The following is a 52,290-nucleotide window of genomic DNA, read 5'->3' as shown; positions in this document are numbered from 1 at the left end:
AGTACCAGAGCACTGGAACGGGCTGCCTGGCGCAGGGTGGAGTCGCCATCTCTGGAGACTTTCAAGGCCTGCCTAGATGTGTTCCTGGGTGAGGTACTCTAGGTGATCTTTCTCTGGTGAGTTGGACTAGGTGATCTTTTGAGGTCCCTTCCAACCCCTAACATTCTGTGAATCTGTGAAAAAGATTTCTAAAAACATCAAAGCAATTCCTTGCTGATAACACCAGGCTGCAAAAAAGCTCTAATACTCCTTAACTTTCAGAATGATCTGTAAAATATAATAAAACTACCATAAGGTGTCACTATAACCCAAGCAACTTTCAAATAAGTTGCAGACATTGTAGAAATGTTCTCATCCAGCTACAAGGCTTTCCTTACACTGCTTTGTGAAAATAAAAAAGGATATATTTTTTAATAGTCTGGAGTATTCCTGTATGCAACAAAAATCATTGCATTTAATAAACCAGCTTTAATTTTTTCCTTTCTTTTTCTTTTCTTTCTTTTTTTTTTTTCATGGAAGGTGTATTGTCACCTTTCCTCAGCATGTAGACCTATTCACTTTTGGGAGAGCAGTGAAGAGTGACTGCAAAGTTAGCCACAAAATGGCAGACTTAGAAAACTGCATTTTACACAGTGGTTATTTGCTCTCTATATGGAGCTTTTTTTTTTTTTTTTTTACTCTAAAGAGGGCTTCTACTGAAGGTCATCTTACTTAACATATTTACTTGCATGACATTGAAAAAAAAAAATGTTCTCTAGCACTAAATACAACTGTAGTGGTTAGTGCAATAGTATGGAACCTCTGTCCTTTTGAGGGGAAATAGATGTACTTTGTATAATATCTTTCCCCACATAAATGCTTTAAAAACCCCTCCTGCTTACTGTGTAAGGTATAATAAATGACCATTTAATTAGCATTTTCCAGTAAGGAAAACTATATAGAAAGAATTCTAATTTCCATTTTTATTTCTTGTCCAACTGTGATCAAAGTTCTTTCCTATCAGCTACCTGATCAGGAAGCAGAAACTAGCAATTAAAGATTTACCATTTGAAATTAATGCTGGTTTTGCCACAAAGATCAGGAAAAGAAACATATTGTTTAAAATGTGATTTGAGTTGACTCAACACAAAGCATTTTGACATGGCAGGAAAAGACTCAGTTCTCATATGTGATGAAATAGAAATCAGAATCCTGAAGTCTTTGAATCCATCTTCACATATGGAGAAAAAGTGCAGCTGGTGTAAAGCCATAGATTTCAAAAGCTGAAGGACCATTTTGATCATTTAATCCAAACCCTTGTATAACATGAGATCCTAGGTCACCCCTTTTATCATTGACATCAGGTGCTATAGATGTTGAAGGCTGAATTCCTTCTTTTATGCAGTGTTACAGTGACTTACAGATGCCAATAGAAAGAAAGGGGGTCTCCCATACACAAGGCATTATACAAATACAAAGGGAGACATGGTTTCATATCTGATGTCATCTGAGTAGACCTTTGCACATGTAAAGGCTGAAAAAAACTCCTCTGAGAAGGTAATGTAGAAACTCACCTAGTAACCTTGTCTCACCCCTGGAATCCTGAACTCATACCCTGATGCTGGTAATACCGTGTTTCCAGGGAGCACGTAGTTGACACAGACTTCAGCAAGCAAATATACAGTGGTAAGATTTGTGATTTGAAACCTATTAATGCTTATGGTAGCTTTTAAACTTGGCTTGACACTCAGTTTCACGATGAATTAAATAATCTTCACTCAACCTTTACATGGCCACTTCTGTGACATGTCTAAACTAGTGTTCCTTTTATTGTGCCTGGATACTTCTTTTTTTCTTTTATTCACTGTATCTACATTTGTGATTTCTGTTGGAAAAGTAACAAAAAATGAGACTCATATGAAAACCATGGTTGATGTTTTTTCTTTGGAAATAATGGGTTTCAGGAGAAAGCTAAGGCTGCTGCAATCCCCTCTGCTGAAGAAGATGACCAGCAAGAACCATGTGAGCATTTTTGTTCCCCAAGTGCTATGTCTCTGTGTCAGGAGAAATGCAGTATTGCAGCTCTTTTCTCCTACTGGATGATTTTTATTTGCCTTATGTAATGCACTGACTCCTGAGGTGAAGTGACAAATTCAGCTTCAAGTGACTGAAACTGCAGAAAGGAAAAAGTTGGAATAAACCCATTTAGGGAATAATTCTCATGCTTTCTAAGATATAATCTGGTGATTTCCTGTGACCGCAAATGTAATTTTAGCTTTGTGCCTTACTGGTACAAAACACATGATCATCCTGTGTCTTCATCTGTGTCCTCTTAACTTTGAGCCAATTTCAGTCCTTTTTACAGGAGTAAAAATTTCTAGGATCCTGAGCTGCTACATTTAAAAAAAAAAATGAGTAGGGTAGTGTACACTTGACAAGATACCAACAAATCTACCAGACAACTACTTGCATGACATTGAACTTTTACAAAGGAAAATAACTTTTACAACTTTTTCTGTGGGAAAAAGCATTGTCAAACTCACACTGCTGTAGGCATCAAAATCTGCCAGTCATATGGCCTATGTGCAGATGAAACCAGTATTCATGGCTTCTACTTCATTGCTTAGGGACAGAGTTTAGAACATTTTTACACATAGTTTAAACATAGTTTATCAGTAACCTGGCAGTGCTAGGTTAATGGTTGGTCTTGATGATCTTAAAGGTCTCTTCCAACCAAAATGGTTCTGTGATTACTCTGCTCCATTGGGAAGAAAAAGTAGGTATTTAAAACTTCCAAAGAGTCTTAATTTTGAAATATTGAAGTATTCAATTTAGTTTTAAGAAATCTGAAGTTAGGGAGATAGGCACTCAGGATTTTCCAGGCTTTGAGCTGTTGGTAAGAGCTAAACCACAAAGTTACCTGGGAAGCCCAGAGCCACAGATAGGTAACTCACTTTACCAAAGGAAAGTTCTTCCAAAGGAAAAACAAAGGCAAACCGTGATCCAACAAGTAGCTCACAAGCATCAGGGATATGATCACATGGCCTCGAAGTGAAAAGAAACTGATTAGGAACTAAGGAGGTTATTCAAGTCTGATCTCGACTGCCCAGACTATGACAATGCTTTGCACTTTTGCATGTTTCCACTGGAGGACCCCAGAACCTTTAGTTATTATTAAGGCTGACCACAGAGCATGAAATGAAACATCTCTATGTTAATTTAGCAGAGACACCAAAAGGTTAAATTTGCTTTCCTGCGATGTTAGTGTCAAGGTATGAGTGACTGTGATGATTAAATTTTTGTAAAGAGTTCAAAATTTTGTGTTTTACAAACACTGGGAGAAGTGGCTGCTTGCAAGTCTGTATCAGGAATTGTCATTAACAGAAGCACTCAGTCTGAATGACACCTACATGTGAAATGTGTATGCTATCCAGTCTGCACTGAAACCAGTAGCAAAATTCTCCCTTTAAATGTGGCAAAGACTTTACCCCAACCATTATTTTGAGGAATCAACAGCAGGAGTAGCATAAAGATGATTTTTTTTCCAGGCTTTTCAACACAAGAAATAACTGTGTACATTTATTTGCACCTATAGAAACTATTCTTCCAAGTGAGAGTTATGTTTATTGCTAGTTCTGACATTTTTGTGCTTATTTTTCCTTAGGGGATGCCACAAGCCAGAATCTATCCCCATGTCTGCAAGGCACAGCTATCGTTAGAATGGTAGCTCTCCTGTGTGTGCACCTGACCAGTTTCCAAGTTTTCTTACAACTCGTTTTATTCTTGAGCAGCCAAGATAATGACAGTATACGAACCCACAGCAGTGGCTGTCTGCATGCTGGTTTTATGTCCATATTTGCTCTACAATAAAATTTTAATACAGCCTCACTTGAGGTCTTTGGGGACATAAGTCTGAAGTTTCAGTGGTAGCTACAAGCTGTATGAGCCAGGCATAGTTTTAATTTTGCAAAACATTTCCTTTTTCTCTGCTGAAGCATTCCCATATGTATGAAGGACAGACTTAAGACTTCCCAGCTAAATGCAATTAGAGAATGTGTGAGTAAGCAGACAAAGCATTAAATTTTGAGCATAGCTCCTTTCTTGTGTCTGCTCTTTTCTCTCTAACTGAAGCAGGTCCAGAACTTCAGAAAGGCAAACTAAAAACATCTGTTCCACAGCTGCTGGCAGAGCTGAGTTTTGAACACCACTTTCCAACCTGAGCCCCAGTGTTCCAAGATGAATTCCTTGCACTGGAATTTGCACCATTTCCAGATTGGAGCTCTTGCTCAGCTGTGGAGATGGCCACACTTAGGCTTGAGCAATGTGGGGAAGAGTAAGGGCAGCTGTTCTCAGGGCAGCAAGACATGCTGCAGGGAGGGTTTACCAGGCAGTCCTTCAGTTGGGAGTGAAAGCAGTTGTGATACAACCCAACTAGAGAGGAAAAACACCCAGAGAAGCCCTGCTACAGGTATACAGGTGGGTAGTGCTGGGAGTTGGCTGGCTCCACAGCTCTAGCTGAGCTTACTGTTCACCATGGGAATACTGTCTGCTAGGACAAATGCAGGAGTTAGCTGTGCTGAGCCTGGAGTTTTCCAGCGCTATTCTACAGCACATGAATTATTCAAAGGGCAGAAAGAAACAGTAACCAGTTCTGTAACAAAAGAGACTCCAGCCAAGCAAAACTTCCTGAGCTCCCACATACTGCTTTCTCCCCTTTCTCTCCTCACGTTTATACTAGGAATAAAGGATTTCAGTGCAGTCTGCTTACCTGCCTCCTCAAAGCATGAGGAAGTGACTTTTCCAATATTCTCTTCCTCATAGTAGTGCTGGGATAGCCTATACATTTTGTATTTGTATTATGGAGGCATCTAAAGCCCAGAGACTGGTGGCCCATGCAAGGAATCAGGAGAGAAATGGAGAGGTGGAAAGTCCTTGCCCAGCCCTTGGTCCGGATTTGCAATCCACTCAGTCCTACTCAGTCAGTTCAAACACCCAAATGAGAAGTCCATAAATGAAAACAACTCAGATCCGGGTTGTTTCTCTGGAGGAATTTTTTTTTTTTTTTTCTGTTTTTTTTCCTTCTCTCCGTCTCTGTAGAGTCTGGCTAGACCACACTCTGAACAGAAGATAAGGGGAAAAGAATGGTCCCTGTGCCTGGAAGGATAATGACAAGCATAGGGCAGGAGGGGGGGACCAGAGCCACAGCAGCTTGCTCAGGGGCACTAGGCAACCAGTGGCAGAGCAGGAGCCAGGGTTTGTAGGTGGGTAGCTGCCTGTCCACCTGACTTTCATGCAGCAACTGGCAGCCAGGGGCTTCCAGGGGAAACCAATTCTTCTCCTGCTGGTGGCCTGACAAGGCACTGACAGGCTCTTAATTTAACTTGCCTTGGGAGAGTAAGTGGAATGTGGCAAATGCAAAGCTCTCCATTTTTCTAGGAACCCGGAAGGTTTCTGCTTATTTTTTCTATTTGTCATTCATAACCCAAACCAAATAACTGAGACACTGCCAAAAGCAGAATTTTTTTGTTTGACTCCAACCAACGTGCAAGCTTGACGAGCATGCTGACAGGCTGCATTTTCCCAAGTGTTTTCATAAAAAGTGCTATGCTAGGAAAAGCGTGTTGTCGTCATGAAGTCATGTTCAATTGGACAGGTTCACCTCTTTCAGCCACTCTGTGTTTCAAAAATGCAATGCATTTAATTTGTAGCCAGTCTTTCATTGCTTATATAAACAGCATTACACTGATGCATCTCTGTGTCTGTCTGCCCAGGGGCCCAGGAACAAAGGTAACAAACGATCAGACTGGGAAAGGTGGCTCTGGGTTCAAACCGGCAGGTGCATTAAGGTAGAGGGGCTCATCTGGACAAAAGGTGCATAGTGAAGGGGAATAGTAGCTTGCCATAATTTTTCTCCCTGCAAAAAGGACTTGTAAATGTTTAATAAACTTCTTGCCTTTGACATCTCTGAGGTCTCATTAATGAACTGGAGTGGCTTGAGGACAGGCATTGTGTCCGTTACTATAGCACCACCTTGCACCGCATCTCAGTGTGAAAGAAGCAGGCAAGGGAGGGAGGGAGGATGAGCCCCAGCGAGCCAGCCTGAGGTTCCCCTGTGGAGCAGGCAGCAGCATCGTGCCCAGGGAGCCGGGCCCCTGGCAGCACCTCCAGCTCACCAGCTGTCCCCATACAGGTGTCTGACCCTGCACGAATGCACGGCAGAGCTGCTGGGAGTGTGCCAACTGGTCCCTGAGAGCTTCCAAGGGGGTTTTGCTCCAGAGATCTTCCCGACTGACTTTCTGGCTTTGGAAGTTCTGTTTTGATTTTGACTTCTTTCTTTCTATTTTTCTTTCTTCCATGATCCTTTCTTGAGCAACTGGTTGTTATTGCGGAGGTCACTGAGGGGACCGGCAGCAGATCCTGAGTCTGGCATCGGGAAATATGACAGCAGAAGTGAATGCTTCTTAACATCAGGGATTTACTGAAGGTGAAAGACAAAATGCCTTTCAAAGGGTTCAGTTCACTGAAGGAAAGATTTTTTAATCCAGGGAAGGAAGAGGTGAAGAACATCGTTAGTGACTCGCTGGGGAATCTGAGAAGGTAAAATCCAACAGAAAATTCCCAGACAGGTCCATTGGTTTAATTGATTAAAGAGAAATGGAGTACAGAAAAATGTATAAACATATACCAGAATTTAGAGTCGCAAAATTAGTATCTGAGTTCAAATAGTGAGAGACACCTTGCTGCAAGACAGATCTAAGAGGATCACTGTTACAACGGCATATGACTATGGATGATAGAATATTTATATTAAACAAAAAAAAAAGATGAAAATAAGTTATTCTTCAAGTGTGCTAATATTAAAAAGAGCATGAAAAAGTGTTTTAATTAAAAAACTTTTAAATAATTAAATGTTGATAGTTCTGTGGTTTAGCTTGCGTGAGAAAAACTGATGATTTAATGGGAGTTAACACTCCCAAATGACACCAGTCTTGAAATTAGACTTAATGTTCCTAAATTACAGGGTTTTTCTCTAAAACCTTGTTCCAAATCAGTAAAAGAAAATAATGTATTAAGTAGAGATATGTATGTATGTGCTTACTGAAACTAACAAATTAGAAGGAAAAAAAGGAGAAGCAGCTGTTTGCTAGCAAAAAGAGAAAAATTATTAGAGATTTTTGTCTTAATATGACAGTTTATGAAACAACAAACTGAAAGACTTTTTTTTTTTTTTTAATAAATGAAAATATAATGTAAAAAATGACCAGTTTCATAAAAGGAAAGATTTTTCATTTAAATGGAAGATTATTTCTACTAGTAATGGCCACTGACAATATTTATTTGTGTAATCAAAATAGATGAGAGCCAGAGGTTTCAATGGCATTTCTGGCATGCTTGATGTTAAGTGTTTTAAATCTTTGTATGGATCAGGCCAGCATTTTAAATGAATGTATTCTTAGGGATTGAATTGTATTTGCTTGCATATCCGTCCCTTTACCTTGTTTTGGGGATGCTATTTTGAGTCAAGATATAGTTCCTGGTACATCTTAACATGCTTTTGATCACAAGAAAATGTATAATAATTTACATGTATTGTACTACAGTATGTATATACAAGAAAATAAGCATGTACACTTTTAAAGAAGTTACTAATATGCACTAATATGTTGTCAGTTACGCTAGTTCATGTGATTGGAGTATCTGTGTTCCACACAGTTTCAACTTAACTTTTCTTCATTTACAGTGTTACAGATTAATTCTGACATTTAGCTTTTTTATATTTATGATATTCTACAACAACTCCAGAGATTCTATTTTTCTTTTAAAACATCAAGTAATTTATTCAATCATAAATTCTCTTTGCTGTGGGCTCTGCTGGCCAATTTGTCCAAATGCATCTAGGGTTTGTATTTAGTAAGTATGTGATGTGGCAGTACTATGCTATGTGGAAAGGCATGCAAACTTTATTTAAATTGTCCGGATTCCTCTCCTCCTGTATTCATGTATCAAAGATGTCATGCTGGTTCCTATACACTCGATAGTACTGGCATCCAGCTTCAGCAACATTGCCACTGAATCAAACCAAACAAAATCTGAGTTTTGATGCAAGAAAGTTTGCTGAACTTAATTATTTTCTGTTTTAAATATACATAAACCAGTGCTGTTCTTATCCAGTGTAGTAAATAATCCAAACAATAAAAGATCTTTTACTATGTCTGCAATCAGATCTAAGTAGGAATTGCTGCAAGTTGAGCAGTCTTTAGGAAATATGAAGTCATATTTGAAAGTTCCTCTAAGGAATGAAACGTGTCTTTTGGACTTCATCCTCTATAGCTTAGCCTACAAATTAGAGCATGCACTTTTATTTTTACGTGACGTTACACGTGTATATGTATCAGCTGCAACTTTGCTCTTCATCCAATCCAATTTGCTTTAATATGGTGTAAATCAGCAAAGATTTTGATTTCTCTTCTAACATTTTATAGGTGGTTAATTATACTAATGCTCATTCCTGATGAGGTCTCCAAGGGTAGTTTCACTGCTGTGTATTGATGTGGGATCAAAACTAGCAAACTGGGTAGAAAAAATACTTTTCATCTTTGGGTGTAGCAACCTCAAATTATTTTGTGGGTTCTTCAAAACAAGAATCTACCCACTGGAGGTTATTTTAGGGTAGCTGGATCCCAGAAGGCAGGGCAGACTGAACTGGTGAGACCTGAGAGGCATCCTTTCTTTAGGCTGTTGCTAGTGGTTTCATTTGTGAGAAAATGTTTTAGAAAATGTTTTAGATGTTCTGTATAAAATATTTTTTTAATGCAAAATGGATTGTTCTTGATCAGTTACATACAGTGGGGCAGGAAAAAAAAATTAAACTAGAGGATTCAAGGCTTGGGTGAGTGGATATGAGACCTGGGGCTCTGCAAGTCTTCAAAGTTTCTCAGAAAAGAAAGCTTTTTCTACAGAGCTTCTTGGCAGGCATAAACACTTCGGGCCTTCTGTGAACTTAGTACAGTTAAAGAAAAATTAATGAACTAAATTAAAGTCTCAGGTTCTGCCTACTCTGAGGAATTCAGGAGTCTTGGACCATCTAATGGCAACTGTGGTCTTATCGTTGAAAAGAGAAGTCACTAAGTGGGTGTAGAACTCCATAATGTCGCTGGTAAGGTGAAAAGTCATATAGGCCGTGTCACAGAGCTGCTGCATGTAGTCTGGGCCTTAATAGGTGTAGCTTTGGCTGCTACAGATGTCCCTTCAAGAATCAGACAGCCTAAACTGCTAAAAACTGCACCTTAAAGCTGGGTGATATAGACTTGCACTGGTCAGGGCTCCTCCACCTGCATGGGATCAGAGGCTTTGTCCTCTCATTTTTTTTTTTTTTCCTTTGCACACAAATACAGAGTGTTCAGTGCACCACAGATCGTGCAACATTATGGACACAGGGTTGGGGGTGTCCAGACTTGGGTGATGTGTGAGTCGTGTGAAGCCCCTTGTACAATGGAGTTAGTGCAAGGGCACGATTCACATGTGCAGATGCAACACCCAAGGGCCACCCCTTCAGTGCATTGAGGCTGTACTGAGGAGAAAGTGTGCAGCTGGGAGTGCAGCACCTGTGAGAGGCGTTCCCATGGTGCATACATTTGAGACATACCATGATTTTCATGCAAACACCATGCAGAAAACAGCTGGAGAGGTGCCATGCATTGAGCAACTTAAGACGGTTTGCCTGCTTGTACTGGGATTTTGTACCAATGCATTAGTTGCAGGATTTGGTGTGGAAAATTATCACCTGGGCAAATCCCTAGAGAGTAAATGAGATTTTAGAAGATAGATTGTATCTGGTTTTGGGTAAATTATATTTTTCAATAGTCAGTGTGTAGGTTTCTGAAGTTATGCCAGGATCACCAGTAATTGTTGCATGTGATGAATGATACTGGTTTGTGTTGTGAGGTTTGAACACTGTGTTTGATTGTGCTGCAGCTGCCTGTGAAAAGCTGTAATATTTGGTAAAAGTCATTCTAGAATGTGTACTAACATGTGGCAAGTGTTAACATTTTCCTGCTATTGTAGAATCTCTGTGTTTTTAATGAAATGAAATTAAATAGTATGATTTTAGTCCACCCACTTTATCGTTTGAAGAAATAACTCTTATGCTAAAATCCTATAAATACAGATAGTGGAATGTATGTGTGTTCTAGGGATTTTATTTATCACTCTTAGGACTTTTTGAAATTTCTTTCATTCTTCCAAAATTCTGTATGTGCCAGAGGAATTTTCCAATAAAGAAATTTTGCAGTTACTATGACCTTTGGGCATAGAAATTAGACACAGGTATCTTCTTACTTGCCAAGTGTTATATGTTTGCTGAAAAAGGGAACAGACTGATGTAAGGACTGAACATTCCCATGCAGCAAAATGTTCTCCTGCATCAGTCAGATTAATTAGAGGAGAGCACTGGCTCTGAAACACTTTTCTTCTTAATCATTGATGTACAACAAATGAAAATATCCAGTGGCACTTCCAAAACACAGAGATCGATTGGAAGATATGGTTCTCACCTTTCATGGAGTTGTCATACTTTTATTATATACCTGATCAATAAAACAAAGCCAAAAAGGTAAGTCGAACACTGGCTCTGTGAATGTCTGCACTGCTATTGCTTCATCCTGGCTCCATTTTTTGGACTGCTATTGCAAAATAGTTTTCTCCAAGACAACTCTGCTATAGAGGGATTAACATTAAGCTTTGGGGTATGAAATATATTGTGTGGATTTGGGGACATGAATAAGTCCACAACTTGCTTTTATTAACAGTTAGTTGACTACAATAGCAAAACAATTCCTTTGTTTGCAGAGGCAATTTTGGTCAACAGTGTTAGTCCTGGCTCACCACTTTTGACAGTGAATTTGGAGCAGAAGGATGTTTTCTTGCCTATCTGAATTGACAGCCAGATCAAAATGTCCAGATCAGAACAGATGTTTTGGCCTTGCATGATGCATCTAATCCTTGCCAGCTGCCCAAAATAATGCACCAATTCAAGCCTGATGTCTCTCTTATAAATTGAAAGCCTTGTAATGATATAAAAATTTGAGAAATTGTGCTTTGAATTAATTCAGTATTTGAGATCATGTTAGATGAAGGCAATTAAACAACTTCTTTTGATTTGTTAATAATGCTCTTGACATGAAAACAGTTCTAAAAAATAATTATTCAATTGCCTTTTTGCTTCCTGAGGTCTGTATTTTTAACATTTTATCCAGTTTACACATACTTTTATTAGCTCACAGAGCATGAAATATATGATGTCTTCTTTTTAAAGTGCCTGACTGCATTACTCTCTGGACTTTTGTTTCACTAACTAATGCTGTTTCCCTGCCAGTGAATCGTAAGATCTCCATCACCTTCAGTAACACCACAGTAATACCATATGTCCTGTGTTAACTTGCTTTAATGCAAACTCTTCTCTCCAGCCTGACAATGAGCTAATGACCTAACTTTACCATTAGCACTGCTTCGAGCAAGGGATTAAATCAAATAATCCTGGGAGTTTCCTTCTGGCCCAAAAAACTCTGATTGTAGTGTTGTGTGGAAATGTGAGCTGATAGACTGTAACACGCTTTTTAAAATTTTTGCTAAGACTAAAAGATTTTATGATATAATGTAAAAAGGAATAATATAATAAATGATGTACCAGTTAGCCTGTCACTCTAAAGCCAGGGAATTATGAGATTTTAAAGTGAAAATTCATATTGGAAAGATATATTTAAGTCTGCAGGAAGCACCCCAGGAAACAATACTTACCTACCTGTATTTGTAAAACCTTTAGTTAAGAGTATTATCCATTACATTATGGGTAGTACATTAGATTTACAGTAACTGGATAAAGCTGTGATTAAACCAACATTGTTCTCTCAAAAGACCAAACCATCTACCGTGTAGATCAGCCGGGTGTAGTCCATCCATGTATGCTCCATCAACATTTCTTCATAGTCAATTTTCATATGGAAAACTCAAGGGCATTAGATTTCAAATACATTCAGTCAGATTTGTGAAAGAAGGAAATAAGTTACTCCTTATCAGAAAAGAGTGAATGAAATCATTGCATCATTTTATATGGCAAGATGGGCTTCCTCTAGATTAAGTAACTGCTCATATTTTCATAGTAGTGAAAGTAACTCCATGGCAGACACAAAAGGAGCTGGAACCTGAGCTCACTGCTTCAGAACAATGTCAAAACTTAAAGACTTTGTAGCGTAGTTGCTGATTCAGGCCTCCCTTTAGTAAAATCTTAAACTCGTGGGTAGTGTTTAATGGGCAAGTTGTGTATTCACAGATAACCATGTACTTAAGTGTTTCAGCATGTTATAAAACCCATACTCTGCATTTTAAACAAATGCATGGGAAGTTAATGTTAGGAAAGGAAGTATTTAGCTCTGGTTCAGAAGTGCACATTCAGTTCTTTCTCACCTCACTTTTTCTAACAGAGACATTCCTTGATCCTGCAGCATGGGTTGCTAATAGCTCAAATAAGATTGGGAGACTAAATTGATTTTTAATTGCACTATTATTTAAATGCAGTTCCAGATTACATGGAAGTGCCATTTTGTTTAACATGAATCTCTCAGGTGGGGTGCTTGTAGGAAAAGGAAAGGCTGGATACACAAAGCCAGAGGAGCTGCACTCCCATGTCAGTTTGTAGTTGACGGGCACCCTCTCACAGGCTGAAATGTCTGTGTACCATTTGCTCCTGTCCTGAGTAAATGGAAGAGCCTGCATCCCTGACACCTTCTATCCCAATTCCCCCCAACCACACTGCAGTTGCTACACCAAATTTCATCTCAGGCAAAGCCCTTTCAACATCTGCTGTTGAGGAATGGTGAATTAACAGCCCAGAAAGTCACTGTCCTCCTTCAGATCTCATTTAAAATTAAGTATTTTACACAAAAGACACCACATTCAGCAATAGAATCTGCAGGGGGTGACTTTGCAATAACCTAAGTCCTCAAGGTGAGAGGATGTTTCAGAGAAGACATGTGGCTTCAAACCTGTCCTGGGTCCGTGTAAAAAGGGGTTCAGGGCAGGACCCACACGGAACAGAACTATGTACTCGCCTCTCCCCCCCCCCCTCGAGAAAGAGAGAGACACTTTAAAAAAAAAAATGAAGTATATTGTTCAACAAGGAACAGAAAACGAAAAAAGGGAGGTAAGGAAAATATTATATACAAAGATTAGGGGAATAATACAAAAGAGAAAATATACAAAAGAGAAAATATACAAAACCCTCAGAAATGGTTCCAGGGTCCCACGGAGTTGAAAGGAGAACTTTCCTCTCCGAGCTCCAAGGCAGAAGTGAAAATAAGAAACCACTCCCTGCCTCTTATCAGAGTGTGTGTGGGAAGGGGAGGGAATACAATGGTTTCACCCCCACCCGGGGTCCTCCCAGTTGCTGGAAGGTCACGACCCCATTCCAAGCCTCAAACCACAACAAAACCCCTTCAGGCAGAGAAAGTCTGGACCTGGTTCTTTTACAACTTAAACAGGGGCTCTAATGCCAGAGCCTTTTCGCCTCCAGTATAGCCCTGATTTTTTGTCTCACAGGTGTGAAGAAATTCACAAGGAGTTTTGGGCTGATCAAAACCATGCTTTGTGCTGTATTTGCCCTTTTCTTGAAACCTACTCTGTTTAATGGCTCTAATTAAAAATTACAATTCATTTCTTCATAGATATGTTTTCCTAACAGCCAGCAGAGTTCATCACAACAGAGCTCAACTTAGCTCTCATAATTATGCTCATGAATAGCCTGTGAACGTTCTTCCAGCTAGCTTTCTGGCTAGGATTTACAAACTTCAGAGGCTGTTTATGAAAAAGTGTAGTCCATGCTGACCTTTCAAAGCCCACCTGGCACTAACTCATCATAACAGTAAGAGACAAACGCCTCGCACAAGATGTTTTAGCAGCTGACTGGAGCGTGTAACTGCCCAGCTACACTTTCATTTTCTCTTTCTTCATCCATTTAGGAAAATCGATGGTACCAATGTGGAGGAGGACCACATAGAGCTGACAGAAGAGGGGCGGCCTGTGCAGGCAAGCACCCACAAGCTGGCACCATGCGACTGCTACTGCTGCGGGCTGCCCAAGCGCTACATCATTGCCATCATGAGCGGTCTGGGCTTTTGCATCTCCTTCGGCATTAGGTGCAACTTGGGTGTTGCCATTGTGGAAATGGTGAACAATAGCACAGTTTATGTTAATGGAAAACCAGAGCTGCAGGTGAGGAAACATCTTCATTTTTACTGTTCTGAGCCAGATCCCACTGCAAAAATCATCAAAGTGCCATGTATCAAAGTACTGTGTACATCTAGATCAAAAACTGAGGGAGTGAGACACCCAAGTCTTGATTCACACAGATATGTAGGTGCTTAATTCCCATTTAGTAATTTTAAAACCATATTAAAAATCTGTGAGATCTGAGGTTTTTCAATGTCGTAGAGGATGTAAGTAGCAGAAATGAGAGCTGAGCTGACTTGTATGTCTATCGGGTTGCTGAACTTTCAGCTGTAGATAGATTTTGTTGCAGTGGCAGAAGCTTTTACTATTTACTGTCTCTCAGGGAAGCACACTCTGATGCTCCTACAGAAGGAATTATTAATTGCTCTAACTAGCGCTGCACTCACTCTGTTCTGGTCGGTAGATGACTTTTGAGACCTTAAAGTAGTCACTGGCAATAAAGCAACAGGTTTTTACAGGTTATTGACAATGTGGACTGCTGTCTAGAGGTATTCAGAGCTAGGTGCCAAGCTATTTTCACATTTGTGGCAGGTGGTGTGTGGGTCACAGTAGATGCCTACAAACCTTCAACAATACACCCACGGAATTGCAGGTTCAAGGCATACCTTAGTTTCCTCAGTCCTGCCTTGGTGTATGGCTGTGATATCATGAGTTCCTTTATAGACTTTATGAACTGGAAACTTTATGTTTGCTCTACTTGTTGACTTATTTTGGGATAATTTTTGGATGTTTTTGTCCTAACAGATTATTCTTAGGAATATTGACTCTTACCTGATGATTCCCCATGTGCTGAGGTCTAGGAGAAAAGCCATTACAGAAGGACAAAGTATCATCAGACCCTCCCAGGGAATGAAGGCGTCCCCCAGCCCATGGAGAGATACCCTTTGTCAGCACATTACCTAAAAGAAAATACACGTCACAGAGAGGCAGATACCTTCTGTCATGTCTAGAGATGAATGAAAAACTGTGCAATTATTCACCAGCCTTTCTCAAAGATATTTTAACTTCTGATAAAGTGCAGAAAGTGTCTATAGCAAATTTTCAAAGTTACAAAAGTATACTTGCCTGCAGGACCTGTGGTCATAGGAGCTAGTGATCTGCAAAGGTCAGAGACAACACTTATGATTCTGGGGCTGGGGATTAAATAAATCTTCCTTCTCTTACCAAATTATGCCATTCCCAGCTCTTCAGTGTTTTTCTCTCCCCTTCCTAGTTATCAAGCAAGGTGTTTCTTATCAGGCTCAATACACCTCAGAAAGATTTCCCAAAGTGAATAAAGAATTTCCTAGTGGGGAGCACCTGGGGATCCTGGTGGATCATATGATTCTGGAGTGAACTCATATAACACTGGTGGCAAAGAAAGCCAACAGGATGTTGGGCTTCATTAACAAGAGAATCACCAGATATAAAGAAGATATTATCCCACTCCACTTAGTGCTTGTCAGGCCACACCTAGAATACTGTTTTCAGTTTTGGTCTCTGCTATACAGAAAAAAAAAAAAAAAAAAAAAAAAAAAAAAGATGTGGACAGGCTGATGATGGTCCAGGGAAGGGCCACAAAGACTGGGAAGCCTGCCACCTGAGGAAAGGCTGAGAAAATGGGCTTCTCCAGCCTTAAGAAAAGAAGGCTTAGGTGACACCTTATCACTATGTTCCAATATTTAAAGGGAGGCAACAAAGAAGATAGAGACACCCTTTTTACAAGGAGTTATGTGGAAAAGACAAAGAGTAATGAGTGCAAGTTACTGCTAGGGAGATTCCAGCTGGACACAAGAGGAAGATTTTTCACAATGAGAACAATCAGCCATTTGAATAATCTCAGGGAAGTGGTGGAGTTCTCATCACTGAACACTTTTAAGATTTACCTGGAAAAGGTGCTGGGCCATCTTGTCTAGCCTGTGCTTTTACCCAGAAGGATTGGATCAGATGATCCATGAGGTCCCTTCCAACTTGGTATTCTATGATTCTGATTTTAATTCTACATCATCTGCAATCTCCTCTTACCACCTCCTGCTGCTTAGACTCGCTGCTGAATTTGTATTTATTCAGTCTAATTCCTGCTCCCTGTGGTCCTGCTGGGACTTCATGGTTCTATACTTCATCTTGGAGTAGGTGAAAGGACATGCCTGTGTAGGCTTGGAAGAGGTAGTTTAAAGAAATTCAGACAAACTGCTCTCACAGATCTCAAATAATTCTGTTTGGGCAAGAGCACCTTCTGATATAGGAACTTTTTCCATGTCTCATGGTGTTTCTGCCTTCAGAAATTAACACAACGTAGAAATTAAGCTGGAAATCACTAGTGGAAAATTAGGTATTTAAAACGAATGTTATTCAACAGAGGAAAAGTGAGTCTCTTGTCAGAACATATTGATGGGGAGGAAAATCCTTTAGCCCTCTGTAAACATCCAGCTAATTAATGCCATCTTTCTCCCTGCAGGTCAAATGATAAGCTGTTTTTTAGTTTTCTTGTTTGAAAAAAGGAAAAGCATCTTACAGTGGAAAACCAGTTCTTTTTACATACAGAAAGTAATATAGAAAGAAGAGATGTTAAGATTTATCACTCTAGTTTTCATTTTTCTGCAATGTTGTAGTGGTAGTTTTAATGCAGAATCTAAAGACATCTGTGCTGCTTTCTCCAGTGATGCATAGCCACCTTTCCCTGCTGTGTGATTAGCATAAGAATGATCATGAAGCAAAATATTGTGGTTTGTCTTTGCTCCAAAACTGTTTGTCTGAACTGAGAATTCAAGGAGAAAAAGTTGATGCTGATCTTACATTAGTGTGATTCTACTGAGCCAGGCCCTCTCTGACCTTCCAGAATGGAAACAGGAGAGGCATCTTGGATCCACCTTTCTTTTCTTCACTTCCTCTATGTTTTGCCCTGAGCTTTGGCTGTCTCTCCTCTGAACAAGGCATGTCAGAGTCATCAGGGAAAAGGAGTGTCTTTGTTCAGGAAGAGCCTTGAGAAGACTGAAACTGCTTGGTACCCAAGGATGAGGTGTATAGTGAAAGGGTTTCTCTTGACTCCAGACTTTTTTGGCTAGGAAACATCTATGACCAGCCTGTGGCTAACCTTCTGTATCCTAATCCAGCCCTACAACCAGCACCACTTTTTAAAAAAAGATAAACTAGTCAGCTAGCTAGTGTTATTAGTTTTATTTCCAGATTACCTTGTATTCAAGTGTTATGCCCCCACCTTTTCAGTTCCCATGCCACTTAATGAAGATGGTGGACAGTTAGAATTTGGCCCTAACCATGGATAAGCCTTAGCAGGAATCTGATCAACCCAAAGGACCTGAGCAACCTTGATAATCCTAGGAAAATGGATATGTCCATTGAAAGGTATCACATCCTTGTTATAACACTGAGCAGACTTGAAAACAAAGGTTTTGGGACTAGGCAGTCCAAAGGGAAGCAGTGACAAAGTCACAAAGATGAAGGTCCAGCATTAGATGCTTTCTGGCTGAAACCTATCCCCCTCCTATCAAGCCAGCTGAAAGCTAAGAGCAAAAGCAGTAATTTCACATGGGAATCTGACATCCTTCTTGCCTCATATGGGGTGTTTCTAACTCAGCAACACCAGCCAGCATAAAGAGGCTGCCTTGATCTGGAGGATGGTGTGACTTCTGTGTGACTTCCAAACAGTGGTTATCTTAAAATGAGTATGCTTCATCTTACAGCATTTTTTCTATTTCCTCTACAGAAAGCCCAGTTCAACTGGGATCCAGAGACAGTGGGACTCATTCATGGCTCTTTTTTCTGGGGTTACATTGTGACACAAATTCCAGGAGGATTCATCTCAAACAAATTGGCTGCTAACAGGTAAGAAAACAATCAAAAGAATTAAGTTTTACGGACTGATGACTGTTTTACACTGTTTAAATGATGAAATGTGAATTAATGTGTTTCAGGAATATACATCTGAAACAGAATGTGCAGTATTTATGTCTATAACCAAAAATGCGACTAGATTTTCATTGTGAGTGTATTACTGATTTTCCCAGTTTAGGTTGTCCATCTAAAATATTTACACATTCCTTCTTTGAACAACAATGCTTTCTGGAGAGTGTTAGGAAAATCACACCTAATGCTTCAGTCAGTGACTGTAGCATTTGTTCTTCAGAAGTTGCCTTAGTGCTTTCTAGCTCAACTTAACACCAAACAATTTTCCAACAAAATTCTACCTTTCTCCTTTAAAAATTCCCTGTGGACTGAGGGCATATAGGAATTACAAAACTATTTATGTTCTGAAGACACAAATCCATCCTCACACACAGAGGTATCCTCCCCATAGCTGCATCCAGTACTGACTGTAATTAAGTTTGCCTAGAACGTCTAATAGAGCCTCATGATTTCTGTTCTGTGAACTGTGCACATCTAAACAGATTTCTTCTATGCTCATAGCTGATTAGAAGCTCTTTAATTAAATTTAATTAAAGGCTGATTTTTAAAAAAATTCAACTGCTTTTGAATCATAGAATCATAGGATCCTTTAGGTTGGAAGAGACCTTTAAGATCATCAAGTCCAACCATTAAGTTTTTTTTGGAAAATAGGAGTAAGAAAAGTAGCTAATTTTGTCAAAGATAACTTTGGTTTTGGGCTTTACTCCAAAAAGTCTTTAGAACTTGGAACATGATCACAAGAGAGATTGAGATTGTCTGAAGACAGCTGGTTGTAAATGAACTCATGAGATAAGCTCTTAAGGGCACTTGGGATCTTCAGATTATAAAAAATATGGTTGGTACTCATGTCATTCTCTGCAAACAAGACCTGACCTATCTACAAAGACTTTCAGAATTTGAAAAGGTCTTCAAGACCAGTTATATCTGCAAAGACCTAAAGGGGTTACAAGACTGCCTGGACATTCTTCCCACCCACGCTCCAGGACTGAGTCATTGCACAGAATTACCCAGAATTTCAGTCCCAAGTCCCTTCTGTCCTTACTCAAAAGTTACTCAGAGTTCAGTTTGCACTGCTTCTTCAACACCACTAGCATTCTCAAGTATTCATTTCTCTACCACATAGAAGTACCTGAGCAGAGTATTTCCCGTCTGCCAAATAAGCCAAACAAATAAGCTAATCTTAATAATTTCTCCAGCCTTCATAGTCATGACACCAGCTTTTGCAGAAGAGGGGCCCCAGAACAGATGTGGACGCTGTTGGCTGAATAACCTAGCATATTATGTAAAGCTTTTTTTCCCTTAATTTACATGCAAACAGTAAAATCAACTATGTTTATACTGTAACTCAGTGTATCCTGTCAGCGGACTACTTCCTTATGTTCACGTTGTACTCGTGCACAAAAAGATGCATTTCTGTCCTTATGATGGTTTCAGACTCAGTCCAATGCTATATTACAACATCACATTAGGGATTTGACTTTCATAACTGGGTTTAGGAGTAGAATTTGGTGAGAAATAGCAATACCCCAAAAACTGAGCTCAAAGAGAATTCCTGTTTACAGCAATAGGATTCACATGTCTGGCTAACTCCAAGTTTTTGCTTTATTTATCACTTATCCAAATAATTTCATCTTGGGTAGATTCACCATTGGTGCCGAGTTTCTGTTTCAGAGGGGATACTTGCTAAGACACAGAACAGGAAAACAGGAGATCTGGGGCGAGTCTGTGAACCCACCACCCCTAGAGAAACAAATGCTTCCTTTTGTCTCAGCTGCATTCTGGCAATGAGATGTATTATTCTATTCTATTATTGACATTACAGATTTAGGTACAGAACCTTTCATCTCCTGTTTAAGTCTTGCTCAGCACTGTGTAACCTTGAACATACAGGGATACACCCACCCCAGGCAGTTCCTTAATACAAATGATTTTCTGTAACAGTGTGGGATTCAGGTGGATCTCAGAACAGCTGAAAATAATGAGTGCTTTATGGTTTTGCACCAACACCATCTAATACCATGTACTTTCCTTTATATATTTGTCCAAACTTGAGTAGGTCTGTGTCCCACCAAAAAGTTCATGAACCATTTAGCAGCACAATCCCTTTAACTTGCTGCTTATCCTCAAATATGCATCTAAATGTAATTTCATCATTGTTTGATGGTGACAAGGGTACATGAAAATTAAGGAACCTACTGATACTGGGCAGAGGAGCCCAGCACTGAAGTCTGTTTTGATCCAAAAGTGACAGCTGGCTGGGGATCATGGCAGTGAGGAGAGAAGAATATGCAAATGCACTGAACAGAACTGGGATATTTTTAGTCAGGGTGGAAACCAACTTCTTTGGGATAAATGACCGTGAACTGCTGGAAAGATGTTGCCTCTTTGTGGAAACACTACTCAGTCTCTTAAATAGCAGAAGAGTGACTGGTTGTAACTTGGTATAAATGATGCATTTGCAGCCTAAATGTATTAGAAGTTGGCACTAAACAAAGTAGCAGAGATTGGATAACCAGTCTGCAGAGCTAGCCGTTTGGATAATTAAACATGTTCTCTTTCTTACAGCTTATTATTTTATGTGCTAATTAATTTACATAATTTGCTGTAGCTCCCTGAGACAGTCACTAGGGTTATGGTAACAGAGCTGATATTTCTATTAGTGTCAAGGAAGCAAGGTGCAAAACTCATTTCTTCACTGATCATGATAGAGAGCTAAATAATATTTGTTTCTCAGCTACATGTTTACTTGGCTTTGAAAGCAGTCTCCTAAACGTTAAGATGTGATCATAGGCTTTATATTCCAGTTTAGATTTTCAGACTGCCTTCTATATAGATCCATTCTTTTGTCACTTCCTTCCACCAGCATGCACAGCCTCTTTGCTTTTGTGTTCATCTGTTGTGTGCTTTCTCGTCCTTCGGATTATGAGCTGTCTAGGCATGGACTGTTGTTTTTGTCAGTAAGTGTAGAGAATTTAGATAAAACAGTGTTAATCTCTGACTGTAGATTCTTTGCTATGTAATACTATCATTAATCCTACTGTGAATAGTAAGACCAGATTCAAAAAATGAAGTGACATGTATTTCCTGTAAATAAGTTTTCAAAAAGAGACTGAACTGTAAACAATTGAAGTCCTTATTAAAAGAAAAAAAAAAAAGGGAAGAAAAAGTTTTAAAAGTTTATAAATATTTTGAAGTGAAGCATGAAAAACAGCTATGCAGAACAAGATCTGTGTATGTCTTTGGCAGAAAAATCAAAAGAGAGAGAAATACTGCTGTTGTCCAAATAATATGATTTCTGATTAAGTATCTATTATCATTTGTAGGTCTTAATGTGTCTTTCTGAAATGCCACACACATAAAACTCAAAATTTCTTAAATGTCACTGAATTTGAGTAGTTTAAAAAAGTAGCATGAATTATGGTCCACAAACAGCAGTATGCTGCTAGCTCGCATCAGCACAGCTAGGAGTTGAGGGCTTTTGGCAAAAGGGGCTGCTTTATTCTCAGGGTAACAACCTGAGTCTTGGAGCAAGACAGAGAAGCTCTGGGCTGACCTCCTGTCTCCTAAGTGCTGTGGTCCCCAGGGCCACCAACTGCTGCAACTTTCTATCTGCAGAAGGAAAGATCTCCCACACAAACGCAGCCTGCAGAGACCCAGACATGGTTGCTTTGAATTGCAGACAACACAAAGAAGACCATAGACTACTGAGGATAAGGAGTAATCCATTCAATTTAAATGTTGCTTGGCAGTTGTGGAGAACTCCTACTGCCAGTTCTGATATTTTTCAGTGTTGTAACAGGATCTTAAAGGGTATCCTCATGTGTATCAGCTTCCACAGATGCTGGAATAATGAATTCTCGATGCTCAGAGACTGCACGACACAGCTATTGAAGCCAAATCCTTGCACAGAAAGGAAACCTGAGGCTTCAGTCAGCCAGATGTGACAATACATGAAATCAAATCAACCAAGTACAACTCTTTACTGCTAATGGTAGTAATTTCAATGAGTGTTCCAGCTGCTTTTTGGTTTCCAGTCTCTTCTTGGTTTCCAGTGGTGTTTTTTTTTTTTGTGGTGTAGCAGCCCCAGTTTTCAAATGAGCTCCCCAGGTGTCCTTTCACAAGCTTGAACATGCAGGGGTGCTTTTCCCTTGCACTGCAGTGTCAGTGCCTGGCAAACCTGCAGCCCATGCCATACTGAAATAACTGCCCTGTAGCCCGCCCATGTGTCTTTCATGCCTAGTGTCACTGTTGTTATTGAGACAGAGCAGTGAGTGTGCACCACTCTTTGGTTAAACACAGGAAAGTTCATGTCTGCACTGGGAAAGCTCCCACAGACTGCACTGAGTGAGGCAGACATGGCTTTGAGTGCTACTCCAGGGTCTCTGAGCAGCCTGGACTTTCAGGGATGTTGCTTCGATCTATTACCACTACAGAGAGGTTTCTGCTGCCTCTTTTTCTAATGGGTGCTAACATTTTGGAGGCTGCAAATGATGACTGAAGGGTGTTGGGCCTCAGGTACATTTAGAGCCTTGACTGTGCCCAGCCGCAGCAAGTGCTGTTCCCAAGCAGGGTAACAAAATGTTCATATGTTATTCACAGAAGTTGCCTTGTAGAAACGCCTCTCTGCATCATAGTCACAAGGGACACATGTAGTTGTTATTTAAAGAAGTGACACTGGAAAGCAGTTAATCTTAAGAAGCCATTTTATACAATATAACAGCAGCAAGTGGAACTACCCAGCACATGCCCATGTTCAGAGAGGCACTTGAATCAGATTTTACCTGATCTAAATTAAACCCTACTGATACAACAGAACTTAAATAATTCCCAGGCTAGGAGTGCTTCTCTCACATCAGGACTCATATAAACAACTTAGCCTTCAGTACCAACACCCATACCTATTCATCTGATAGAAAATAAAATCTAGCACCTTTGTTTAAGTGTGTATAAAACTTCTGTTTCATTCAGAGAAGATGTATTGACCCTATGGGGATTTATCCTTGTTTGCCAGTAAGGCAACTTTACAAAAAAAAAAAAAATTTGAGTTGGTGAGATCGTGGTATGTGAGTTTGTCTCTGTGACTGTATCCCAAACCAGCATAGCTTCTGAAAAGTAGTCAGCTATATTCCCTTTCCCATATGTTTTTTTCTTAGGGTATTTGGAGCAGCTATCTTTCTAACATCTACCCTGAACATGTTCATCCCTTCTGCAGCAAGAGTGCATTATGGCTGTGTGATGTTTGTAAGGATCCTGCAAGGTCTGGTGGAGGTAGGAGCACTCACCATTTTGATCCCTTCATGCATCATTTTGTTTTGGCGATTTGGTCAAGTTTTCTGATCAATCTACATTTTTAATTGTTACTCATATTTAGGATGACTATTTTTTAATTATACCAATTTATATGCTAAATGTTACTTAAAAATAAATTAATTATTTAGGGTTTTTGGTGCTGCAGTTAAATCTATTTTAGTATACTTTTGCCATCCACAGCATGTAAGAAATAGCATTTTTATCCCAGAACACATTACCATTTAAGTGATTATCCAAATTAGTTTGACGTCTTCATACACAAACAGAACTATTCCAGGCTTATGTAAGCCTTCCCACATCATTCCATGGTATAGGACAAACAGCTAGACAGGTTGGACAGTATCAGCAACTGCTTAAAGTAGAAATGTAGTGAAAGAAAATTATATGATGTGTGAAATGTCTGCCAGGGTGTCACCTACCCAGCTTGCCACGGGATGTGGAGTAAGTGGGCCCCTCCACTGGAGAGAAGCAGGTTGGCCACCACATCATTCTGTGGTAAGTTGATAGGTTTATACAGTTTATGTAAGTACATATTCCCATTGGAGGTATTTTATTCATTTCATGATTTAAAAGAGAAATGCAAACTCTCTGCCCCTTGCTGCACCTGCACACATGCCCATTGTACTCTGTGCTCAGGAACCTGAAAGTCTTCTTGTTTAATATGTCATGATTTTATCATTTAACTCCAACCCTCAGAAAGGCTCTCAGAGTAAACTAAAATAGGTCTAGAGGTGTCATGTGAGAGAAATCAAAATTATTATTTTTTTTTTTTCCTTTTCGTTTGCCCCATCCCTCCTTAAGGATTCCATTTATTATACATATCAAATTCACCATCCTAAACACGTATGCACTTAAAAAAATTATCTTAAAAGGACTTGAGTGTTTTTGGCTGGCTGATCAATATACTGCAGTGGAGGTGATGTAACTTGTTACCACTGTCTGTTCCACTTTACTCTGGTTTGAATTATGATCAGGGCTGTGCTTTGCTCTTTTCTCTGTTTCCCTTTCCAATGCTGACAGATGGTCTTCTGGAAGATGGCTTGTGGGAAACTTCAGAAGACTATGGGGCAAAGAACCCAGTGGAAAGATGGGAGAAATCAACCCTTTGGAATGTTTCTAGCCTCTGGCAAAAGCCTTGAATCTTTTTATGAAAGAGGGAGCAGGAAAATAAAGTAGTTTTACACCTTGCTCTTCAAGGAAGACACCCTCTTTGTGCTTACAGTCACATTATTGAAAAGGAAAAAATAAAACATAAAAGGGTGTTCTAGATTTAATTCCATTCTCCAGGTAGCATTTTTTTGTCATGGGTTACTCTGTGCTCCCACAATTTCTTGCAAGAAATACTACTGTGAGAGTCACACTTGTCTGGTCCTTTTCTAGGTCTAGTTTGAGCTGTCACCTCATCATATACTCTCCTACTTAATGTCTTTGTCTTCTTTTTGAACCCTGCAGTCTTCAATTAGCTGCTAATTCCAGGGAATACAGTGAATGTTAGTATCTCTTTACTAGGTCCGGGCTGGGTTTGGGTAGATGGCTTAATGTAAGGAACGTAAGACATAATCCAAATGCACTCCCTCTGTTTTTTTATCCTAAAAAGTCCAGATATGGAGAGTACAGGGCAGGAATGTTTCTGCTGTGATTTCAAGTGCACTGTTTTGACAGTGATGGAAAAGGCACTGCTCAATACCTCAGTCTGTCATTTCCCCCTAAGACACTCTCCTTATCCGTTTTTGGTGTGTCCCTTGCCATTTGTAATAAAGACATTGGAATGGTGAGTGAGTGTCTGTTAATACTGGAGAAAAATCAGAAGCAGTAGAGCTTTGAATAGTAAGCAGTTGGGTGGGAGAGAAAACAATGAAAATAAATGCAGGTGACGGGGTAAAAACCAGCTGAAGATCAATGTCTGTGAGAGTGAATATTCAGCAATAAATGTAAAAGGCAGAGCAAAAAACAGTCTGTCTGTTGCCAGTAGAACTGAAAGGCTTGGGGAAATACAGCACTCACATACAGGAGCAAGGGTAAAAGGAGGAGTGAAATGAGAAAAAAAGCAGCTTTTCCTATTGTGAGATTTTAACTTTTACTGCAGATGACTCCAGGATTTAGTGATTATTTAGGTGTTTAGTTTTCTGCGGAAGAACTGACCAAAAGAGAAGCTACTCCACCCTCAGTGCCTTCTCCTTGAAATGCTAGCACCAAGCATCCATTTCACTGACTGCAGATCACCAATTCTTGCACTCAAAAGGTGCACAGGAACCGTGGAAAAATTAGGAAAACCCATGTTAACCAGGTTCCTGGTTTTTCTGACTGTATTCTTGCCTGGGGCTTTTTTGTTGGTGTAGACACAGAGGCAAGGGAGAAGGGTCAGTGTGAACCGCTGCAGAGAAGTATTTGCTGATAAGTAAAGCATTAGCTAAGTTCATTAACAAAGCACATTATAGTCTCAAAACTACAAGTATCTGAATTCCTAGATAATTCAAATCAGTGCTTCTCACTTGTGAAGCCACTGTCCTTCTAGCTGCAAAATGAGTGGTGATCCCACACTAGGGAGGGCCAGTCCTTCCCACCACCCCAAGCTAAATTTTACAGTTGCCATCTTATTCCCCACACTCACAAGAAAGTATGGTGCCAACCAGCCAGAGGCATCCCTCCAGGTCTGCCCCCATGAGCACCTGCCTGGTTCATCTGCACTGGAGGCCAGGATCACCTGTCATGGTTGACATTTTCTCAATCCTTTTTTCTCCTCAGGGTCTTACGCAGGTGCAGTGGTTGCCATGCCACTGGCAGGTGTGCTGGTACAGTATATAGGATGGTCATCAGTCTTTTATATTTATGGTGAGTTGCTTAACATAAAGAATCTCTGTGACTAGACTGGTACTGCCAACAGTACAACAGGTATGGATCACAGTTGGTTTGGGGAATTAAGATGTTGCAAATGGGTATTTCAATGTATTTCCCTACTTGTTGCAGCTTCTGAAAGCTTTTATTTTATAATTATCTGTTATAAAATATTTTAAAATTGTAATGGCCAGGCTACAGCCCATGGTCATCAGTGACAGGGTAGGATGCAGTTGCAAAGGTTTCTCTGTAGCACAAACACTCAGGTGATATGTGTTCCAGAGCATACGTTAATACCAAATGCTACAGCATATGCTGTTGATGGGGAGCCAAATGCTTCTGAAACCTTCTGCCATGAGACATCTGCCCCACACTGCCCACCCTGGGTAAAAGCAGTGCAAAGGGGTCCAAATCATAATCCCATCATGGGGTTAGGACCTCATGGGTGTGCCGTGATTTCTCATGCTTCCCCCTGTGGCACATGACAGAGCTGTCTCAAACCCAGCCTTCCACATCAGCAACCCAGTTAAGATGGCTTTTCTCTGTTTTCTCTGGAGACACAAAGCACACTGTAAGATTTGCCATTGCAATCTGATTGTGAAGTTATTTTACACATATTGGGACCATGTTATAACCAGTCTGCTTTCTCCTTCCCTAGGTCCCACATAAAGCTTTGCTTCTGCCCCATGCATAGCCCATAACACAAGCACCAAAACGCTCAAATGTTTTGCAAGCAGGCGTACAAAATACACATAGTTATATTTTCGTACTTCCCTGGGCATATTTTCTATACAGATTTGTTTTAACTAGCTCTTGAAATAAACTTCAAGGACAGTAGATCCTGAAGTGCGGCTTTACTGGCTTTTAAAACTGAGCTTGGCTTTTCTTGCCTCTATAGGTATGTTTGGGGTAGTTTGGTACATGTTCTGGCTGCTTCATGCCTATGAGAGCCCTGCTGCACATCCAACGATAACCAATGAAGAAAAGATATACATAGAAACAAGTATCGGAGAAGGAGCCAGCCTAGCTAGTGCAAGTGTAAGTAAAATAGGCTTTTCTGGTTATAATTTGTGAGTACTTTGCACAAGAAGAGCATATGACTGGATGGAGACTCTTAGCTGCATAAGAACAGCAGAACTATTTGCTGTTGATGTTAGGGGCTTTTCCTTTTATGAAAATTACAGAATCAGGCTCATGCACATGGACAGAGCAAGTTCAGACGCAGGCAAAATATACAGTACTGTTTCATTTCTCAGCTTATAAAGCCTCCCTAGCCTAGGGAGGCAAAGAAGTAAGGAGAGAGGGAAAGCCACACACTTTGATCTCCTGCTCTTGAGTAACTATCATCTTTGTTCTAAAAATTTATATATTGAAATTGCTAAATAAGAAACTGGCTGCAGATGTTAAATTATCCAATTGCCTTTTGAGCTCTTACTAAGGATGATTGAAATTCTGAAAGCTTAAGGACAGAGTTTCTGCCTTGCTCACTCTCCCATCAGCTCAGCTCATTGTTTTAAGACTCCTCTCTCTGGGAGGTTCCTGGAAGATCCTGGAAACTTTAAAATATATTTTCCCATCAAAATTTTCTCTCTGAGATAACTCATTTTTGCTAGTGGGGAAAAACAAGGCTGTTTCCGGATAAACTTCTTGGCTTTTACTCTATAACATCCTTGAGCGAAATAACTCCAGACTCTTTCTTTTACAAGTTTCATGTAATAGCCTTGCTGAGGGTATAAAGTATAAGATTCTCCTTTCGGGCATATTCCTGAAATCTGGCTGAAGTCACTCAGATCTTGGCTAGAGATTCATACATACTTGTTCCAGGTCACGTTTTTCCCCTTGCTGTACAGTAGTTTTACTGCAGAGGACACTAATGACACCATCATGTGTTCACACAGGACTGCAGGCATACAGCTGCCTGTAGAACACAACTACCATTTTGTAAAAAAAGGAGAATGTCAATGTATATTGCCACAGTTACATGTTTCAGCTTCTGATATTTATTCTGTTGTAAGTGAAGAGGGCTCTGAAGTGTTTTCTGCTCCTACTGTATGGAGTATTGAGGCATAAATAGAAAATGTAAATGCCAAAAGCAAGTTGTAGAAATTAAATCCTCTACCACACACTTTTTTTTTCAGAATGAGATGAATTGGTTTGAAGACATAGCTACTTGTTGCTTCACTACCACATATTTCTTAACTTGGATAATCCTTTTTTCATAATCCTTTCAGTGGAATGTCTCAGAATGCATCATGACAAACACTGGAGAACAGCATGAGGTTTTCTCTAGTTTTCTTTGATTCTTTTACTGATCTTGGTATCCCAACAGCAGAATTCCAGAAGACCTTAAGTAATTTCAGGAAGTAGACCAAAAATAGTAATCTTAAAAATCTTAACTGTTGTGAAAAACTTTCTCTACTTGTCTTTTGCCACTAATCCAGGAGATATATTTGTATTTACATTGTAAGTGATTTGCAGCGTAAATTGGATGCAGTGTACTGGATAGTTCTGATACTAAAAGATATTGGGTTCTTTATTCTGCCTTTTGTCTGCTATTCAGAAATGCCTTTAAAAAAATTATTTTTTATTTTTCCTAGAAATTTACTACTCCCTGGAAGAGATTTTTCACTTCAATGCCAGTTTATGCAATCATTGTGGCAAACTTTTGCAGAAGCTGGACCTTCTATTTGCTCCTTATAAGTCAGCCTGCCTACTTTGAAGAAGTCTTTGGCTTTGCAATAAGCAAGGTAAATATCTGAGATGAAGCAGTGACCTTCAGACCTCGCCCTAGGAAATGCAGAGTGCTTGAAGATCCTCGGACCTCTCTGGAGTCATTACAGTAGACTATTCACAGTAGTTAGGATGACATGCTTCTGGTGATCTGATAGAAACAGAAGCTTGCTTGCATTAAATCATTAGCAAAAGGAAAGGACTGAAAAGTTAATTTGGGCAAGAGGTGATTAAAAAGAAAATATGAAAACCACAAGGTAAGTAAACAGAAATGCACATTTTGTTTAGAGCTGGCCGTTTAACATTACCTGCCAGGTAATTTTTATCCTCTTCCATTTTTTTATTTCATTACTTTTCATTGACAATGAGGGGTCAAATTCTTTCTGAATTGATATTCCTTGACACTATCACTTCATTAAAGCCAGTATTGTTACACTTGCTCTTCAGAGTATGAATGAAGACTTCAGAATATTTGCTCCAGAAAAGTTTTCCCAGCGTTTCTTTAAAAATAACTGCTTGCTATATGGTAAATTATTTTCAAGCAAGTGTAATCTTGCAAATAATAACAAACAACATCTTTATCTCTGTGGTCTGAGAGTGCCAGCATGCCTAGATTCTGCAATGCTGTCATGGCTGTGATGACACTCTGAATGGTCAAGTGCTATACTGAGATGAAGAATAGGTGTATTAAGACAAAATAGTTTGCTTTTTTTTTTTTTTTTTTTTTTATTCTGAATTGCCTTTCATAAATGCTGGAGCTGCACCTCTGGTACCTCATTAGCTGAAAAACAATGTAAACCGACTCAGTGTCAATGTAAGGAGGTCGCACGTCCTAGAAAAAAAACCTCAAACTTGTCACTAAATTACTTCTTCAAAGAAAGCTTCTAGAAGGTGACATGCTGATCAATAAAACTCTGCAGAATAGTCTTTTTGCATATCTGGGATAAGTACCAGAGCTAACAGAAACCGTAATAAAGCTTTGGCAGAAAATTCACCAAGGGGAAGTCACACTTGACCAACCTGATAAATTTCTATGATGAAATGACTGCCCTAGTAGACAAAGGTACAACAGTGGATATTGCCTACCTAGACTTCAGCAGGGCCTTTGACACTATCCCCCTTAAGATCTTGATAGACAAACTTTTCATATTAGGCTGGTTGAGCAGGCAGTGACACAGATTAAAAACTGACTGAATGGCTGAGCCTGGAGGATAGTGATTAGCAGCATGAAGTCTAACTGGAGACCAGTAACTATCAATGTATCCCAGGGGTCAGTAATGAGTCTGATCCCGTTTGATATTTTTGTTAATGATCTGGATGATGGGGCAGAGTGTACCTAAAGTACGTTTGCAGATTACACAAAACTGGGAGGAGAGGCTGGTACACCAGAGGGTTGTGCTGCCATCCAGAGGAATCTCAACAGGCTGGAGAAATGAGCTGACATGAACCTCATGTCAGCAGGGGGAAGGGCAAAGTCCTGCACCTGTGGAGGAACAAGCCCATGTACCAGTACATGCGGGAAAGCAGCTTTGCAGAAAAGGACCTGGATGTCTCGGTGGACACCAAGCTGAACATGAGCCAGCAATGTGCCCTTGTGGTAAAGAAGGCAAATGGTGTCCTGCATTACATTAGGCAAACTATTGCCAGCAGGTAGAGAAAGGTGACCATTCCCCTCTACACAGCACTGATGAAGCCATATCTGGAGCCTGGAGTATTGTATCTAGTTCTGGACTCATTAGTAGAAGAAAGACATGGACTAACTGATGAGAGTCCAGTGAAGGTCCTCAAAGATTAGTATGGGGAAAGGCTGAGAGCTGGGACTGTGTAGGCTGGAGAAAAGAAGACGCATGGCTCATTAATGTATACAAATACCTGAAGGGAGAGTTCAAAGACAGAGCCAGGCTCTTTTCAGAAATGCCCAGTGGCAGGACCAGAGGCAATGGGCACATTCTGAAACACAGAGGGTCCCATATGAACATTGGGAAACACTTTTACTCTGCGAGTCGCTGAGCACTTAAACAGCTTGCCAAGAGATGTGGAATCTCCATCCTAAGGTTACCCAGGTCTTGGCTGCAGGTTCTTTTGGAGGAAGGGTTTACAGTCCTGCTGCACAAAGATCCAGAATAAAAATGTGTCCAGTGGAGGAGTGGGGAAAAAGGTGAAGAAAAGCTATGGTTGCTGTTGTCTACTCCCTGAAGGAGGACACGAGCAGTAAGCACTCATTTGTCTAATTGCAGGTTGGCCTTTTGTCAGCAGTTCCTCACATGGTCATGACAATCATTGTACCCATTGGAGGACAGCTAGCTGACTTCTTACGGAGCAGGAAGATTTTAACCACTACAACTGTAAGGAAGGTCATGAACTGTGGAGGTACTATTGGATTCTCAAAATACAATATTTTAATTGTATGCTGCAGTTGATGTAGATAGCGTAGTTTGGTCCATGTTTAATTGTAACAAGAGGCAAATTACTCTAGACGGTATTTGCAGCTGGTTAACCTGAAACATTTAATGGAAAGCTGATGCTAGATGTCCTCATGGTATAAGTCCTTACTCTTATGAGTATGCTATCAAAAAGGGAGGAGGCAAGAAGTTTGGCTAATAACAAGAAGGGTAATAAAAACTGTCTCAGAACAGTAGTGTGATGTAACAGGCCTCATCCTGCAATTTCATACAGACAAAGCTAAACATGTACCATGGTGCTGGAGACACCCTTTCCCAGTGGATGCAGCCACCCAATAACTGTTTCCATGTGCTATCTCCAGCAGAACCTGCTGGCAAGTTTAGGCTGTAAGGGCTGAGTAAAAGTAAGGCTGGGGACAATCTCATTTCTCACTCAGCACAAAATCATTTGTTTCCATTTCAGTCACTGAACAGAAAAATAAATGACATCTACATGTAAGGAAGACACTAAATTAGACCAAAAATTTCAAGTCAGGTAACATGTGGAGTCTCTCTCCTTTGCCAAGTCCTGGTTTAAATTATTTATGGAAGGCACAGGCTTCCTCAAATGGAGATGCCTGCAGCCAGAGATGCCATGCAGCGTGGCTGTGCATCTTCACAAAGGATTCTCAGATTAATTTTATTTTCAGGGCATATTTATGGTGTCATTCAAAACAAATCAAAACAAACCAGAAGGATTGTAATGTTACATACTAGAAAATGTTAATTTGCAGTAATGGCAGATACTGGAAGTTCCCTGTGATACTCAGGTATGTCCCATTGTGTTGGTGGCACACTTGTCTGAAAAAGTTGGTCACATCACTGCAACCATGAGAAACTGAAGGCAAGAAGTATTTTTCTCCTTTCACACCATGTTTGTATGTCTGTGAATTTTTTGGCACTTTGCATAGAGTCATTTTTTCCTTGTTTCCCTGTATTGCTCAGTGAGTTAATTGCACTAATTGCTTAGGTCATTTACACAGCAATGAGGAGAAGAAAGTGTATCCTCGAACAATAAATATTCAATTATAGCTGTGAATCCACAAAGCTGCCAAGTATGTTTAAGAATAACTATAAGATATGGAAGAATTTTGTTTCATTTTAAGTTGCTATTCTGGCTAGACCTTATTAGTAGCTCTGTGAACAATAGTAATTTAAATGTAATTTATTCCCATTTGAAGGCTTTGGGATGGAAGCAACCTTGCTTTTGGTGGTTGGTTATTCTCATACAAAAGGTGTGGCTATTTCCTTTCTGGTGTTAGCAGTAGGCTTCAGTGGCTTTGCTATTTCAGGTAAGAATTAATCTTATTATTGGTTTTATTATTAGTGATAAAAGTGATGCTATTATCTTCACTGTTGTTACTGTCATAAATTCTATTATTCTGTTTGCTTCTAATGTAGCTGCTTAGGAGGCATTCTCTATTTCTTCCCATATCAAAAAGAATTTACTTCAGTATCTATGAAACAATCTGCACATAGGACATGAAGCTTTGAAAGACCTTGCTCTTTATTTATTCCAGTTTACATCAGCTTTGTGCAGTTATTTTCTACTATACTTTCCCAGTGTCAGCCACCTTTTCTTCCTCCATAAGTAGTATCCCTTAAAGGTTAGAGAGAAAATTACTCTGGAATTAAAAGTTGTTTGAAGTCTACCAGTTTGCAACCCTGCTCCCAGCTCTAGCTGACAGTTTCTGCTTTCTAGGTCAGTCGTCTGCTGTTGTGTCCTGTAACCAGCCCTTCTCCAGAACAGCTGTTTCGAACACTTTCATGAGCATCATCAGTCTCAGACTAACTTTAGTAGCTCCACCAGTACCATTGTTATTAAAACACTGTTTTGTTAGGAATATCAACTATCAGACTGCCAAAAAAGATGGATCTGTTGAGCAAAATGGACCAGCAAAGTAGCTGCTGATCTTCAGTTGTTTCAGGATTATTCAGGAAGTAGTTTTTCTACCCAGTTACAAGGTGCTTGCGTATCAATCAATTTTTATTGCAGGATTTTCCCAATACTCAGCTTTTTACTGTATTTAATCCCATGGACTTGGTATTCATCATCATCCTTGTTCATGGTCATCCATAGCTCATATGACTAACTTTCATTACCTAAAGTGAGATAATTATGTGAGTTGATGTTTTATTTCTTAATAAAAGAGGTACCCAGACAATATGCTACAGTAAAGGTAATTATTTTTCATACTAGTTTCTATTCTGTATTTTTATCATGTCATTAAATGGCTTCTTAAAGTACCAGATAACATGTATTAAAACCTACCATTACCTAAATAAAAAGATACAAGACATTTGAGAAACATAAGGCATTTATTCCTTAATTAAAAATGTTTGCTGAAAGCTTTGTTTCAGTATGAGAAGATGGGAAGCACAGATACTTTAAATCAGGCCAAAATAAACTCTATTTTCTATGCAACATGATCCCCATAGGCAAGGGAAAAAAAAAAAGATTTTGGAAGAGAATAAAAAGTTGAAACATATCTTCCAACTCTATCACCAGGAAAATACTACCCTTCTTTCTTACATATGGTAATGGGGTTTCCTATCTTTTTCAGGCTTCTTCACCCAGAATGGCTATTGATAGCCCTGTTGGCCTGGTAGCACAAAGCTGTGTAGTTGACCATTGTCTCTCATTTGCTGTAGGATTCAACGTGAATCACCTGGACATAGCCCCGCGTTACGCCAGCATTCTGATGGGGATCTCCAATGGTGTGGGGACGCTGTCGGGCATGGTGTGCCCACTCATTGTTGGTGCAATGACAAAACATAAGGTAACATTCCTCTGTGTTTTCTAGGGAAAGGATTAGGGAATGAAAATAATGTTAAGACATTTCAAAGCTTCCTAGGAACTCCATTTCATCATCAATGTCTGCCGCTTTTTTCTGTTTTTTAAACGTTCACTTTTACAATATCACAGGCACCACATTCTCAGCTATTATAAACCAATTATCTATCACATATTATTGTATACCACCTGAGGCTGGGGCTCTACAATGTCTCAACACTAATGGGTAGTGCTTAAAGGACTTGGGAAACTCTGCTGCAGTGCATCCCTTGTAGGGTTCCTAAGCAATCACTGATTTACAATAAAATTAACCTAGCTGTTAAAGAAATCTCTGCATTTCCAATTCCACAAATATTTCACATGCAAGAGAGAAACTTCGCTGTGAGAAAGAAGAAAATCCCATGTTTTGTTTTATTAGCTGTTGTTATGTATGTAAAAAAATCCTCACAATGACTCTCATAAATTGTAAATTGTTCTCCCTGGAATATCAGGAATCAAACAGTGATCACAGTCATTGTTCAATATGTGCTACTTCATGGTCTAATTCAGAGAGTAGTATTTCTTTCTACTGCAAACTTAATGAAACTGGCACCATTCTTTCAGACCCGGGAAGAATGGCAAAACGTCTTTCTGATCGCAGCCCTGGTGCATTACAGTGGAGTGATATTCTATGCTATCTTTGCTTCGGGAGAGAAGCAGGGATGGGCTGACCCTGAAAACCTCAGTGAAGAGAAATGTGGCATAATTGATCAGGATGAACTAGCTGAAGAAACAGAGATGAACAATGAAACTTTCGTAAGTTCAAAGAAAATGTACGGTGCTACCAGTCAAAACAGTGAAGTACAGAGAAGGGATTGGAAGAAGCAAAACCAAGTAACTCAAGATATGGAAGAACAGACTTCTTATCATTATGAAAATGGAAATTTTCAAGATTTGTCATAATACTTGAAATTGTAAGGTTTGTATAGCAGCTACTCCTGTCCCACCTTCTGCCTAGTTGCCCCAAATCATCTTGTATCCATATTTATTTTCTTATTCAATGTGGCCCTGTGGCTAGATACAAGTGGTGGTAGTTCCTTTCTAATAGTATGGTAGAGGGCTAACAACAACAGGACTGGGAGAAGTGATATGAAATCCTTGCTCAGATATCATATGATCTTGGGAGTTGCTCCTATACCTGTGAGAAGATGACCACCACTGGCAGAGCTCTTGTCTAGTCCAAGCCTATTATTGTAGGAGCAAGGAGTTTCCTCATCTTCTTGCCTGAACAGAGGAAGAACAAGGCCATATCAGATGGTAGATCCACAGTGATATATGTAATTACTTGGGCTCCAGTGGCAAGGGCAAGTCTGCCGTGAGTGACCCTGTTTTGACTTTTTAAGATTCCTGTAGTTTGGCATTTAAGCTGCTTAACCCATGCCAACTGCAAGCTCATGCTGAGAAAAAGCAGTTTTGGCAGTAGGCTGTAAATAATTACAAACGGTAACTCAACAACAGGAAGAAGAACATGTAGCAGATGTGGCACAGTATTGCTTCAAGAAGTCCTTCAAAATGATTGACAGTCTGCTTTATATGCATAGCTGACAGAGTCTGAATAAGGCAATAAAATGGATACTTGTGAGATTTCTCTCCCTCCAGAGATTTTGTGCTGGCATGAAATAATTTTGAATACAAAATCATTGTTAGTGATGAAATACTAATAATCCTTATGAAAGGAAATCTTAGTACCGTTTGGATTAGACTTCTCACTCAATTCATTATTGTGGAGTAATTTAAATATATTTTTCTAGTATTATACTCATAGAGATCCTGCCCTCAACCCCAACAGTCTTCAGTTAGGTGAATGAGCTTACTTACACAAGTAAAGTCTTTAGTTCTGGCTCTGTAACTTTTACAATGCCTCAGTCTTGCTGTTGCTACAAATGAAGTACTGTACCATTTAAGAATTCACAGAGTATCTATGTCTAAAAGTAATTTTCTTTTGCCATTGGTATATGTTTTACAGTATAAAATGGCTTTAGCCTTTTTTTACCATTTTTAGAATCAACCAGTGGAGCATGCTGTATCATCTCAAGCGTTTAGCTGCAACTCAGAGACTCATTGTTGCATTAATACTCTTTTCAGAATGAAGAATTTCAGTAAACTGTGATTTAATTTGTCTTGCATTATGATTACTGCTTCATTAAATTCAAGTGAAAGCTATCCTGTCTAGCCTGCAATGTGCTTTGTGATGTTTCAGTATTATTGTTTTCCTGTACCGTATATATGGCTAGTGTGATGCACACAAGATTTGAACATTTCTAACACACATTTTGCTACTTTGTTGAAGTACAATTGAATGCCATGAGTGGAATTACACTTGTGCATTCATTTGAATCCATGGATGATTTATGTTCCCTACAAATGGAACTAAACACAGACCAGGAAGTCACCTGGTTCTCTTTTCTTGTCTCGGTTTCTTTTTCTACCCAGCAAAATCCAATCTACAACTATATATGGATAAGAAGTAAAGTGAGGTGAATGGATGCATGCCTAATCTGACTACAGTGAAGACTGTTTAATTGGTATCAACAGATAATTTAATGATAAGGGTATTGCCATGGTACAGCTCAATTCTACCTTGGCACAATGCAGTTAATTAATAAGCCACTCCAAAATAATCTTACTGCTTTCTTCTGCTAGGACAGAAAAGAATTTTTTTTTAAAAAAATTAAACTTTAGTTTAGACTTGAGTTATTTCACTACTGACATTAGAACAGGTATAAGAAAATATCTTGTTTTCTGCAGGTTATAGTCAACATTTGGGGATCTAAGTGGCAGAAGCTTGAGTCAAATGTTCTCACCAGTTTATCACACAATCTGGACCAGCTGCTGTCAAACTATTTTGCAACATCCACAACAACTTATTAAAGAGAGAGGGCCACTCCTTTGCATATGTGCAAATCAGCTTCTTCCTCTCTCCCCAGTCACGTAGAATCCATGTAGTTACTACAGGAACTCTTACTAGGGAAAACCACATTATGAAAGGATTTAGTGTGAGAATCTGTGTAAATATAATCTGGCAGAGGGAAAAGAAGGTGAGACAATGGACTTTTCTAGAAAAAAGTAATTTTTTTCTGAGAAGAAGCACAATTTTTCCAGGAATGATAAAGGGTAACTTTTCTGTCTCGCTAAGAGGAACACAAAGGGAGTGAATGTTGAAAGTTTGGGAAATGGCCAACTGACACATGAGAGCTTGGTTGCCTCTCTAGTGAATGTAGCTTCTCTTTCTCACTGTTAGATATATGGTCCCCAGCTGTCAGAAGTGACATGTGGTACAGCGAGGAGCTCGGTTTAGCAGGGTCATTTTGTATCCACAAACAGAGTGCACTGATTTTGTTCCATGGAAGTTTGACTTCAATGGATGTTACTTAATGCCCTGAAAGAAATGTTTTAAAAACAATTCAACAAGGTTTTGCATGTAAATAATCATAAAATCACCAAATGTTAAGGGTTGGAAGGGACCTTGAAACATCATCTAGTCCAACCCCAAATCACTTTCTTTCTTTCCCAACTTTAACTGATTTCAGAGTCAGAATATCATCTCTGACTAGTTGAAATTATGTATGAACCACACTACTTTTCCAGGCAATTGCATTCAGATGTTTGGGCTGCCTTTCTTCCTTTCATTTTCATGTTTAAATTGTTCAGGTGCATTGCATGAAGTGTAAATATCAGCACCAGTTGGAAGTTAGTTTTTCTTTCCTGGAAATCTTTGTTACTTAACCAAGTCTTTGATTTACACAGTGGCTTCTATAATACTGTATGATCAAGAATAAAGCCAACTTATTGGGATCAAATAGGCTTTGTAACTCCAGTTTTGCTGGATGTTTCTATCTGCAACAGCTTTTTCTTGTGGGATCTGAGAAAGCAGAATTACCAAGGGTAGTTCTGCTAAAATGGTCTTCTTAAAATATGCTAGAATTTGGAACATTTAAACAATCAAGCAAACAACTGGCATATCCCAAAGTGACTCCAAGAAAGTCACTGCCCTACTACTAGCGAATGCGAATAGCTCAAATAATGTTTTCTAGGGAGAAATAATAGCTTGATTGAACTTTGTTTATTGCATTATTTGTATATTTTTCTGTCCCCATGTCTAAAATAACTTTTGCATATTTTCAAATATCAGAGAGTTCTCGTATACTCAGACTTTGATTTGAAAATGGCTTTCTGAATGCAGAACAAAGCAAAATTTGGAAAAGAGATCTTAAGCAAGCTAGAGGAAGGGTCAGCTCTCCATAATGTGAAATGGTAGAATAGATAGGCCACAGAACATTAATTGAAGACTGAGGAGAGAAAAAGTAGTACAGTAAGCCCTAAGTATGTGTTTTTCAGCATTGTCATCCACTGATCTTTCTTACCAAAGAAAGCTGCAGCTTTTCTTTCCTTGACACATGATGTTTTCTAGGTGCTATTAGCAGAAGTTTGATGGTAATTAATACTTGTTCGGCCAATGACCAGGCCCAACAAAAATGACACAGCCAGCAGAAAGAGAAACCAATACGCAGACTGTACTGTATACAAAACTGTTATGATATGAATGACCGCCGGGGGTACAAACAGGTCAACCAGCTCGTACATAATCGACGCCACCCCCAACGATCCCACAAAAGATGTGACTCAGCCCACAACAGGTGGTACAAACAGTGAACCAAGGTTGCCCATAGTTGGCATGGGAAACAGCCAGACCAGCAAGTTAAATACATAAGAAAAAGGTGCCCACATGGCGACTCTCACTCAATCAGCCTGCGCTCACAAAGGTCTGAACTGACTGAGGCCCAGCTCCCGGGAGAGTCAGGAGGTCTTCCCTGAACCAGGAAGCTCTGTGGAGTGCACTCCACAGAGCAGAAACTCCTGACTCCCTGCAAGTGGTCCCGGCTTTTATCCCCAAGCAGACACCTGACCTTTGTTCACTCAATGCGGGACCCCTGGGGCTCATTTCCCTTATGGCTCTCCCTGCAGGACTGGCTGCACCCTGGGGGGAAGCTATAAGGCAAACTCACCTCCTCTGTATGAAGGGCTGTGGGAATCACCCATGTGTCAACCTTAATTCAGGGCTCGGGGTTCAAACCCCAGCATTTCAATACTCCTCCTATATTTATGTAAGAGTTAACCAAAATGTTCCTTGCAGTGAAAGAGGACAAATTAATGACAGAAACAATGAAAATATAGTTGTGTAGAAACTTATCCGTGGAAATAATCACTTAGTCCAAAAGAATGTGGAGACTTTTGGGTAAAAAAATATAACAAGGTCATCCAGATGTTAACAAAGTGCCACGAGGAGTCTCATGTGTGTAACATAATTAATTTGAAAGTTGCAAGGCAAAAATTAATTTAAGGTCAGGCAAAATGTGTCATGGCTTCACATGAACATTTCTAACTGACTTCTGTTTAAGTCATTATTTTAAGGAAAATGTTGTGAAAAGCAGAATTCTTATCTTATTTTTCTTCCCATTTTCCATTAAAGACCTTATTTTAAGAGTCCTATTTAATGACTCATATTTTAAGAGAGAGGCGTGGGTTTTCTTCTGGTTAAAAGAAAGAGGAAAAGAGAAAGCAAATTGCAGTTAACAGACAATGCAGACAGAGGACTGAGGACAAGTAAGATAGGCTTCCAAATCCTCAAAACAGAATTTGGAGTTCTCCAGACTTTTCAGTTAAAAACCTACATAGTTGGGTCAACACCTTATATTCTGCATCTTCCCAATGTTCAGGGAGTTCACTCAGGTCGTATTTCAAAGCTTTACTCTCATAAAATCAGGAATAAAGAAGTGGAGAAATTAAGAACTCCTCATTCTTGTGTCATCCAAATGCTTATGTTGAGCTAGATAATGCTACTAGTGAGATAACACTACTAGAACCACTACAGTTTTCTATGTACACAGAGAAGACAGTCTGGAAAGCTTCTTTGTGAAAACGCTTTTAATTATTCACATACTGGTATCAGTCATTTCTTAACTTCCGTTTGATAACAATGTTTAGCTTTGGCAGGAATAGTTGTCCCTTTTTTATCTCAACCTTTTTTGGGTTTAGTGTTTATATTGCTTATCATTTTTACAGCTTTTCTTTAAGCAAAATTACATATGTAAAGAAATAAATTTATGTACAAGATGCAGTAAGATTGTACTTCTTCATGCTCAACTATCTTTAAAATAAGAAAATAAGAGCCTACATATTTTTGCCCAAAAGCATGCTGTTTGGATACTTCAAGTCTTGCTCATAATAAAAGCTCGACCCATTTAACATTTTACCCTCCCCACATCCCTCATTTAATTAATGTTAGCTGGATATCTGCGGCAGCTAACAGAATACATTTGTTTATGTATAACCAGATTTACCTGCTCAATAAAGTCAGTGCTCAGACCTGATATATAAACTTCTGGCATCTACTTTGCTCCATGTTTCAGGCTTAGTTCTACCTTCACAATAAATTCAGTGCTCTTTGGCTGTTTTGTTAAATATGTTATGAAAACATTGGGACTCATCAAAAACAGATTATTGGCTCAGACCTGTGACTGCCCAGAGGGGTCTCATGAATCCTTGGAGCACCTACCTCAGAAAGACTACAACTTTTGTAAACCAGGAAATATTTAGAGTACCCAATAAAGATAGCTCTGCTCTCAGGTTCTCCCAGTCATCACCAGAAGCACCATGCCAGGTGCTTTCTTTCTGCTGGGCATAGCTGTAGTGAACAGCAAGGGAATTACTCAGAGAAACTTGCTGATGCCATGATTAAGATTAGGGGAATGGGACTTTCTCATGTTTTAGGGAGGAGACTTCAATCCCATCTACTTGTTCCCTGCCCTCTCCCCTCGGTGCAATCAAATGATAGATGTCTGTATGTCCTGAGTGACCCAGTCTGTTTCCTGACAGTGATCAGTTCTGTAGTTTGTGCTAGTAGAAATTTGCAGGGGGATGGAAGCAACTTATGGGAACCTGCTGATTCGCAGGGGGGGCAAGGAAAAATCATAGTACTCATGTGCAAATTGAATTTAGGTACGAAAGACGTTAACATTAATGACAAAACCAAGTGAAGGACAATCAACCTGAATGGGTGTAAAGTTACTCCTGTGGAACAACACTGCTGTACAGGGCAAGAGAGGCAGCTGGGAGTGACTCCAGCAGGTAGGCTTTCCCTCAGCAAGGGAGTGCAATACCTGCAGTGTTCCCTTCCCAGTTCCATTGTCCGGTACTGGCTGCAGGTTTACCAGTTACCATGCCTTGGGCATAGTACAGAAAAGAGCGACAGCTGCTCTGGACCCTTATCCTTACCCTGTATTTTCTTGTTTTCATGTGTGGCTTCTCCTGACCCCTGCTAACTCATGGAATGGTACCTGAGACCCCAGTGCAACACAGAGTCAATAATAACAAGGGTGTGCTTTTTAGCAAATTAGGGTTTTGTTTGGTTTTTTGTTTGGATTTTTTTGTGTGTGTGGTTTTTTTTTTTTAATTTTTTTTTTTTTTTTTTTTTTTTTTGCTACAAAGAAGGACATTTTGTGCTGAGGTTCCTGCTCACAGCAGCAGCTGGAGCAGCTGGGCTGTGACAGGTAGCTGAGGTGGTACACTGATTGGCCAAATGTCAAGGCCTGGCTGGCCTGCTCTGTACTTTCTGTGCTGCCAGAGCACAAAGGGAAATGTCACACTTGGACAACACTGGAGGACAAAGTTAATGCAGAGCTGGGAGGGAAACTGCAGTCAGGATCTCTGTCCACCAACCTTGCTGGCTTCATTGGTTATAGGAACTGTCAGAGCATGAAAAAGTTAGATGTTAACTGATGTTTCTAAGTTGTTTGCTGCATCCCTCATCCACATTTTTACTCTGTCCAAGTGACTGCCTCTATTTCATTTTCATGAAAAGCTGTGAGCAGCTTAAAATGCCCCTTGCTGTCTGACACCTTCTTTTGTTATGTTTACTTATGACAAGGAGCAGCCTACAGCTAATTTTGTGTCCTAACTGTTGCCAATGCCCATTGTCCATTCTCTGCAGTGCTCCCAGTCCATCCCTTCTTCAGATCTCTTGAGATGTACCTTTGGCTCATGGACCCTTCTGCACCTAGTCCTCTCCACATGTGGAGTGGAAGGACATACTTTTGTCTCTGCTATTCAGGTGCTTGAATGACTTCAGATGGTTATGGTGGCTCTTCTCTTCCTTAATACTGCAAGGCCCTCCAGAATTGCAGTATGCAATGTACGTAGTATACATGCAGATTTCCACATCAGAAATGCTTGGTACAAATCATTTGAGGGAGCATAGTTCTTCCTTCAGTAATATTTTCATTAGTGCTTTCTCCAAGAAACTATGAAATAGCTGAGGATGAGCAACGAAAATCTGCCAAACTGGTGTGCTTTCTAAGGTGTGGGTTAGCTTAACATTTTAATTTATTTAGTGATGTTAAATTTACCTTGAGGAGATAGATTTCTGTAGAGAGTGTCTTAGTGAAAGACACCTAGGTTGATTTGGTTACTCTACAACACATCATTTCTTACAGCATCATGGAATAGTTGAGGTTGGAAGGAACCACTGGAGATCTAGTCCAATGCCCCACCGCTTGAAGCAAGGTCAACTAGAGAGAGTTTCCCAGGACTGTGACCAGCTGGTTTTTTAAGATCTCCAAATGTGGAGACTTCACAATCTCTGTAGACAACCTAGACTAGTGTTTGACCACTCTCACAATGGAAAAAGCTTTTTGTTTTTCATATTTAAATGGGGTTTTTTTTCTGTATTTCAATATTAATGCCTGATGCTTCTTGTCCTGTTGCTGGATATCACTGAGAAAAACTTGATTCCATTTTGTTTACTTCATGTGATCAGATAGTCATACACATTAATGAGAACCTTCTCCAGACTGAACAATCCCAGCTGTCCCAGTCTCTCCTCATAGGTCAGATGCTTCAACCCTTTAAACATCTTTATGACTTTTCGCTGAACTCGCTTCAATAAGTCCATGTCCTGCTTGCACTGGGTAGACCAGAACTGGACCCAGCAGCCCAGATGGGTCACACCAGGACTGAGCAAGACGGAGGTATCACCTCCTTTGACCTGCTGGCAATGGTTTTCCTAATATTGCTCAAGGGACTGTGGGCCTTATTTTGCTGTGAAGGCAGATTGCTGGGTCATGTTCAATTTGTTGTCCACCAGGCTGCCCAGGGCCTTTGCTGTTCCCCAGTCTTCCAGTATCAACTAATGCACATGATTAATCCTTCCCAGGTGCAGGATTTTAATTTCCCTTTGTTGAAGTTCATGAGGTTCCCATTGGGCTGTTTCTTCAACCTGTCAAGACTTCTCTGAATAGCAGCACAATGAGCTGGTGTATCAACCACTTCTCTCAGTTCTGTGTCAGCTGCAAAGCTGTTGAGGGTGTGTTCTGCCCCATCATGAAGGCTATTAATGAATGTATGTTGGTGCTAGTATTGACCTCTTAGATATACCACAGATTACAGAGTTTGGCTTCATGCTGCTGATCCCAAAGCTTTGAGACCAATAGTTTAGCCAGTCTTAAATCCAGCTCACTAGTAGGTTCTTCATCATTTGGTCAATGAAGTTCTTATGGGAGACAGTACTCCAAGCCTTGCTGAAGTCAAGATGCCTCCTTATTCACTGAGCCAGTCTCCTCGCTGTATAAGGCTAACACATTCATTGCGTCCTTCTTAAAGATAGAGTGATGTTTGCTTTTTTCAAGTCATCAGAAACCTCTCTCAAATGTTATGATCCCTTCAAAGACAATTGAAACTGGCTTCACCATGACACCAGCAGTTCCTCTAGCACTCTTGGTATATCTCATCAGGACCCATAGACCTGTGCCCGCCCAATCTGTTTAGATGTTCCTTATGTTGATTCTCTTTCATGGAGGGCAAGTCCTTCTTGCTCTGGACTTTCACACTGGTTTCAGGGATCTGAGATTTCTGGAGGTTGGTCTTACCAGTGAAGACTGAGGCAAAAAAGACAACACCTTTCTCTCTGTCCTTCCTTGCCTGGTCCTCTGCTCCATTCAGCAACAAGCCCAAATTTTCCCTAGTTTTCCTTTTTCTGCTGATACACCTATAGAATCCTTTCTTGTTGCCCTTCATATCTCTCACTAGATGCAATGTCAAGTGGGCTTTGGCTTTATTAACACTATCTCTTCATGTTTTTCATGCTCTTGGGTCACATGATGCTGCTTCCACCATTTGTATGCTTCTTTACTGCTTTTGATTTTAGTTAGGAGATCCTCATTCATCCATGTAGGTCTCTTGATGCTTTTGCTCATTTCCTGCTTTTCAGGATGGATTGTTCTTTAGAATGCTAACCAGCTCTTATGGACCTCCCTTCTCTCTAGGGCCATATCTCCATGAGATTCTTCCACGCAAGTCCTCAATAGGCCAAGGTATGCTTTCCTGGTGTAGGGTTATGATCCTGCTTTTTGTCCCCTTTTCTGCCTCTTCAGATCCTCTTCACTGTACCATTGTCACTGCAGCCAAAGCTGCCTGTGACCTTCAGGCTCCCAAGCAGTTCTTCCTTATTTTCAAGAATCAAGTCCAGCAGACCCTGTCTTCTCTTCAGCTTTGAATCACTTGTGATCAGTTATAGTCAGATACCAGTTACCAGCAATGCATAACAGAAACTACCTGTATTGCTTGTCCATGCTGTGTTGTCCCTCCAGCAGATATTGGAGTGGTTAAAGTCCCTCATGAGGATCTTGGGCTGCACACATGAGAATTCTTCCAGTTGTCCAAAGAAGGCCTCATCTACTTCCTCCTCTTCAGACAGTCTTATAGAAGATACCCACCACAACATTGCCCTCATTGTTCTGCCTCTAATCCTGTTCTGTAAACTCTCAGTTGGCTCAAACCCCACCCATGATGCTCTCATGTACAAGGTAATTTCACCTCCTTGCTGACCCAGTTTGTCCTTCCTAAAAAGCCTATAGCCATCCAAGGCAATACTCACAGTAACATGGACTATCCCACCATGACTCCATGATCCAAAGAGATCAGAGCCCTGCAATTACACACAGACTTCTGATTTCCTTTATTCCCCCCTGCCCTGGCCCCATTAGCTGCATTAGGGAGCAGCTAATTTTCCAGCAGAAAGTGCAAGAGTATCCACCATCTCAAGACAAAAAAATGGAGGCACCTCAAATTTTTATTTAATTTTTAAAACTCTGGACTAGGAAGTAGATTGTAAAGGTAGTGTTAATTGTGGAGGGATGATGGGTGGGTACAGGAAAAAAAAGTGCTTTTTCACACCTCAGTTATTGCTTTGAAGTAATTCAAGGTCAGGTGTAAAGGCAGTCAAGATAATTTCATTTTAGCACCTGCTGCCTGGTATTCCTATTACAGAAATCATCATGTTTCTGCACTTTTCCTGGCAATCTCAAAAAAGAGAAGGACTGTATCTGAGCCATTATAGATCAAGCTTTTCCACTTGAAGAAATGAGAACCAGTGTATTTCCAGAACAGAGATTTATTACATTCGATAAGCCTAAAGCATCTGGTTAATTACAGTTAAATTCCTGGAATAAATTGACAATATTCCAAATGACTTTATCGGCTTCTTTGCAGTACAGTCCATTTTACTGGCAGGCCGTTCAAAGGTTTCTGTTGCAACTCATATTTAGGAGAGTTACGTAAAACTTGATGTAGGAATGAGTGACAAAGGTTTTATTTATTTCATATTATTATCTGTTGACTTTTGAAGACCTAAGTAACAAGACAGGTTAAGCAACAAGTCAATGATTAAACTGATAAAATGAGTATCAACTAAGCTAGTTTTAAAGAGATTTGGAAAGTATGAAGTTTAAAAAATACAGTTCTCTGGGTTGTAAGTTGAAGTAGAAGGTTGTAAGTAGCATGTTTTTCTACTGTTTATTTACAGTCTCTGATATTTATTACTTACCCTCTTTCTTAGCCACTTTATTTTTGTATCATGTCAGAGAAGAGGTGTGTGGGTTATGCTTTGTTAAATTATCCTGAAAGAGTTAAGAATTTATGTTTTTTTCAGAGCAAACATTTTTTCTATATAGAGGGTGTCATGCTATAGAAATGACACTAAGTTCAAGTTTACAGTTCATCACCTACTTAAATCAGATCTCCATCACTGGGAAAATAGCATCCTATATTGCTAACATGAGCATCCTAATCCTCACATTTTCTAATTTGGAGTTATTGTCTTGTATTAAATTGAAACCAGTAACAGCTAGGTATACTCTTCCTTGGCCCTTTATGGAATGAACTGGATGTGGAGAAAAAAGAATGTAGTTGCAGGGTTTATGTGCATTTCTGGGTTAATATCACATACCCAGGAAAAAACATTTTCTGTTTTTAAAGACTGATGTTGCTACATGCATATACTTATGGGCTGCACACTAATGAGACAGAATCTGAAATAAAGAATCCTCTGCTAGTATCTGGGTAACTTCTATGGATACAGGAAGGAATCCCTTTTGTTATGTTTGTATTAGGATGACTTTCTAGCAGCATTCATTACATGTTGGAAGTAATCAATTTAATAATGTTAGAACAGCATCAGTTGTATCTAATAATCATAATATTCCTCCAGTATTTGGTACCTTTGATGCTCCCATCAGCTTCTGCTGTTGTGTTTATCATCATTAGATATTGCAGGGGAAAGACTATTGGAAAAAGAACAGGGCATGATTTTTATCACTCAGTTGTCAGTGACATAATTTCTTGGTTAATTACATGTACCAATTTTGTTTCCTTTGAGTAGAAATAGCAGCTTACACATAGGCACACACAGATGTTTCAGCCAAAAAAACCCTCATGTGTAAGTTTGCTGTAGCTAAGACTCAACAGTAGTCCTCCCAATGGCCAGCTCCCTAGTTATCAGTCATTGGTGCTGTCTTGTTTTAATTTTTCACTCAAATTCAAGCGATGACAATCTGGAACTGCATTCTCCACACTACATGGCAGTTGGATCATATGGGCTGAGGATGTTTTCATTAAGTAGTTCTGTACTTTAAAGACGTTGGTAGGAGGGCTGGAGTACTGTGTCAAGTTTTGGAGCTCTCAGCACAGGAGGGACATTGGAGCAGGTCCAGAAGAGAGCCACAAAAATGATCAAAGGGCTGGAGCGCTTCTCCTGTGAGTACAGGTTGAGAGAGCTGGGGTTGTTCAGCCAGGATAAGAGAAGGCCCCAGGGAGACCTTATGGTAGCCTGCTAGTACCTGAAGGGGGCCTACAGGAGAGCTGGAGAAGGACTGTTTACAAAGGTGTGTAGCAATAGAACGAGGGGCAATGGCTTTAAACTAGAGCAGGGTAGATTTAGATTAGACATCAGGAGGAAATTCTTTACTATGAGGGAGGTGAAACACTGGAACAGGCTGGCCAGAGGGGTGCTGGAGGCTCCATCCCTGTAGACATTCAGTGTCAGGCTTGATGAGGCTCTGAGAACCTGATCTAGTTGGGGATGTCCCTGCTTACTGCAGGGGGGTTGGACTAAATGACTTTTAAAGGTCTTTTCCAACCCAAAGCATTCTACAATTCTTGCTAGAGCCCACTTCTCTGTTAGTTTCTGCCAGACAAAAGAGTTAACACCAGGGCTGGCTGCTTGGTTCAGCCCTTTCTCCAAAGAACTTCCTAACTGGTGTTTCTGTAACATTTGCACCTTCCTTTCCCCATTCGCCATTGTGGTAATTAATTTTTATGTCCAAGAAATACAAATATGGCTAGAATGGACTAGTGATACACAGGGACAGATCCCACAGGCTCCTGAGGATGTATGTGTTCAATCATGGGTTAGCAGCTGAGAAACGGCTGTCTCCTGTATGAGTGCTGCATATCCTCTGGATAAACAGCTCTGTGGCTGGTGGGAAATATAAGGTTTTGAGGAAGGCTTATAAATTCAGACCATTATAGCCATGATCCCCCACTAGCTTGATTCAATTTTGAGGAAACCTTAAGAGAAAGAATAGAAACCTCCAATTTGGCTCCATATTTGCAGGGAACCAGTGTAGAGGGAGGAACAATGGCTTATGCTGATGAGTAGGTGAACTGCCATGCTTTGAACTGATTTTTGCCCTTTTTCACATTAATTGTTTCAGCCTGCACACCTATTCAGATAAATAGTTAAAATATAAAATTCATGAATTTGTAAAACTTTTCTGTGTGAAGGTTTGGCAAGAGAGGTCACCAAAGATAAGAAACAACCAGATAAATTTGCCATGCATGCCATCTACATGATCACTGTTCTCCTAGATAACATGGCTTTGTTATAAATTTTCTGTTGTGGGATGAGATGGGAACATGAAATATATCTGCCAGCTGAGATTTGAGATAAATGGGGTATTTGCCAATGCTCATGATTCATATTTTGGGATATGACCCCATTTTGAACAAAAAGGGATTTGATTAGGTTTTGATAAATGAAACTTTCCTTCAGAGGGAGCCCAAGTTAATACTGCTATGAGATAAGTAACTTCTCACTTTCCTGATCTGTGTTGTTTAAATTTAATAAACTTTATACTGCATTTAATTTTTTTTCTTCCCAAAAGGGAAGTAATTTGTTTTCAGAATGCAATGATGTGAACTGAAGATTAGAAAAGAAATAAAAATTAAAAAATTCTCTCAAGATCTATTGTTTAACATGCCCTTAACCATCACCTTCAACCATCACACTTTTATCTGGCCTTCAAATCCCTTTCTCTCCTCAGTACCAACTGTTTTCTAGGTGAAAGCCAAGAGGATGATCTAACTGATCTGGGCCCTAGTACATGAAATAAAGATCCTCTACCCTGTTGTCTGTTTTCTCCTTCACTCTTCTCCAGTTCACCTCTGTGTTCCTCAACCGCCAATACATGGGCACTGGCTGCTCACTATCTTGTTACTGCTAATTACAGTGGTAAGTACCTATGCTTCTTTTGCACCTCCATGGCTAAGGAGAGCAATGTCCTAGGAGAGCTGTGGCCATTTCAGAGCTCTTTCTCTAGTGTGCCTAGCAGCTGTGCAACAGTTTCACTAGTCGTCCCACCAACACCTTCCACAATGATGTGGGAAGGGGTCTGCCAATACAGTCATGGTTGACTTTGTTGGAATGAAGGTGAAGGCAATTGAAAGACAATGAGATACACTTTCCTCACTTTTCTGAGTCTGGCAATATCTCAGCTCTGTCCAGGACCCAACATTACCTAGTTTCCCGTCTCTTTCATTTTTCTTTATCTGGCTGGAGTCATGAGTATTCTTCAGCTGAACTTATGACATTGACTTTTTAATATCTCAGTCTTCCCAGTGCAAGCTGGACTTTAAGAGTATAGTCCTGCTGCTGCTTTTCTTTCCTGCTACAAGGGACCATAAGTGTGTTCACCATTTTTCCAAACTCTGGTAGGCAGTATGGCAGAGCCAACAAGAACTTTGAGAATTGATTTACATCAGGGTCCTGAGGACACTAATAAGCTTTAACAGCCCTGATCAGCCTCACCTGGGGCCTCCCACACACCTTGCTCATGGGCTCAGGATTCTATTTATGTTCAAGCCTGGGCTTCTAGTTCTGGCTTGTGATAAGCTGGGGGGTGAGCCTGTAGTGTTTTCTCTTTGTGTCCTGGCTCACTGGTGGAGTTTTCCTGGGTAGGTTGTAGGTGTAAGCTGTAGCCTGTGTTATTTCCAGTCCTGCTTCTGCTCTGCCTCCTGAGTGGACATAAGGCTCATGATGTAGGTAATATGTCTCAAGTCCTGCATCTTCCCCTATCTCTTCCAGCTGCTCTTGGCTGATCCCTGATCCTGATTTACCACCCTGTCTCCTCTGGGCTCCAGTCAGGTATTGGTGGGACTATGCCCTGTTAGTTGAGCTATCCTTGGTTTCTGTATTATCCTTCTGATGAAGCGGCCCTGCTCCTCACTGGTGTACAACTATCTTCCTGGAAGAAGGTAGCCTTTTCTTATGTGAGTCCTGCATGATTCCTTATAGCCAAATCTGATGTTCCTTCTCCTCCTGGTTGCCTAGGCAGGTGTAATGATTTCCTTTGGTTGCTGAGAATGTGATGTTTCCCTTTTTCTTGGGTGTCCATGAACTTTTGGGAAGGATGGGGCAGTTCCCCTGGGTTTTGCTCTGGGTTCTTGTCTGAGATCTGATAACTGCTCTGCAGCCTTCCCTCTCAATAAGAAATGAGAGCAGCCATCTGCCTGCAAAGCTTTAGAGCATGGTAGAGCCTTCTCTAGAACACTAAAGAATATAACTGAAGATTTAAAAGATGAACAGTGACTCTGGCTTGCCATATAGCATTAGCAGTGTCTCCCCCTGCCATCCACTCATATGATGCCTTGACTACACTTCTGCTACCATCCTGAAAGAAATAGTTTCTTGTTAGCTACTGAACTTGTCCTTTTAAACATCTTTCTTTTTCCTGGACACTAGACACAGTCTGAGAGACAGGTAGAGATTTAAATGTTTGGAGAATTTACTTACTTACTGTATTTTAGCAATACGAAAGCTCATCTAAAAATATTCCAATATTTATTAATAACACTTCACTCATCACATTTGACATGTAGTTAAAGAGAAGTATTTATTAATGAAAGGACAGTGCATTCATTTACTGGACTAGATCAACATTTCATAATATTTTTCTCTCTCCAAGTATTTACATAAATGAAGTCTAACCTTTATTGAACTCAATCACTGTCATACTGTATAACATCAAAATGTCAAGAGGAGAAGATGGTGAGAATAAAACATATGTTTACTCCAAGGCCTCTAGAACTTCTTATCAACTAATAATGTATTGATATGTTTAACATAAAACTGTGATTCCTCTAGGAACTTTTAAACTTGTAACCCCTAGCTGGAGGGGGGGGAAATAAGCATGTAATATCAGTGCCTTAATTAAAATTTAAAATGAGAGCAGATCTAATGTGGAATAATTGGAACATAATAATAGCAAAACAGCTTCTGAATTTCAGCTGAAGTCAGCTGGAGGGAGGCAGAACAAGTTCCCCACACTGAAGGTTAGTATCTGATACTGTAGCTCAGCTCTCTTCTTGCACCCAAGCAGCTTTAGGATAGATCTTGTCAATAACATATGTGCTCTTGCTAGAGCATGTTAGCTAACTATTAACTACTTGCCATCAGGGAGGAATTCCTCCTCCTAGGACAGATTGTTCCATGGTCATTTCACCCTTCATGACACTCCACTTCAAATATGTGAGTGATAAAGACAGAATGTTGGGTTTCATCAGAGCACAACATAGGATTGTGGAACAAATTTTGCCCTGTTCAGAAACTGAATAATCAGAGATAAACTTATAATAAAGAGGCTCTGATTAATGAAAGACTTATTCAATAAGATAAATTAATCTTAAAAGCTGAGTTATTCCTCTGCTTTGTGAAAGCAGGAGAAAAAAAAAAAAAGATTATCAGCTGCCAGGAGTTAACTCACTGAAATGTTGCACCCCATTCCCTTCCTATGTTTTTAGCCTGGTCAAAAGCAGCCTTATCTATTAATATTGCTTAATTATCTTCATATGATAAAATTTATTGTAAGCTGGTGATGATTTTCACCTCCTTCAAGAAATTAAAAGCTTTCTTTATTCATTAGAGTGGCGAAGACTGATATTTCTGAGAGTGCCTAAGAGTAAGAAATGGCTGGTCTTTGGAGACAGACCATAATACAAAGTGATGTAGAAGATATTTGCCTTCTCTATAGCAATAATAAACAAGAGGATGAAAACAAGATGCTGTAGGGATGAAAAGAAAGCTAGAGGTGACTCTGCTTTTTAGTGGTAATTGCTTATAATCAAGTCAGAAATGCTTTCCAAGCTGTAACTGATGGTTTGTGCTGAGGCACTGTTTGGTTCAGATGAGCCCTAGGTGTCTGCAGTGCCATTCATGCTGGGAGCTGTCAGCATGGGGGAAAGGGTCTTGAGCACAAACACATCTCAGTCAAGGCATATGTCACTTGGCTTATCAAACAAACACAGACCTGACATTTCTCACTACTGATGATGGCTTGTCATCTGTATAATCATAGAATCATAGAATCC

The 52,290-nt window shown here is 39.9% G+C and overlaps 1 protein-coding gene across 1 annotated transcript; it reads left to right on the top strand.

Annotated features, from left to right (window-relative positions):
- Positions 1–6,475: 6,475 nt before the first annotated feature.
- On the top strand, positions 6,476–35,217 carry SLC17A8 (solute carrier family 17 (vesicular glutamate transporter), member 8). The gene is made up of 12 exons (XM_008947341.1): positions 6,476–6,576; positions 13,992–14,244; positions 17,966–18,084; positions 23,319–23,433; positions 23,883–23,970; positions 26,221–26,307; positions 27,209–27,348; positions 28,908–29,057; positions 31,278–31,410; positions 32,663–32,773; positions 34,134–34,261; positions 34,879–35,217. The coding sequence occupies exons 1-12, from the start codon at positions 6,476–6,478 to the stop codon at positions 35,215–35,217; spliced, it is 1,764 nt and encodes a 587-aa protein (XP_008945589.1).
- The last annotated feature ends 17,073 nt before the right edge of the window (positions 35,218–52,290 follow it).

Source organism: Merops nubicus, unplaced genomic scaffold (assembly GCF_000691845.1).
Source record: "Merops nubicus isolate BGI_N331 unplaced genomic scaffold, ASM69184v1 scaffold21359, whole genome shotgun sequence".
Taxonomy (NCBI): domain Eukaryota; kingdom Metazoa; phylum Chordata; class Aves; order Coraciiformes; family Meropidae; genus Merops; species Merops nubicus.
The sequence above is the reverse complement of the archived record's forward strand: the minus strand, read 5'-3'. Positions and strand labels throughout refer to the sequence as shown.

Excerpts from the sequence above, each read along its gene's own strand:
- SLC17A8 (XM_008947341.1), top strand. The coding sequence starts at position 6,476 with ATGCCTTTCAAAGGGTTCAGTTCACTGAAGGAAAGATTTTTTAATCCA. Across the intron at positions 18,085-23,318 it reads AACAAATTGGCTGCTAACAG|GGTATTTGGAGCAGCTATCT; the intron begins GTAAGAAAACAA and ends TTTTTTTCTTAG. Across the intron at positions 23,434-23,882 it reads TCCTGCAAGGTCTGGTGGAG|GGTGTCACCTACCCAGCTTG; the intron begins GTAGGAGCACTC and ends AATGTCTGCCAG.